The 72,089-nt window shown below is 36.0% G+C and overlaps 1 pseudogene; it reads right to left on the reverse strand.

Moving 5' to 3' along the window:
- Nucleotides 1–6,033: 6,033 nt before the first annotated feature.
- LOC149813267 (protein PER1 homolog) lies at nucleotides 6,034–46,251 on the reverse strand (annotated as a pseudogene).
- Nucleotides 46,252–72,089: the final 25,838 nt, after the last annotated feature.

Consider the following 72,089-nt stretch of genomic DNA (forward strand, 5'->3'; position numbering starts at 1 on the left):
CACTACAAAGTCTAACAACTTATACCTAGTTATGTCATATGCCCTAGAAGGTTGCATGTCATGCAAATTACTGCGATGGAGATCAATAACACTGATTTTCCCATGTTATTCCACATCCTCTATAGTGATCATCTGATAATATATAACATCAATTATTCATAGAAATTCTCCATTGCCTGCATTTCAAATATTTATATTCTTAATTGGTTCTAGCTCAATAGATGATGCTTGAGATAGATGCATATTATCCACATGATTTTCATTATTCCATTTATCAATAGCTTTTTGTACATCACCTCAAACTGCTACTTGTTTAACTTTGTGAGCAATTAAGTAAATGTTGCCACTAAGGGGGATGTGAACTTTCTCTAAAAATTATATTTTTCTCTCCGGAGTAGCCACAGTTGGGGTGTCACGCAGGTTAATAAGACATAATTGCTTGAAAATACAAACCTATGTCATACCTCCATACTAGAAGTCTGTGTTGCAAGGTTGTTAAATGCGTTGAGGCGAAGCGAGGCGTTGAGCTTGTTATGAAGCGAGGCATAAGCCTCGAGGCGTTGAAGCGTAAGCTACATGATCAAAATAAAAATATATATAATATTAATAAAATAATAAAAAATTTAAATGAAAACTAATAATAAATGACAGTATAAAATAAATAGTATTTTCCTATAATTAACTCGTTGTTGTCGTTGGGTTGCTGCTCTTCCTCGCCGCCATGTGGTTCACCACTGTCTCCAAGAGCTCTCTCTGCTCGTCCTCTGTTGCGATGGAAACAAAGTGAGAGGACGGTGCCTGGTTTCTCCGCAAGAGGTCCGGGATTAACTTCTTGGCATAGCACACCAACGACCCCTCAATGCTCTTGGGGCACAACCATTCTTATGTAATACAAACCAGAACAGTGAGCTCATCGTACCACCAAGTGGACCTCACCGGTCCTCAGTGCCGGAGATTGGATTCAATCCCATTCCAGGGGACATCGATGCCTTCACTCACACCATGGATAGATGTGCCTTCGCCAGAATTTGCATGTCAGTTCCACTGAACTTTGTTGTTAAGCCACAAATTGAGATAGCTATTCTCAATGGACGCTTCTTTCAACAAGAAATAGTGTACGAACAGAAGATACAGTTCTATTCTCAATGTGGGTCGATGAACCACTCAGCGATGACCTGTCCTGCTCAAAAATCTGATTCCGATGAGACTCCTTAATTTGCCTCCCAGGATGAGTGGACCCAGGTAAAGATGCATCAAAAACCCAAAATTGTTCAAGCAAAGGTTCCGAGAGAGAATCAAACCAACTGTATTTCGATCCTAAATGATTTTGAGAAGAACGATAAAACTCCTCAAGATTCCAAATCTACAGAGGGAGACGACTCTACTGTAATTGCTTCGGTTGCTGCAATGGATATTTAAACACAGGTCTCACCACAGTCTAACGCCCCCAGTGCTAGTGGAGTCCGTGAACCGCAAGCCAACAGAGGGGAATCGATAACAATTCAAGAGCCTTCATCTCCTAAGAAAATCGAGAAGCAGAAGGATACCTTATCAAGTAATACATTCTCTGGAGCTTCTGAGATCGTCATTTCCAGAACCCTTGCCTCATTGGAAAATTTTCCGGCGCCGGCGACCGGTTTCAACAGAGCAGGTTTGTATTACATAAGAATGAGGTAACCACCAAGCGGGCCTCACCGGTCCTCGTTGCCAGAGGTCAGATTCGATCCCATTCCAGGGGACATTGTCGTTGGGGCTCGCCAGATCGCAGGATGCCCTCTCCGCCACCGGCCATTCGAAGAGGGACAGGTCGGTGGCGGCCTTAATCGCTATGGCTTCGATGCACCGCCTGGTGATGCCGAGTACCTCGGCCTCCGGCAGGAGCCGCTCGCACGAGCTCAGGGTCTTGATAGCGTCTAGCTCAGGAACGCCTTCGTCTTGGCGACGAGATTGCCGTGGCTGTGCTCCTCCATCATCTTGAGGTACTCCAACGCGCACCGAAGAGGGAAGAGTAACATGATGCGTACGCCTTAGATGTGAAGTGTGCTTCGATGCGAGGCGTACACTTCACCCATGTGAAGCGTACGCTTCAGAACTCAAATGCTTCACTACAACGCCTCAATACTTTTTGCTTACGCTTCGCCTCTGAGGCGTACGCTTCAGGTACTGAGGCGTACGCCTCTCACAACACTGTTGTGTTGTACCCACAGATAGATATTGACAAGTAAAACAGGAATATAAATTGCATATAGATAGAACATAACATGCGTCATTTAAGCAAGAAAACAATAATTAAAAATAAGAAGTTATTCATGCATGACGAACTCACAACAATGAAATGGTAAGTTCATGCATTTTGTATGCATGTGCATAATTTATTATATGGGTGCAAATTTTAGCATGAGTGAATGAGCATTAAATTGACCTGTTATTTTATTGTTAGCATGATTTTATGTTATTGTCTACTAAGATGTGTGTTACTGTTTGCAAAAAAATAAAAGCATATATAATAATAAGAAATAATTAATTTAAATACTGTGAACACCCCAAAATTTTCAAAATCTTTTAAATATTCCCTTATTGCCCCTAAATTCATTTTTTTAGCAAATGGGTCATTTCAAATCTAAATTTCAGTTCATTTCTCAAGTATTATTGAAATTAAATTCATTTCATATGTTTAAATTGATTTTGGATTTGGATCCATTGTCCAGATCCAAATCTGAATCTCCTTGTTCAAATTTTAAATTAAAAATTATAGAAAATACCAAAAATAGCCTTTAAATAGCTCGGATAGTCCATTCGACATCCGTTTGGATCCATCACATTGAATTTCTCGATTCGAGTGTTAAAACTCGAACGTTTTCTCAAAACTTGGGTCCAAACCCACTTTTTGAAGAAATTTCTCCAAAATGGTCTGAAATTCTCAGAAAAACACTCTTTGTAAATATTTCTCAGAAAAATACAAAAAAATTAGTGTTTAATCTTTGTTTTCATGTAAAAATTTAGATTTTGTTACAAAACTACAAAAAAAAAATATATATATATAGAAAATGATGCAAAAAATCGAAAAAATTGGGGAAAGCAAAAGGTTTTAAAACTTGAAAATTTGAATTTTTGTCAAAAACCTCTCTTGAACCAATCTTTTTACAAAAATACTTTCAAAGGAGGCCTTCTTTTGGAAATTTGGAAAATCCACTCCTGCGCACTTCCCTTCTCTCTTGCCTACCCTCCATCTGCAACAACTCCTTCTTCCCTCAACCCCTCATCTTCAACCACCGGATTCTCCTTCATGCCTCCATCAGCCGCAGGCTCCCCCTTTCCAGAAGGATCCTCCACCCTCTACATAAACCACCTTCAAGAAACCCTAAAGACCACCGCGTCTCACCCTCGCACCCCTCTTCTTCCAGCATCAGATCCGTCTTCTACCCCACCATTCGCTTCTCCTTCCGTCTTCCTCTCAATCCTTTTCCCCTCTCGGCTTCTTCATTTCCTCCCTGCAATTTTCCCGTTGAGTTACAGTAGGACCTTTGAATCTAGCAACATCAGCAAATCGGAGGTAAGCGGCTCACTTTTCTATCTCTTTTGGGCTTTATTTGCTTTTTAGCTGTTTATTCCTCTTTGCCAAGATGCCATCATCTTTTCTCTGTTTTTTTTTTATTAGAGCATCTCTGTAGCATCGGTTTGCTTACTAGCAAATACAATCTACAAAAATGCGATAGCAAAGGAATGATTCTATCATTCCAACAAATTTTTTTTTTTTTTTAGCTTCTTAACAGGATCCTTGTTCCTTTCGTGATTTCAATATATGCTCACTTCCTTTATGCGTTCTTGTATGCTCATGATGTTACAAGGTTATTACTGCATATCGCTTCATTTTATTTATCTCCCAGTTTAATGTCGATTTTGATTTTTTTTTTCTATTTATCCGATCTGTTTTCTTTCGTTGTCTCTGTATGGTTGCCATCAAAGTAAATTACTCACCTCTATCCTCATTAACATCACCCAAGAGATCGCCGGTCACCTCTTCATATAGGTCAGGCCTAAAGGAATAAGGTAAATTAATGGACAGATTTAGAATCTGAACTTCAGTAGAAGGGAACGATGCACAGAGGGAGTCCATCTCATCATGGCGCACATAAAGCATCAAAATTTAAGAGGCTCGAGCTCTTATCATTCAAACCCTCTTGAATTCCTAATGAACCTTGCTGATCCAGTATTGTCATTTGATAGTCATGGCTTCAGCCCTTTTTTTTTACAGTCAGAAAATGCTCAGGTGAAGAAAATCACATTGGAGGAAGGAAAATCCAAGATCAGTAGTGCGCCAGGTACAGTCTTATGACCCCAAAATTTATCGGTTAGTGTTATGTTTACCATCATAAATAGGTTTATTCATATAATCATAAGCATGTGGATCGTGCATTATGCATAAGATACAAATTATTTTGGGACTTATATCAAGTTAGGTGATTGACGGATGTTGTTTTCCTTCTACTACTGTTATTTCACCATTCTGGTTTGAAAAATCTCATGCTGATGGGAAATTTGGGCAGGACTGTCTCTTTTTTTTTTAGCATCAGTCCCTTGCTTGGGAAAGAAGTGTGATATGAGAGATCAGACCCCACCACGTGCACCCTATTACATTCACGGTGGGCATCTCACTGTACATTTACTTTCCATTCTGCTGTTATTAGTAATAACAACTTCTGTGAAGAAATGACTCGGTCATGTTGAATGATGACTAGCCATGGTTACCGGATGGTCTGTTCTTAAGGTTGTTGACATTATGCTCTGTATGAAAGCACTGGTTACATACTTTTACTGCACTGGAAATGAACCAATCTGAGATGGACTCGAAGCTGGTCCAACATTCATCGATAGTCATGAGTGGAAATTCAAAACAGGTTGTCCAAGACCATTAGATGCTGACAGGGCATTTGAATCCCTCAATCTGTTAGATTTGGTCATTGCCATTTCGTTTTTCTTAAGCAAAACTGATTTCCAATACAACAGTCAGCTTAGTTATAAGTAGCCTCCAGCTTAAATTTCTTGAATCCTCATCACCAAATATTGAAGGGATGCCTTTAGGTCATTTTGCATCAACAGTGGGTTTTTGAGCCTTCACCACAACTTACGAATTGCTGTGATCTTTTAGTTTTTGCAGCAAAGTGTTGTGAAATTTAAGCAGGAGATCAATATGCTGGGCATTTAAAACCAATCATAGAACAGTGCAAATATGTTTGATTTTCCCTCTGTGAGTGGAATAAATGATATGACCATCACAACCGGATTTGGGGCTCTGTAAGAGCTGTAGCTGCATAAGTGAAATTTTGTTTTTCTTTGCCTGCATTCAATCAAGGAAGGATTTCAGATCCCAATAGAAAGTAAATCATGATTGACGTACCATCTGCTTCGCTTTGAGCTCAATCATCCTGCAGCCAATACTGGACTTGGTTGTGGACTGGAATTGATTGCTGTGTCTTGTAGCAATCAACTATAGCTGATTCCTATTTGCCCTCTGGTCTGATCCTTCAAGATAACCTCACACCTCGTATTAGTGTGAGGTTGACCTTGTTCATAGTCATGCATACCAAGTTCTGAAAGGAGAAGTTGACGGCTCCTAACATCCAGCTCCTGAAGGTCCCAGGTATTCTTCACCTTTCATTATTTTTTTTTTCTCTCTTAGCTACCACCCTGCATAGTGGTTCATGGATCATCACACTTCCCATTTTCGCACCTATCAAATTCTTGCCGTGAATGCCATCCACACTGTCTCTACACTAGTAGCATCACCCATTTACCTATCTGCTATTTATGACATTCATTATCATAACACCAGCAGATCATTGTTGTTCTTCCCAGGTTAGTTCTGCCGATAGTACAAAGGCACCCGCCTTTCATATGCCTGGAACAGTCATTACTCATCCTTGTATATGCTGGCCACCTTCCAAGTATCATCCCAAGGCACCCACAGTGGCGCAAAACACTGTTGTGTTGCCCCTATATTTCCAGCACATACACCCTTTGTTACCCATCACTTTAGCTTCCCACCATTATAACCCCAGTTGCAGTCCATCTTGCTGCACCTTCAGCTTTGTCTATGTTGCTTCTCCATTTACCTACAGTGGTAACATCCCACAACATCATGTTACACCCATAGGTATAGCACTTCCAACACTACACACGTTACATATGTGCTTCAACACTCCAAACCCTCAGCAATCCACCTTGTTTGCTGTAAATTCCTAACACCTGCACACCACCTGCATTTACTAGAATCCTCTTTCACAGCATCCTTTTCATTATGCACAGCACCCACATATCTCAAACCTTACTTACAGTATCGCATTGCTGTACTTCTTATTCTATCTACATTATACCCTGCATATATCTCCACATACAGCAGTAACCTTTCATAGAGATTTACAGCAGTGTCAATACACTGCTGTCAAAGTCATATATCCATAGCCGTGCCCGACACTGTTATGCAACAGCGCCAAGGCACTGCTGTGGTTGGTCTTTCATAAACCCCAACACTTAACACAGGCGCAGGGGCAATCCCCTGCTGTGTTTACATGCTCATTTGCCATCTCCATATACTTTTGCATTTTCACCATCATCCATATCCACATGTGTATACATATATATGTATATACGTATATACAATATATATATATATATATGCCCAGATGTTTTCCCAAGTTATTGATATATATGCCCATATACATACATGTATATAGATGTACATATACATCATCTTTTCATCATGTATGAACCCTTTCAACATCTATATGATATATACAATTTTCTTCTATTTTCTTCTACTAATCAAGTCTTTTGCAGGAAACTTGTGGAAAAGGCCATTATTTGAAGTTGTAAATTTGATTTTATGAATTGTAATAGTTAGATATTAATGAGAATTTACATTTCCTGTTTTAGATAGAATGAATGAGCATTGTAAATACCATGAATTGTTTGTTTTAATGCATTTTTTTGATCTTTCTCAAAATTCTAACATTGGTGAAACACGAATGGCACGTGCACCATTTCGTAAAAGGTAAATTAATCCTAAGTTGATGATCCACATCAATGGCCATAGTCAGGGTGTGGACAAAACTTAGTGTTTTTATCTTTTACGAAGTAACACTGGATCCGCACTGGATCTATTTTCAAGACTCATCATGTTTCCTTAAATATTTTCTCCTTTTATCAGAATTTAACTTAAAATTAATTCAAAATATATAGCAATGGCCATAGTCAGGGTATATTGAGAATTAATTTCATTTTAAATCCTATAAAAGCACCAAATGTGTTTCATTCTTCACCTGAATTTAAATATAGATTATTATATAATACATTCAATGACCATAGTCAAGGATGTATTATATCTTCAATCTTATTTTAATTTATTTAAAAAATGGAATAGCTTTTTTTCAAAATCCAACTTCAAATTCTTTAAATTCATTCATCATTTAGGACAGAATTCCATCATATTTTCAAAATTTCCTCTTCAAAAACTCCAAGTAATGTAAATACTTTCTTCAAATCTATCTTCAATCCTTATCAAATCCAATTTCAATTTTCAAAATTCTATTTCATTTTTAAATCTCAAAGATTAAAATTTCAAATTCATTTTATATTCAAAATTCAAATCGGATTTCAAAGTTCAAATTGACTTTGAAATTCCAAATACATTTATATTCAAAACTCCAATCAAAATCAAAGTTCAATTTAACTTTGAGATTCTTGATTCATCTTCTGAATTTAACTCCAATTCCTCCTTAGGATTCAGACTCCAATTTCACTTTGGATCTTAGACTTCAGATCCACTCCCTTCTAGGATCCAGAACCAATTTCACCTTTGATCTCAGACTTCAGATCCAAATCCATCTTAGGATCCAGGATCCAATTCCATATTGGATCTCAGACTTCATATCCAAATCCATTTTTAGGATCCAAGATTCAACACTCATATTGGATCTCAGACTTCAGATCCAATTCCTCTTTAGGATCCAGAGTCCAATTCTACTTTTGGATCTCAGACTTCAGATCCAATTCTCCTTTAGGATCCAAACTCCAATTTCACATTTGGATCTTAGACTTCTGATCCAAATCCATCTTAGGATCCAGAACCCAATTTCAGATTTCAGATTTTAAATCCATCTTTAGATCCAATTCCATTCTCAATTTTAGACTTCAAATCCAATTCTACTTTCAGATCTCATCCATTCTTAAATACCATTTGATTATCTCAGATCCATTCCAAACTTAAAAATCCAAATTTAATTCCATCTCAAGTATTCATTTCCTTTCCTAAATTCAAATTCAAATTCAAAGTCCATTTCAGACTTTGAAACTTCATTTCCTTTCATTTCAAAGCTTCAAGTCATTTCTTCTCATTTATCCTTCCAAATCCTAATTTACTTCAGAAACTTAGAACTCCTCTGATCTATCTCAAGTTCTAAGTTAAATTAAATCATTTCTTCACTCTTTTACCAAGTTCATCTTCAGAATACTTGGAAATTTCTAAATCAATTTTTCAAAAAGAGCATACATCCTCGCATTGCACAAGCATGATTCTTTGTGCATTTTAGAGTTAGAATAAATTTTTAGATTATATTTAGGCAAAGCAAAAAGGCATAGATTCGATCCTTGGTTCGATTACCCCTGGTAAAGGCGCTAGGAATGGTCGAACCTCGTACCGACGAGCGAATCCCGTCTCTCCTTTTCCCGCAAATTTTCAAAACGGAGGTGAGTTATTTGCTAAATATTTTTCAAATCAAGGTCAAGTGAAAACCCGCAAAATAGTTCCTCTTCTCTCTTTCTTTCTTTCTTTTCTCTTCTCTCTTTTTTTCTTTTCTCGCTTTTATTCTTCTCCCTTCAAAAAAGAGGAAAATAGAGGTTAGAAAAGGAAAAGAGAAGGAAGAAAGAGAAACCACGAGAGAGGAAAAAATTTTGCGATGATCACAAATACATATGCAAGTTTGTCAAAATTATCAAATATATATTTATTTACACACGATAAGATAAATACGTAGGTTATGGTAAACCTCCCTTACTGGTTATAGTAAAATATGATAACTTGTGCTGGTTGTAATAAATCAGTCACTTATCACCCTAACTCCCAAGCACCTACCCATGTCGTGGCTGGTATCCATAAAGTAGGAAAGCAAGGAGCGTGGGGGTGGTTACAAATATTGATGACATCCATCCAGCAAAAACAATATCCATGATGGAATAACTTCCATCATGTGATGCTAAACTTAAGGGAACAACTCTATAAAAGAGAGAAGTTACGTAAGTTCAGAGAGGAGAAAAGGAGGGGATAGAGAAAAGTATAAAGCAAATTGCCAAGGTGATAGTGTACTCAAGGAAGCCCAAGAAGACATGAGTATCTGATCGACTCACAAGCCCTCATCTTCTTCTCCTTTTATCTCTATCTTTTCTTCTTCTTCTCACTTGTAATCTAAGCTCTGGGAATCAGAGGCTATTGTAAAGGTGAAAATATCCCGAAATAAAGTTTCAAGTTTTCATATCTCAATTTGAGTGTTAAAAAAATTTAATGTTTCAGTTTGGCACACCCGATGGGACATTTGCCTGCTTCTTATGATCTCCCTCTAAGATCTACAATAATGGTGGGAAGAAACAAGAGTATGAAAATCAAGTTGGTGCTCGCGAGCCAATTAAATGACACCACCACTTCGCCTACTTCTGCATACATGAGCCCTTTTACTAGAAGCAAAACCAGAGCCATATCGACGTCCTTCGATAACTTGGAAGACTTAGCCTTGAAATTTGATGCATCTCCAAAGAAAAAAAATGCTGAAAAGTATTTCCACTGCAGCAAAAAATGAGATGTCGAAAGTCTCTCCTATGCAAAGGAAGCCAAAAGACTCATTTTTTTCACCAAAGAACGAGATGCCAAAAGGCTCTCCTACACAAAGGATGTCGAAAGACTCCTCTTTTTCACCAAAGAATGAGATGCCGAAAAGTAGATTCTAGACTAGAACTGTGATGGGTCTTCCATACACATGGCCGACCCCTATATATATATATATCCAACATGCTTTTGCTATATCAACAATTTAAACATGGATTTATACATGAATAAACAAGAAAAACAAAACATGCTTTCATAAAAAATTAAGTTACATGCAATCATGCATCGAGGCATGTGTTTGAATATGCTTTAAAAATCAAGTTTATTATTTTTCCAGCTAAAATCTCACATAAATCTGATTTAGATTATTTCTTTTCATTCGAATCAATTGAGGAACCCGTACCTTGGTTGAGAAACGAAAAAAGATAAAAAAATATATGGCGAACGATCGGAACGGGAGATGAACTTCCTCTTCTTCTTTCCTTTCTTTTTTTCTTTTCTCTCTCTCATTCTCTCTCTAGAATGTCTATTCTAGAGAGAGGGAAAAAAACTAACCCTTATATAGGTTTCTAGATTTTATTTTTCTCTTTTTTTGGTATCATATTATTTATTTATTTAAATAGGCTGCTCTAGAGGGTGACACCCCTCTAGAGTCCTCAAATAATAGAAGATAGAGTTCTACAAATGTAAAAATCTCTCTCTCTTTAACTACCTCTTTTTATCTATATATTAATTTTCATTTATTTATCTCTAACCACTTTTGGGATCTTTCTAGAGGGTGATGCCTTCTCTAAAATCTCCTAATTAGGTAGAGTTCCACAAATATAGAATTCCACCCTATCTGGATAAAAAAAATCAAAATTTATTAATTGATATATTTTTATTAATTATTAAATAATAAAATTTAAGAACATTCCAGAGGGTATCTTCCTCCTCTAGGAGTCTTCTCATGGCAGAATTTTACTCAATTTAATCTTTTAATTGAATTTAAAGTTTTATATTGGTTGGACTTGGATTTTGAATATAGATCCAAATCCATATGGATCTCAACCTGAAGCAGATCCTAGTTAATATAGGTTCTGGATTGAGTCCAGATCCATATGAACTTGTATCAAACAGATCAAATCCGATCCAACCCAATGCAGAAAATGGCAAAATAGAGGCGGATCATTTTTAAAAAAATAGGATTTTTGAGCCAACTGTAGTCCAATTTTAGAAAAACAAAATATCAATGTTCTCATAATTATGAGATGCACCTAATGGTATACATACCTGATTTTTGCATTCAAAGTTTGCTCGAATTTAACTTAAATTTTGCTCGATTTTTGCTTGATTTTAAAGGTTAAAAAGAGAGTTTTACAAATATTATTTGTCTCATTTTGGTTTAGGACCCAGATGATGTCACCTAAAATCAAAGATATTTTCCATGATTTCTATCAACTTCACAAACACTTAGCCAAAATTTAAGAAATGCAGAATTCAAAACTATGAAAACACACACGATATTACTGTATCTCTCTCTCTCTCTCTCTCTCTCTCTCTTTATCTCTTAAACGCCAAGAGAAGATCATGGCTACGAACAATAAGGCTTACAAGAAGGTCCAAAGCTAAACTGGCAGCAAGGCTTAAACAAAAATCACTAAAGCAGAAAAGACACTCTCTCTATCTAAGATGCCACATTTTGATGTTACTATCCAGAATGACAATGACCTAATCTACGATGGCACATTTTGATGTTACTAATTGGACAAGTGACCCCAGATAAAAATAGTAGAGATCCAAAAGAATAGGAAACACGACTGTCTGACGATGAAGGAACTTCATTCACCACACAGAGACCACCACATCACTTCCCTACAATCAGCATCCACTTTGTGTGAATATCCTTAACAGAAATAGAGGACAGAGAAAATGAGACATAAGAATTCATTTGGTCGGCCAGTTGAGAAACAAAGATAAGATTATGCTTAATGCTAGGAGAAAAAAGAGTGCTTGGTAAATAAAGAGGACAAGAACTGGTAGGTATTAAGGCAATGCTTATGTGAGTGATGGGGTGATGTTTACCGTCTTCTGTAATAACACAATCCAATCCATAATAATGCATTGCATGCATGAATTTACATGTCTCTTGTCACATGGTGAGTAGCCTCAGAATCCAGGAATCAAATGTTCTGAAAAGTCGATGCCTGTGAGGAAGAAGGGGCAGTCTGCTTTCTGATGTTCTGCTGCGCATGTGAACTAGTGGACCACAGACTTACTGGCTGGCTTTGACTCAAGTTCAGCTGACCAAAGATGACCCTAAGAGCATCATGATTATGATATGAGGCAATTGATACTGAATACGAAGGTGGTGGTGTAGCAAGATACGAAGATGTTAGAAGGCGATGGAGGGCTTGAACCTCCAAAGGGAACATCGAAAAGAGTGCATAAATGACCTGGAATAGGAACTGTTTGTAACGACCCCAACTCATCCCCATGAAAAGTGATTTTTTTTTAAACAATTATAGAAACCAAAACCCAAGGATCCGAGGCCTCACAGACTTAACAACTACCGAACTATAAGTGATCTTTACATTGAACCAACCAAACAAATAGTTAACTTTATTAATCAATAAATCAATGTTTGTGAATAAAATTAAAATAATAAATATAATCTAAAGCCACATTGTCAAGAAATATCAAATCTAGTCATGTGATCTCGTAGGCTCCTTGTGGTAGTCATTCCCATCACTGAGCTCTAGGTCCTAAGAAAAACATTGGAAATACTGGGTAAGAATCAAAGATTTTTTGTACCATTCCCGCGGATACTCAAAACAAGCATAACAATTCCCGAAGTCTAAGATAGGTCCCCAATTATAGCTTAACACACAATTTATATTTGATTACTAGGTTCTACACTTGTCCTTTGACCAATATCAAGAATCAACACCATCCATCAAATTATTAGAAATCAACATCTAATATTGGGACACAAGAAAAATCAACATCCACTGATGCCACTTTCTTGGTATACCAATAACAACAATTGTGTCACAACACCACCCCTAGGCAAAGTGACTGAAAACTCCCTAGAACCATGGTCGAGAGGTGAACCAACATATTGGGTTCATGGGTACAAACACACACAGAGTTTTAGTATCTTCACAGTTTCTCCAAAACTACCATCCATGATTCCTAAAATGTGGAAGGGACATCCAGGAAGAAAAATATTAATTACATTGTTTATCTCTTTTATCTTTCTAACAAAAGCAAACTTCTTTACACAGGAACTGTTTTGCAAATCAACATACAAAACCCAACACGGGACCTGAACCATTACAATTTTAACAATGCAATTAAATTATAAAGCCAATAATTTCAAAAGTAAATTTTGCAATGCATAAACACAAATCTTGGAGAAACACATACTCTTGGCCCACATGACCTACATTGGTTCACATATGACCACTGATGCATCTTATGCAAAATCCTCAATGAACATGCAACCACTCAATTATCCAAATATGTCCACAATGCACATTAATTCTCACACAACAAGAATATACATGTAAAACAAATTGCATATGCATACAAACAAATGCTTGCAATATGCATTTTTCTTGATCCATCATATGTATAAACTCTCAAATAAGCACATGATCATATTCATGCATGTTATAAATTTCATGAGTTTTCATGCATAAAACATAAGCATGATAATCTAATGCAGATCATAACCAGTACCTATTTTTGCCATTCACATGTAATAAAGTTGGGCATGCTCAGGATACAAAACATGACCACTGAGACATAGCTATACTGCCACAATGCACAAAACAACATTAACATGCAGTTGGCAACATGTTTCTCATGCAGAAACATGTAGTCAAAGGCAATGGTGTTATCATCGCAAAATTTTTAGCTTTTGCGAGTCAAACTGACCTTTGAAAAGTTTTTGAAAATAATTCGCCTTCGTTTTAAAATGCGAGAAAATTCCGTAGAATGGGACTCGCCTGTCGGTACGAGGTTCGACCGTTCCTGCCACCTTTAACAGGGGTAATCGAACCAAGGATCAATCTACTGCTCTGCTCTATTCAACTTGTCTAAATCATATTCTAATTTCTAAATGCACATAGAATCAGGCATGTGCTATGAATTTTCTGAAAATGCACATTTGAAAACATGATGTTTGCTTTGAATAACTGAAACACTTAGAATAGATATCACATGGAAAATTGTGAATTGGGATTTGAAATGTACTTCTGAGAAAAGTAAAAATCGGTTTTTGAAGAAATCTTGAGATTTTGTGAAAATCGATTTTAAGAAATGTGAAATTACTTTGGAAAACTTGATTTCTTTGAATTCAAACTTTGAGATTGAAAATATAACTTAGAAAATCAAATTTGGAACTTGGAAAATACTTGAAATATCATGGGCAAATCCATATTTTGAGAAAATCGATTTTTGAATAAGACTTAGAGGATTTTGAGAAAATGAACTTCTTTGAATTGAGATTTTAATTGGAATTGGCAAATGCATGAAATGAATGAATATGGATTTGAGGAATTGAGAAATACTTTTTGTATTTTTGAGAAATGCAGTGCATTTTGAAATTAGCCTAAGAGTGTAGGCTGAATGTGGCTAATGTGAAGATCATAAATCTGGGTATCATTCATATTCTGACTATGGCCATAAATACGAATTCCACCAAGTTTATAAACTTCATAAAAGCTAGTGTATGTGCCATTCGTGTAGACCATAGTGAGTTTGAATATGCATGAATCATCATCCATCACACATTAACATTATTTAAAAAAAAGTAAACTATATGCAATGATGCCTAAGCTAAGCAGGAAATGTAAATTCTTATTCCAAAGTTTAATTTAGTTTACATCACTATTGAAATTTAAATACATGAAAAATAAAATCTTCAATGTACCTGCAAAACTAGAAAGCTTGGTTAGTGAATATATGTTGGCTTTTCTAGGTTTATACAGTAATATCTAGAAATTACTGGATTTTGCTAGATATAAGCCTTTTTGCCATGATTCCCTTAAATCAAAATTGATAAAATATGAAATAAGATTGAATAAATAAGGAAGATAAGATATGAAATTTTGAAATTGGGGTCAAAATGACCAAAATACCCCTAATAACAAGACTATGGCCTTGAAATTAGGGTTTTCAGAAAGATATTTGGTAAATGCAAGTTTTGAAATACAAATAAAAATAAATCAAACTAAATATGCTATGACATGATTAAAAATATGAAAATTAGGGTTAGGAATTTTGAAATTGAGGTCAAATGACCAAATTGCCCCTGATAGCAAGACTATGGCCTTGAAATGAGGGTTTTCTGAAATAGATTTTGGTAAAAACTTAGGTTTTATGCACTAAATGAAATCAAATGAGCATCAAATTAAACCCAAAGCAACCTAATATGATTATGAATATGATTAAACCCTAAAAATATATGCTTATGCACAAAAATCCAAGAATATCACAAATTTTGTGATTTTTGCAATGTTTTGAAATTCTTCGGGTGCCCTGTTTTGCAACTCAAGCCATTCAAGCATCAAACGGATTCTAAAAATCCTCAAAATTAGTACCTGCACTTGTTATAACCCTAATATCAGATTAGAATTATAAAAATATTTTTTTGGCATTAAATTAATTCGAAAATTGCATTAAACCCTAAAAATATGCTATTTTTGACCTAGCTCACCAACCAGTCTGAGTCCATATAGGGTTTTCAAAACCTCCTTAATTAGGGTTAATTAAGGAGTTTTATTTTTTTAGAACTCTTTCTAATAAATCCAATAAAGGGGGCAACGATTTTTTGGAGAATTATAGCCTAGGTGGGACTCTAATTAATCCCTAATTAACCCCTAATTAAACCCTAGAAAGTCCAAATGTGATGCCACTTGGCATCTTCCACATTTGGTTTTTTAAAAACCTTTAAAAACCTTTAAAAACACTAGTTTTAAAAAATAAACTTCAAAATGGGTTTTCAAAATGATATTAACTCTTCTAAACCCCTAACACTAACTAAGACACTGACTAACCCTAGTCTAGCCCCGACTTACTCGAATATGGCGCCACCCCGAGTGGGCCCTACTTGAGTTTTTTAAAAAACGATTTTAAAACTTGAAATTGAAGGAGTTTTCAAAAGGATTTTCAAAAGCAATCTTAAAATTAGAATTTTTGAAATGGCATAGGGTTCTAACCAAGTCATAACTCCTCTGGATATGGTGCCAACTGAGTGAGCCCACATCGAGTTTTGAAGAATTTTGAAATAAACACTGAAAATGGTTTTGAAAAGGGGTTAAAATCAGTATTTGAAATTCAAGATCTTTGAAAATAGGGTATCAAGCGAACTTGAACTCCGAGTTAGAGTCCGGAACTCTTAGGATTCTCAGATTTTAGATTTTAGAATTCAAATGGAAGAGTTTTTGAAAGATTTTATCAAAAACTGACGAAATAAGTAGAAAAAACACAGTCAGGGGTAGACTCCTAACTCGACCGACCTCTAAAATAGAGTCCTAAATTAATTGGACTCTGTAAAATGACCTAAATTTTGAAAACAATAAAAATGAAATAAAAACAGACTTCAAAACAGACTCCTGACTGGACTAGGACTCTGGGACAGAGTTCTGATCGGACTGAAACTCTAGATTTTTTTTGGTATTTTCTGAAAAACAAATGAAAGAACTTGTCAAAACAGTGAAAACAATAACGAATACTGGAATAAAATAGAGTTCTGATTCAACTGAGACTCTGAGGACAGAGTCCTGATTGAACTAGGACTCTCAGATTTTTGGATTTTCTTGAGAAAACAAATGGGAGGATTTTGAAAAACAGTTAAAGCAGGATGAAATTGAAGTTTTGGTTCAGAGTCCTGATCTGATTAGGACTCTAAGAAAGAGTCCTGATTCGATCAGAACTCTAAGAATTTTGGTTTTCTGATGAACAAATGATGAAATTTGGGCAAAGTTTTTTGAAAACTAGTGAAAATGAAGTGAGAAAATCAATTTTGGATAGAGTCCTACTTCGATCAGGACTCTGGGGTAGAGTCCTGATTTGATCAGGACTCTGAGATAAAACCTCAGAATTTTGAAATTCTTTGATAAAAGTGTAATAGTTTTGGTAGATTGAAAGATGTCTGAAAGATTTTCTCAAAATTGAAATCAGAATCAGAGTCCTGATCCAACTAGGACTCTCTGAACAGAGTCCTGTTTTAACTGAAACTCTGAGTTTCTGACTCATTTTGAAAGATTTTAAAAGATTTGATTGAAATAGATAAAATAGCTGTAAAAGATTAGAGTCCCAATCCAATTGAAACTCCGAAGAAGAGTCCTGATCCGACTGGACTCTGGAAAAAGAGTCCTGATCCAACTAGGACTCTGAAATTTTGGCCAAAATAGAAGATTTTGAAAGGTTTTCTCCGAAAGCAGGTAAAAAGGTAGTGAAAAGTAGAGTTCTGATCCGACTGGACTCTGGAAAAAGAGTCCTGATCCAACTAGGACTCTGAAATTTTTGGAGATTTTTGACAAGTAAATGAATCCAGAAGTGACACCACCTAAATGGGTCTCATCTGAGAATTGAAATCAATTGAAATTGAGTTTGAAATGAATCCAGATTGTTTTCTAACAAAATATTTTGAAATATGAGGTCCTAGGGTTGGAAAATGATAGAATGTTGACTAAAAACCCAGGTTTTGAAATTGATTTTGAAAGAAAGCTTTAAAACTCAAATCTGGATTGAATGTTTTGAAAAACAGGAGTGCTAGATCTCGAAAATGAGATGCAATGACATGCAATGCTATGTAGTGCAATGAAATGGTATGCCGAATGCATGCAATGATATGCAATGACACATGAAATGTAAGTACTGGATGAGGGTAAAAATTTTGGGTGTTTACAGATGCCCCTCTTTGCTACTAAGCCGGTTGTAAGCCGAGCTTAGTGGCAAAGAAAACACACCAAATTTGGATTATAAAAAATGCCCCAGTTAGATGAATCTAACTGAGTATGAAAGAATTAATTCAAGTGATGATGGTAGATATGAAATGGAGAATAAGGATAAAATTTTATTTCAAAAGAAAGTAAGATTCAGGTTTTGCCCTTAACCTGGATGGGACGGGAAGTACCTCGTATGGAACGAAGCTCAGGCTTAACCCTTAACCTGACCGGGTTGAAAATGGAATACCTCATCAAAGGAGGCTCAGGTTTGTACCCTTGACCTGATTGGGTGGAAAATGGAATACCTCATCAAAGGAGGCCCAGGTTTATACCCTTAACCTGATTGGGCAGAAAATGGAATACCTCATCAAAGGAGGCCCAAGTTTATACCCTTAACCTGATTGGGCAGAAAATGGACAGAATCCTCGAAAGAAGAGACCGTGATGGAACCTTCGGATTTCCGCACAATGAATCCGATAGGGGTTTTGCAAAAGGAAGGAAATTGGGGTCCCTAAAGTTTGAAAAGGGATTGATTTTAGGCGCCTCATTGCTGAGACTAATTAACTTTTGAAATTGCCTTTTGCTGAAATTGGTGGCTTAACCTCAAGCCGAAATTGGACTGTCTATGGTGGGACAGTGGGGACACAGGGAAGTGTGCGAATCTGAGAGCTCGTGCGCTCAGATTATACCAAAGAAGGGAAGAAATCTTGAAAACTCCTGTTATCAAGTCCTAAAAAGGGATGGTGTCAGGATGCGCTAAAGATGAACCTCAAGCTCTCGCTTCATGCCAAGATAACTAGAAAATATTGTCAGAATGTTGAAAATTGTTGTTGATTCAAAATAATTGAAACTGATGCACATTGTTTTGAAAGTATTCCCTCTTTTCTACCTGAAGTATTATCTCCGACTGGGCTTAACTCCGTAGAATCAAGATTCGAATTCAAATTGCTTGCGATTGGCTTTCTTTCAAGGAAGCTATCAATTTCCTTGATATGGACGAGAAAGAAAGTATTCTTGATATTGCGAGAGCTATTGTTGAAAGAATATTGATAAAAGAATTTCACAAAATTAAAGAAGATTCTTGATAGATTCGACAGTCTGATATCCTGGGATTCTTTTCTCATGATGATCTTTCTGCACTCTTTTTTTTTAGCAGATTGGAGCTCTCTTGGATTTTTCGGGAATTACATCATCCTTCATTTTGGAGATGTCCTGACTTGTCTCTCTCTTTTTTTTTTGGAAGGGTACGTCACAAACTCCTTCATCTCAGAGATGTTCCGATCCTTCTTTTCTCTCAGGGATTATCTTGATAGTTATTGGCTCTTTGGTAGGAAATCTCTTGACGATAGCAGAAATTAAATACCTTTTAGGGTTTGTCGGTAGGCTCATCACACTCGCCTTCATCTCGACGGTGATCTGAACTTTCCCTGGAAGGATCCGTCACAAACTCCGTCATCTTGGAGATGATCCAAATCTTCTTTGGCCCCGGGGGTCGACTCACTTAATTCGCCTTCATCTTGACAATAATTAAGAAATCCCTTTTGCAGATATTTAATTGCAGCTTAGGTGATTGAGGAGATATGGAGATTGAGTGGATTTTTTTGTATCACCCAAGATATTTCGACTGCTTTATTTTTCAAGAAAGGTCTTTAAAAATGTGCCATTGACTGCGATCAATATCAATCACTTATGGCTTTGCAACATCATTGAGTTTTCTTTACTGGCCATATCGCAGATTTATTCTTCATCCTTTTGGTTGGCCAATAGAAAGATTTTGAACTTTGAATCCTTTTTCGCGAAAGCTTTGTCCTTTCGGAAGTAATACTGAGGGTATTTTGAGGTAATAATTTTGTGCAATAAAGATTTTTGAAATCAATAAATATTTAATGACAAATTGGCAAAACTTTCTTGAAATCCTTTTGTGAAAGCGAGCATTTGAAGCACAACGCAACACATCCATGACAAAAATTCTCTTCTCCTTTCCCCAAAGGAGAAGATTCAGAAATTAGAATTGGGAATTACTCCTCTCTTCCCTGAAGAGGAGGTGTTTGCAAAACGAACTTTCGAAGAGAAATTAAGCTTTCGTCAAAACTTCCTAACATTAGGCTTCTCTTATGGAAAGGGGGCCGAAATTGGTGAGGTTGGTAAATTGGTCATTAAGGAACGAGTTCATCACACTCTCACTGAAAAGAGGGTCCTTCATGATGAAATGGCCTAGTCTGAAATTATGGGGCCACAAGGAAAGCAAGTCTCCGTCGAGTCTCTCCCTATAAAAAGGGTTCCTTGTGTGAAATTTGGAATTTTGTTTTGCAAACGGTTCACAAAGACACGAGTCCCTTCAAACTCTCCCTGAAAAGGGGCTAAGTGAATGAATTGGATAGCATGCGAAAAGAACGAGCTCCCTCGAACTCTCCCTATAAAAAGGGTCTCTCGCAAGAGAAATTTATTGGAATTGGTATTGGATGACCAAAAGGGTCAAATTTTGGAAATTGGAATTTTGAAATTTGATATTTGAATTTGGAAATTGGAAATTGGAAATTGGAAATTGGAAATTGGAAATTGGAAATTGGAAATTGGAAATTGGAAATTGGAAATTGGAAATTGGAAATTGGAAATTTGGAAATTGATAATTGGAAATTGGAAATTGGAAATTGGAAATTGGAAATTGGAAATTGGAAATTGGAAATTGGAAATTGGAAATTGGAAATTGGAAATTGGAAATTGGAAATTGGAAATTGGAAATTGGAAATTGATTGACCCGAAAGTCGAAATTGTGAATTGGTTTACTGAGAATGACATGGGTTCTATAGGGATTTAGCCTAAGAACGACATTGGTTCTATTGAGAACGGCATTGGTCCCGTAGGGGTTCGACCTACGAACTATCAATTCCATAGGAATTCAACATAAGGATCATAGCTTAAGAAGGAATGATTCCAACTTGTGAGCTTTGACTGGACCAGGTGCTGAACTGGGTTTTTGAGGGAAGATTCGAATCAGAATTCAACTCTTCAAGGAAAACTAGATGAATTGGATTTTGAAAGACAATTCGAGTCGGAACTCGGATCTTCTAGACCAACTCGCAGGATAGTTTGAGTAGAAGTTCAAGCTTGTAAAGGAAAGCTAAGCGAATTGGATTTGAAAGAAAATTTGAGTCGGAACTCTGATTTTCTAGACCAATTCTGAATTGGATTTGGAAGAAGATTCGAATCGGAACTCGACTCTTCTAGACCAATTCTAGAATCTAGAGGAAAGAAAATTATACGAATTGGATTTGTAAGAAAATTCAAGCCGGGACTTGGATTTTCTAGACCAATTCTGAATTGGATTTGGAAGAAGATTCGAATCGAAACTCGAATCTTCTAGACCAATTCTAGAATCTAGAGGAAAGAAAATTATACGAATTGGATTTGTAAGAAAATTTAAGTCGGGACTTGGATTTTCTAGACCAATTCTGAATTGGATTTGGAAGAAGATTCGAATCGGAACTCGACTCTTCTAGACCAATTCTAGAATCTAGAGGAAAGAAAATTATACGAATTGGATTTGTAAGAAAATTCAAGTCGGGACTTGGATTTTCTAGACCAATTCTGAATTGGATTTGGAAGAAGATTCGAATCGGAACTCGACTCTTCTAGACCAATTCTAGAATCTAGAGGAAAGACAATTATACGAATTGGATTTGTAAGAAAATTCAAGTCGGAACTTGGATTTTCTAGACCAATTCTGAATTGGATTTGGAAGAAGATTCGAATCGGAACTCGACTCTTCTAGACCAATTCTAGAATCTAGAGGAAAGACAATTATACGAATTGGATTTGTAAGAAAATTCAAGTCGGAACTTAGATTTTCTAGACCAATTCTGAATTGGATTTGGAAGAAGATTCGAATAGGAACTCGACTCCTATAGACCAATTCAAGACATTTAAAGGAAAGAAAAGTTGATAAGTATAAAGATGACATTTGGGACTAGTTCAACTAGCACGAGCATCAGATTTTGGAAGAGTACCAGTACAAGCACTGGATTTTGAAAGATTACCAGTACGAGCACTGGATTTTAAATGGTTACCAGTACGAGCACTGGGTTTTAAATGATTACCAGTACGAGTACTGGGTTTTGAAAGTTTACCAGCACGAACACTGGATTTTGAAAGTTTACCAGCACGAACATTGGATTTTTGAAAAATTACCAGCACGAACACTAGATTCTGAAGAATTACTAATGGATTTTGATGGAAAATTTTCAGTCTTCACCCTTACGACAACTTGGGCGACTGTCGGGGCCTCAGGATTTATCCCTTATCCTGAATGGGGAGTTCAATGCAAATTGATGTAGATGAATGCAGATGAATGCGAATGAATGCATGCAAATGCAAATGAATGTAGATGGGTGCACATGTGTGCAAAATGAGAGATTTGTTTGATCCTGCCTGCATACAGAAAGTTTTGAAGCCAATTTTCAAAATAATGCCCCAGTATAACTAGGGAGTGAGAGTTTGGATGAAAGGATAAGTAGTTGATATTTGATGAGAATTCTCTGAGGATAACGAGGTAAAAACTGACAATGAGCTTCTTGGTTGATCAGAGAGGCACTTTGAAAAAGGTTACCCCTTATAAGAAGACATTTAAACATTTGCAAATAAGGAATATAAAAGATGACGCCAGGCCATAAGAAAGATTGACAAATTTATTAGTGCATTGAAGAAGGAAATAACAAATTGATAGAAGAACTGGGACTACATTGTCCCTTCAAAATGACAAAATGATGAAAGTGACATAGTCTCGACATTGTCAATTTTTAGAAAACTTGCTCAGGATGGTCGACTGGTATCTTCCTTATCTTCAATAAGGATATTCTTGTCGATGCAATCTTGAATGATATTCTTCAGGATGAAACAATTCTCAGTGTCATGTCCCACTGCCCGATGAAATTTGCAAAATTTTCCTTTGAATCTGCCCATGATTGTTGCGGGATCAGTTGTTTTTGGTGAACGTGAAACCTTCATAAGATCCATTTTCCATACTCAACTCAATCCATTCAGCTCGTTCTGTCAGTTCTATGAAGCTCTTTGATGGAGATGTAGAAATCAGTCCCCTGAGGGGTTGCGAGAAGTTGCTCAGGATCAAAGATAGTGCGTGTCCTTCTGCTACTGGCTCACGCATCTTATTGCAAGCGGATCTCCATCTATGAATGAAATCCCTGGCCTTCTCATTTTCCTTCTGCTTTATCTGAATCTGCTCAGTACTGGCTTCGGCTTGCTCGGCCAGCATCTTACTCATCATCTTTTTGAACATGACGTACATCTGGGGATCTACGTCATCTTCTGCTTGCTGACCTTGACTACGGGGTGAGTCCATTTCCTCTTCCGAAGCGGCTGAGTATGCGACGCCTTCGACTGATAGGGTTTTCTTTCTGGACCTTGTATGAACCATCGAGTATCACGAGTGTTTTTTTCGAATGTTGTTGATGCTCTCTACAAGGTAGAACTGATGGTTAGGCTTTTGAAGAAAATTTGGTTGGAGAAGAAGATTTGTTGAGAATTTTGGTAGACAATTGAAATAATATCCTATTATTAGGGATTGAGTCGTCGCTGGAGTTTACGACAATTGCGCTGCTATTCTTTGCAAAATAAACAACTGAGAATATGCCTTGTTACCTAGGCGAGGTCGTCAAACCAAGGTGAAATGAAGATTAAAGGAATATGATTTTAATAATACACTTGACAGAGAGGAGGGGGACAAACAATTTTCCACCACTCCTGATAATCAGAGGACACTCGAGGGCCAGGAAAAATAGTGAGAGTAACAAAAGAATCTCAGCCATGTCTGGCAGAATGGTATGCTCCGGACCACTGATCTGATGCGAGGTCGAATTCTAGCAGAACCCCTGCTAGTGGACGAATCTCTACGCGCTTCTGCCTCTGAGAGAACTGCCTGACACACCGCTCTGGATGATAGTATGCGCAGAAGAAGGGGCCGAGTAACCTGAACCGCTTGCCATAAGCGCAAGTATATCTGGGAGGTGATTCCTGACGATCAAAGTAGTCCCATGCGACTTCTTCCTCTTGAAGGTTGTCGATCAAGAACCGGTATCGCGCAACTGGCAAAAGCTTTTTTCCATTGTATCTGAATGAACTGGCTCGGACTGGCACATGCCGGAGGAACCAAGACTGCAAGGCATAGGTGCACCCTTCGACTAGGATCGACTCTCCGAGTGTGAAACGGGTCAACCCTCGGTATAGAAAGGCGAGTGCGGCCATGGCTATCGAGAGGCGGCTGGTCTGTCGACTTCCCCACCTCCTTAAAAGCTGAACTATTCTGATATCCATATAATTCCGTCCATCGGGGAAGAAAGCTAATCCCACCGTGCACAGAACCATCGCATGCTGAATTCTTTCTCGAGCTGTCCTGGACAATGAGCTGACTTCTATGAATATCCCATACTGTCTGTAGATTTCGAGTAGGTTCACATATTCATTTCCATCTTCTTCAATCAAAGGCCAAGACTTGCGTCCCGTCATGCGAGCTAAGGCATCTTTAGGGTCTAGACCCTTGACATTAATCAAAAACTGTTTCTCCAATGGATCTCCAGGCTGACCGGATGGCTCGGGCAATCCCATGATTTCTGAAAATTCATTCATCAGTATTGTCATCTCGCCCCACGGGAACCAGAAGGTAGAAGTGCTCGGATTCCACCGTTCTGCTAGTGCATGGATCAAGTTGCCGTTGACTGTCTGCTTTCCCACTGCAGACGCCAGTTCTAACCCACAATCGTCCAAGTGGTCCGGAAACATACGAGAGAAATTCTTGAACCATAAATAGTACCACCGGGGAAAGAAGGATCCGGTGCTGAAGACTCGATGCTCGGGAAGACTTTGTCGCACCTCGTAGGAGATGTGACCCTCAGGGAAGACTGAATCAAGCTGACTGGATGTCATCAGATTGGAAAACATGGAAAATTGGAATAAGACTTGAGAAAATACAGGAAATTTGAGGGAAATGCAGGCAGGATAAAAATAAAGTAGGAAATTCGAGATCCAGAAGACAGGAAAGATGAGAAATCACCTGGAGTTTTGAAAGAAATTAAGGGAAATTTGGAAAATCGTCCAGGGTTTGATGAAATATGAAGAAATAAATGGAAAATGAAGTATTCGAAAAATCATCCAAGGTTTAAAACATGGACAGTACATGGACATAGATTGGGGAAATTTGAGAAAATCGTCCAGTATTTTAGAAAATTGGGAAAATATGGAAAATAAAAAGGAAATGACTATTCAATTACATCTTGCACAAACAAGTATGCACATACAACATTCCCTAAAAGCTGACTCTAGATGCACAAATTTTGAAATGGCTGTAGGATCTTAATCCTAACTCTAAGGTTCAGATCAACTGTATCCAATCCAGTTATGCCTATATACTCGAGCCAAGGCTCGATGTACATGGCATAAAATCAATTTCTCCGGTTCTAGGTTCAAGTTTTCCAACATCCTTGAGCACCTGCCGATATACGTTGGACTATGGCCCTTGGTACGTGGCAGGGGGGTGTTAACCCAAATAAGTGGCCCAGTTGTGAGGCTCTGTACCGAACTATGGTTCTGGAAGAGAGCCCAGCAACGTGAAGACCGGGATAATATAGGTAGGGTGATTTTTGAAAAACATGAGCACATGCAATCAAACAGAAGGCTCTAAGTCCTAAAGAGATAGAATTTTGAAATATTTGAAGAAGCAAACATTGTTTTCATACAATTCCTAAATTGAGGAGTGTTGTATTAGACCTAAGTCTATGTGAGCATGAATAATTCTCCTCAATATGGTCCTACCAAACCATACCTAGTCTATATGCATTCCATGTCAGCTGGGTTCAGGTCTAGGCTCCTAGGTTCACATGATAGCATAAATTAAAAGCTGACATTCCATGGAAATCGATTTTGACAACTTGAACTAAGTAGAGCATTAAATTGATCAGGCGAAGACAGGTCCCATCTCAGTCGCCAAAGCTGTTATCATCGCAAAATTTTTAGCTTTTGCGAGTCAAACTGACCTTTGAAAAGTTTTTGAAAATAACTCGCCTCCGTTTTAAAATGCGGGAAAATTCCGTAGAATGGGACTCGCCTGTCGGTACGAGGTTCGACCGTTCCTGTCACCTTTAACAGGGGTAATCGAACCAAGGATCAATCTACTGCTCTGCTCTATTCAACTTGTCTAAATCATATTCTAATTTCTAAATGCACATAGAATCAGGCATGTGCTATGAATTTTCTGAAAATGCATATTTGAAAACATGATGTTTGCTTTGAATAACTGAAACACTTAGAATAGATATCACATGGAAAATCGTGAATTGGGATTTGAAATGTACTTCTGAGAAAAGTAAAAATCGGTTTTTGAAGAAATCTTGAGATTTTGTGAAAATCGATTTTAAGAAATGTGAAATTACTTTGGAAAACTTGATTTCTTTGAATTCAAACTTTGAGATTGAAAATATAACTTAGAAAATCAAATTTGGAACTTGGAAAATACTTGAAATATCATGGGCAAATCCATATTTTGAGAAAATCGATTTTTGAATAAGACTTAGAGGATTTTGAGAAAATGAACTTCTTTGAATTGAGATTTTAATTGGAATTGGCAAATGCATGAAATGAATGAATATGGATTTGAGGAATTGAGAAATACTTTTTGTATTTTTGAGAAATGCAGTGCATTTTGAAATTAGCCTAAGAGTGTAGGCTGAATGTGGCTAATGTGAAGATCATAAATCTGCGTATCATTCATATTCTGACTATGACCATAAATACGAATTCCACCAAGTTTATAAACTTCATAAAAGCTAGTGTATGTGCCATTCGTGTAGACCATAGTGAGTTTGAATATGCATGAATCATCATCCATCACACATTAACATTATTTAAAAAAAAGTAAACTATATGCAATGATGCCTAAGCTAAGTAGGAAATGTAAATTCTTATTCCAAAGTTTAATTTAGTTTACATCACTATTGAAATTTAAATACATGAAAAATAAAATCTTCAATGTACCTGCAAAACTAGAAAGCTTGGTTAGTGAATATATGTTGGCTTTTCTAGGTTTATCCAGTAATATCAAGAAATTACTGGATTTTGCTAGATATAAGCCTTTTTGCCATGATTCCCTTAAATCAAAATTGATAAAATATGAAATAAGATTGAATAAATAAGGAAGATAAGATAAGAAATTTCGAAATTGGGGTCAAAATGACCAAAATACCCCTAATAACTAGACTATGGCCTTGAAATTAGGGTTTTCAGAAAGATATTTGGTAAATGCAAGTTTTGAAATACAAATAAAAATAAATCAAACTAAATATGCTATGACATGATTAAAAATATAAAAATTAGGGTTAGGAATTTCGAAATTGAGGTCAAATGACCAAATTTCCCCTGATAGCAAGACTATGGCCTTGAAATCAGGGTTTTCTGAAATAGATTTTGGTAAAAACTTATGTTTTATGCACTAAATGAAATCAAATGAGCATCAAATTAAACCCAAAGCATCCTAATATGATTATGAATATGATTAAACCCTAAAAATATATGATTATGCACAAAAATCCAAGAATATCACAAATTTTGTGATTTTGCAATGTTTTGGAATTCTTCGGGTGCCCTGTTTTGCAACTCAAGCCATTCAAGCATCAAACGGATTCTAAAAATCCTCAAAATTAGTACCTGCACTTTTTATTACCCTAATATCAGATTATAATTATAAAAATATTTTTTTGGCATTAAATTAATCCGAAAATTGCATTAAACCCTAAAAATATGCTATTTTTGACCTAGCTCACCAACCAGTCTCAGTCAAACACCCGAACCAGGGGTCAAACCTTCATGAAAATTTATGAAATTTTACAGAGAACAAATAGACAAGAAAACAGAACTTTTATTTTTTACAGATCTGAAAAATCTTTTAAAACCAGGGAGATTCCTATCTGACAATCCGGACTTGAATATATTGATTTTAACTTTAGTCTTAACTGATACTTTCAATTGAAAATTCTGGTATAAATAGCAGTGATCATTCAAAATATCTGAGATTTTAACAGTGAATAGTTGACAGAAAAATAACAATACTCACTTTTTACAGATCATGAATCGGATCTGTAGTTTGGGATTTATAAACAACACAAGTCGGATTAGGGTTTTGGAAAACCCTAACGAGTTTTAAATTGAAAATCAGAGTCTCTGACAGAGGAAAAATACTAAACAGTAATAAAAAATTCTAAAATTTTTACAGTAGCTAGATCTAATCAATATGAATCCATGGAACTTTACATATCTAAAATCGGATATAAGATGAGAAAAATATCATCACAGCAAGTTACCCTCTTGATTTTAGCAACGATTTTAATGTTTTAAAAACCCGATTTGATGTCTGATTTTTCTGACAAGGTTCCCGAAGTCCAAAATCTTTGATTTTCTTACAGTAGATCAATCACATATGCATGCATCACATATAAAAAAATCAGAAATTAACAACACATATTTAAATCCGAAATAGCATGCTCTTTTCTATTCTAAACTAAAAACACACAGAAATCTAAGAAACTTGAGAAAATATGCATTAACTAATGAAAAACAATAAAATAAACACTATAACAGTAAAATAAAAATTATTTCTATGCTGGAAAACGTGTAATAAACATGGATAAACAAATAAATAAATAAAATACATGGAATCCATGGCTGGAATTTGCTTTCACCTTTGAAATCATGGATTTAACCCATTTAACGGGTAAATCTCACGTTTCGTCAGTTAAGAGCATGAAAAACGTACCTCTCATCAATTCTAATGGATTAGAATCCTTGAAATCACTCTCAAACTGAGTTAGATCATCTTCTTGGGTCGATTTTGGGGTTCTTGGATGAAATCCATGGTTAAATCCATGAACACAAGAGTTTCCATGTTGAAATCTATTGAAAAATCATAAAAAACTAATAAAATAATAATAAAATAATATTAAATAACTCACCTTGGGGCTGCAGCCTCAATGGAGGAAGGTGGAGGTGCTGGAAAGGAGAGAGAAGCCACGAAAATTTGAGAGAAAAAGAGCTCCTTTTGACCTCTTGAAGTCCCCTATTTATAGGTTTTCAAAACCTCCTTAATTAGGGTTAATTAAGGAGTTTTATTTTTTTAGAACTCTTTCTAATAAATCCAATAAAGGGGGCAACGATTTTTTGGAGAATTATAGCCTAGGTGGGACTCTAATTAATCCCTAATTAACCCCTAATTAAACCCTAGAAAGTCCAAATGTGATGCCACTTGGCATCTTCCACATTTGGTTTTTTAAAAACCTTTAAAAACACTAGTTTTAAAAAATAAACTTCAAAATGGGTTTTCAAAATGATATTAACTCTTCTAAACCCCTAACACTAACTAAGATACTGACTAACCCTAGTCTAGCCCCGACTTACTCGAATATGGCGCCACCCCGAGTGGGCCCTACTTGAGTTTTTTAAAAAACGATTTTAAAACTTGAAATTGAAGGAGTTTTCAAAAGGATTTTCAAAAGCAATCTTAAAATTAGAATTTTTGAAATGGAATAGGGTTCTAACCAAGGCATAACTCCTCTGGATATGGTGCCAACTGAGTGGGCCCACATCGAGTTTTGAAGAATTTTGAAATAAACACTGAAAATGGTTTTGAAAAGGGGTTAAAATCAGTATTTGAAATTCAAGATCTTTGAAAATAGGGTATCAAGCTAACTGAAACTCCGAGTTAGAGTCCTGAACTCTTAGGATTCTCAGATTTTAGATTTTAGAATTCAAATGGAAGAGTTTTTGAAAGATTTTATCAAAAACTGACGAAATAAGTAGAAAAAACACAGTCAGGGGTAGACTCCTAACTCGACCGACCTCTAAAATAGAGTCCTAAATTAATTGGACTCTGTAAAATGACCTAAATTTTGAAAACAATAAAAATGAAATTAAAATAGACTTCAAAACAGACTCCTGACTGGACTAGGACTCTGGGACAGAGTTCTGATCGGACTGAAACTCTAGATTTTTTTTGGTATTTTCTGAAAAACAAATGAAAGAACTTGTCAAAACAGTGAAAACAATAACGAATACTGGAATAAAATAGAGTTCTGATTCAACTGAGACTCTGAGGACAGAGTCCTGATTGAACTAGGACTCTCAAATTTTTGGATTTTCTTGAGAAAACAAATGGGAGGATTTTGAAAAACAGTTAAAGCAGGATGAAATTGAAGTTTTGGTTTAGAGTCCTGATCTGATTAGGACTCTAAGAAAGAGTCCTGATTCGATCAGAACTCTAAGAATTTTGGTTTTCTGATGAACAAATGATGAAATTTGGGCAAAGTTTTTTGAAAACTAGTGAAAATGAAGTGAGAAAATCAATTTTGGATAGAGTCCTACTTCGATCAGGACTCTGGGGTAGAGTCCTGATTTGATCAGGACTCTGAGATAAAACCTCAGAATTTTGAAATTCTTTGATAAAAGTGTAATAATTTTGGTAGATTGAAAGATGTCTGAAAGATTTTCTCAAAATTGAAATCAGAATCAGAGTCCTGATCCAACTAGGACTCTCTGAACAGAGTCCTGTTTTAACTGAAACTCTGAGTTTCTGACTCATTTTGAAAGATTTTAAAAGATTTGATTGAAATAGATAAAATAGCTGTAAAAGATTAGAGTCCCAATCCAATTGAAACTCCGAAGAAGAGTCCTGATCCGACTGGACTCTGGAAAAAGAGTCCTGATCCAACTAGGATTCTAAAATTTTGGCCAAAACAAAAGATTTTGAAAGGTTTTCTCCGAAAGCAGGTAAAAAGGTAGTGAAAAGTAGAGTTCTGATCTGACTGGACTATAGAAAAAGAATCCTGATCCAACTAGGACTCTGAAATTTTTGGAGATTTTTGACAAGTAAATGAATCCAGAAGTGACACCACCTAAATGGGTCTCATCTGAGAATTGAAATCAATTGAAATTGAGTTTGAAATGAATCCAGATTGTTTTCTAACAAAATATTTTGAAATATGAGGTCCTGGGGTTGGAAAATGATAGAATGTTGACTAAAAACCCAGGTTTTGAAATTGATTTTGAAAGAAAGCTTTAAAACTCAAATCTGGATTGAATGTTTTGAAAAACAGGAGTGCTGGATCTCGAAAATGAGATGCAATGACATGCAATGCTATGTAGTGCAATGAAATGGTATGCCGAATGCATGCAATGATATGCAATGACACATGAAATGTAAGTACTGGATGAGGGTAAAAATTTTGGGTGTTTACAAGTGGACAGCGGACGATGCTGCACATATAATGATGATGGGCAGACCTTACACGAGTCATCTATATATATATATATATATGCAAACAACCCCCAACAAGCTTTCGCATGACCAACCAAATTTTAACATATCGGATATGAAGGTTAGTCGCTCAAACATAGCTTGCCAACAACTAATAGGAGGAGACAACATGCCGGAAATGCACATAACAACCTCCAACAAGCTTTCACATGACCAACCAAATTTCAACATATCAGATATGAAGGTTAGTCGCTCAAACATAGCTTGCCAACAACTAATAGGAGGAGACAACATGCTAGAAATGCACATTTGATGCATATTTATGCAGAGATATAACATGTTGGAAATACATGTTTGATGCATGTTTATGCAGAAATATAACATGCTGGAAATACATATTTGATGGAATTTTATTAATTAATTATTATTTATTTATTAAATAATAAATTTTAAGAATATTCTAGAGGGTATCTCCCCCCTTTGTGAGTCTTTTTAACATGAAATTTCACTCAATTTAACTTTTATATTGAATTTAAAACTTTAAATTGGTCGAACTTGGATTTTAAATATAGATTTGGATCCAGATCCAAGATCCATATCCAATCTTCATATGGATCTCAACCTGGACCAGATTCTAATTAATATGGGTCTTGGATTGGGTTCAGATCCATATCAACTTGGACCAAATGGATAAGATCCGATCTAATCCAGAACTGGTCACACCGAGGCGGGTTAATTTTTAAAAAAATATGATTTTTGGGCCAACCGTAGCCTGAATTAAGAAAAACAAAATATCAATGTTTTCAGAATTATGAGACGCATCTAATGATATACTACCAGATTTTTGCCTTCAAATTTTGCTCAATTTTAAAGGTAAAAAACAAAAAGTTTTACCAATTCTGATTTGCCTTATTTTGGTCTTATCAATGGGTCATAGGCCATCGAACACAACTAATCAAAGGGAGGTCGTGGTTTCTAACCCGAGTACATAATAACAACATATTAAATTCTGATCCCAAACCTTGAAGGGTTTGCATGCATATATCTTCGTTTGCAACATGGGCACCTATTGATGCAAACTAATTAATGATAGATTTTATCTTGTTAAGATAATCTATCATACTATAATCACCTCTGGATAACCTTCTAAATTCTCCTTTCAGATGAAAAATCTTAGGAGTAAATATCTGTTCAAACCAACGATGTAAGATCTGCTAGATATCGTGATCATTAACTCCTGTGGAAATATGAAGCAAAACTTCCCATGATAAAGTGACAATAACATAAGCCACCATTGCTTGGTCATTTTTAGACCATATAGAAAAATTCAGATTTGGGGCAAGTTTTTTGGTTTGCTTGATATCTTTTGATTCAAACTGTAGGATAAACTCTACAGGAACAAGTAGAGCCTTATCGAGATGCCCAATCAAATCATGGTTACTAATAAAGGGAATAATTTGCTTTTTTTAGGTAATAAAATTAGAGTCTAACTTATTGGAAACAAGTTGACTAAGGAAGGAGGAATTAATGGAAGAACTAGAATGTAAAGTAGCCATAACAAAGGACAAAGGGAGCAAGTAACACTAGAACATTTTTTTTGGCTGGTCGGTAACAATAACTATAGACTAAGGGTGTGCTGCAGGTAACAATTAGATCTTTCTTCCTTTTTTTTTGGAGGAAATATATGAGGGGCAAAGAATCAAGAAATGACTTTTAAGAACATGAAAGAAAGGAATAGGATCAAGAAACATGAAAGAAAATATTTAAAGAGAAAAGATACGTTGCACCCCCCTTTTTTGGAGGAACGGCGTATGTGGCAATCTGAGATTTAATTAGATTTGTTTTCTTTTTTTTTTAGGATGTGATAACTCTTTTTTTTAAGGACGTGCTTTGAAACAAGCAAAACAAGGGGAAGCAAGAAAGGTAAGTAAAAATAAAGAAGATCAAACCTTTTTCTGATTGCATGAATGTGACACTTGGGAAGTTGTAGATAGACCCCTCGACAAAAATATTGTTGGATGCAGATAAGTCTATAAGATCAAGTATAAGACAAACAATAGTATTGAGAGGTATAAAACAAGACTAGTGAATAAAGGATGTACTCAAGAGCATGGCCTTGACTTTGATGAGACCTTCAGTCCAGTTGTCAGGATGTGAACAATCCATGTTATTCTTTCTCTTGGTTGACAATTATATCAACTTGATATGAAGAATGCATTTCTTCATGGAAAGTTATATAAGGAGGTGTATATAGAACATCCTCCAGGTTATCCTGAAGGTGACATTGCAAAGACAACCTTGAAATTGAAAAAGGCCATCTCCGGGCTAAAGCAGGCATCCAAGGCATAGTTTGAGACATTCAGTACAACAATTCGATATATTGGCTTCACAAGAAGTCAATGCGATTACATATTGCTTACTTATATTGATGGTTCTGACATGACAATGATTTTTGTTTATGTTGATGACATTATTATAACAAGTAGCGAGTCACATATTCAAGATCTCAAGATCTTTCTTCACCAGAACTTCCACATGAAGGATCTTAGGGTTCTCAAATATTTTCTTGGAGACAGAAGTCACAGAACTACTACCTCTTTAGGCCTTTCATAGAGTAAATATGCCCAGGATCTTTTACAATGCAGTGGTATGGCAGAATGTAAACCTGCTAAGACCCCAATGGCATTAAATGTAAAGCTTCATGGGGGTATTGAGAATGATAGCTTGTCAGTCTTTCCAGAGAAATTCAGAAGCATGGTAAGTGCACATCAGTACTTGACTTTTATAAGACCATATTTGGCTTCCATTGTGAACTTATGCATACTCCTAGACAAAGCCATATGGACATTGTGAAAAAGGATACTCAGATATATCAAAGGTACAATAACTGATGGTCTCATCTCCAAACTGACCACCCACCTGTATTTAATGAGCCTTGCTATAGTTGCTTATTCAGATGCAGATAAGTGATCCATCTATGGGAAGTCTGTTTCCAATTATGGAATAATTTTAGGAAGACATTTAGTGTCATGGTCAAGTAAGAGTCAGAGGATTATGGCCCAGATCAAGCACTGAGGCTAAATATAGGGCAATGGCTGCTATTACGGTAGAAATTTTATGACTTCATCATCTGCTGTCAACCTGCAGCAGTGAATATATAAATCCTTCATATACTGTGAGTGCAGTGGCAGTTGCAAGTAATCCTGTTCAGCATGGACAAATGAAGCATGTTGAGTTGGATCAACACTTTGTTCGTAAGCGAGTAGAAGATAAAGAAGTACAACCACATTTTATTTCTTGAGAACATCAAGTGGTTGATATTTTCACGAAACCATCACCCCTTTCTTCATTATTGGATGCTTAAGGACAGGCTGTCCATGGTTTTCAACCACGCACAGTTTGAGGGGGAGTGTAAAGAATAGGTGACATGACATAGGACATGTCATACATGTGACGTGTCAGAGATGATGTGGCATGCTAGTCCAGTTCTAATTATAAACCATACAAGCTGAACAACCATACCTTTTAAGAGCAACATGAATGCATCAATAAATATGAAAGGTCCTTTAAAGAGGATTTTAGAACCACATAAAATTTGATGATTTTGAGAAACTAGAATTAACATGGATAATCCTTGGAATGGCTGGTAATAACCACATTTGACGATGTAAAGAATAGGTGATGTGACATAGGATGTGTCATCATGACATGTGTCATACATGTGGTGTGTCAGAGATGATATGGCATACCAGTCCAGTTCTAATTATAAAGAGTCTCATCCATAATAAGAATCCTAATTATAATAGGAACCTAGCTGAGGATAGGACTGGATAAGATATAGTCCAACTCAAAGTCGTGTATTGTGCAAAGGAGTCATGATGTAACTGTATAAAAGAGTCTTGATGTAATTGTGTTTTACTCCTATAAATATACCTCTAGAGACATCCCCGTATGACAGATCAGAGGACGTCCCCTAGAGTTCTCTCTCTCTCTCTCTCTCTCTCTCTCCCCCTTGTGACCTGCGGGCTCAACTCTACCAAGCCTAACAGGGAGAAGAAAGCAACAAAACCTCAATATCAACTTCAGTAATGAAGATGAAAGAGAGTATAAAAAAGGTTACTTACATATTAAAGGTAAAAAAATTTAAGAGTAGCATCTGTAATTGTTAAGGTCCCCATATATCCTTATTGAACCTAATCAGAGAACTACTTGAAGCAACATGTGTCCGGCAAGTGTGTTGAAAATTATGAAGCAGGTTATATGTTCTCCCCCAAAGACGACCGTTAGCTACATCGCGTGTTCAGGGGTCCCAATGAGCGCCACATATGTAAGCACGTGAAGCTCGTATCCCCATGTTTGTCAGCATCAGTTAGCATCAGAGTCCAGTGCGATTGCAAAGACTTAAGTACCCTTTCCTTCATTGGTGCCATAAAATGATGATTATAGAAAAGGAGCGATTGCAAAGACTTAAGTACCCCAAAGATGGTTATTTAAGACCCAGTCTCTGCATTGCAGGATTATCCGAGAAAGAAATCCCCTCTGAAGAAGGCCATGAACATCAACCCTCTCTCTCTCCCTTCTCTTTTTGCTTCTATGCACATCCAGCAGACGATCCTACACTGCTCCATCAAGCACCGACTGACCTGCACATTGATTATAGCATGGTTTAACTTGATGAGTTGTGGAGCCTAATTCAGAGTTTTTGCCCTTACAGGAGGGAGGGGGGGATTCTGGGGGCTCCCTCCGGTGCAGGTCCCGCTGCATGTTCAATGGGTGGGTATACATTTTTTCTTTTCTTTCCCTCTTGTAACTGTCGAAAAAGAGCAATAAAGTGTTTTGTTTGATCGTGGTGCTCATATGTTTCCTTTGGTTGTTTCTTGCTTGAGGTTTTCGTAACACCCTTTCCCACGATTTTTTGTTTTTGTTTTCGCTACGCGATTTTCGTAAATTGCTACTCGATTTAGTGATTTGCCATTTTTTTTGCTACACGATTTCCATAAATCCCTACTCGATATAGCGATTTATGAAAATCGCATAGCGATTTACCATTTTTTTTCACTACGCGATTTTCATAAATCACTATTCGATTTTGCGATTTTCCAAGAACATTGTAGTCGCCAGCCATCCCGATGGCAATCTTGAGGTCCGTGATGGGGAAGCCGGAGAGGAACATGCCATTCTCAACATTGGCGGGGAGGTGGGTCCTGTCAGAGAGCACATTGCCGGAGGTCGAGATGAGGACCTCATGGTGCCAGAACCTGACAAATGCCTGCCAAGACTTAAGGGTGCGAACACTCATGTTGAGTAGCGTCAGGGTGGCCTGGAAGGCATAGCCCTGATCGAAAGTATTGCTGACGTAGGGGTAGACAGATTGTACTTTGAAAGACTTCGTTGTAGGTGTACTAGAGGAAGATTTCGTTGTAGGTGTCCCTCGAAGGTGGCAGAGGGGCCGTCGCAGTCGGTTGCCCACTGGATGAGGGCAACATTCCGGCCACTGCTAGCAGAAAGAGGATGACGATCACCATCAGATCACTGGCTCTTTGCCTCCCTTAATTTCTTCTCTCTCTCTCTCTCTCGAGAGGGTTTTACAGTGTTTCATAGAGAAGGAAGAAGAAGAAGATGACGATGGAAAGTTCAAACAAAAAAGAAAGAGAGCGTTTCATGTTTGTTTCACTGTTTGGACTTTGAAGAGTTAACATTATCCTCGACTTTCTGGATGGAAGATATTTTTGTCCTTTTTTCGAACCATCGTTTTCCTTTTTTTTGAATGGAGGACATTTTTGTTATTTTCTTGAACCATTGTTTCATGACAAGAATAGCAATAAAGGGTACTTAAGTCTTTGCAACCTCACCGGGCTCCGATGCTAAGTGATGCCGACACACGAGAATACGAACCACATGTGCTTACATACGTGGCGCTCATTGAGACTTCTGAACAAGCACTATAGCAAAGAGTCCGTCTTCGGGGGAGAACACACACCACCCTCCCAACTTCAGTAATGAAGATGAAAGAGAGTATAAAAAAGGTTACTTACATATTAAAGGTAAAAAATTTAAGAGCAGCATCAGTAATTGTTAAGGTGCCCATATATCCTTACTGAACCTAATCAGAGAACTACTTGAAGCAACATGTGTCCGGCAAATGTGTTGAAAATTAAGTCCACTTAATGTCCTAATGACCACGACTCAGATACCATCACAAGCCGTACCTAAAGCCTACTTGAAGCAACATATGTCTGGCAAATGTGTTGAAAATTAAGTCCACTTAATGTCCTAATGACCTCGATCCAGATACCATCCCAAGCCATACCAATGCCTACTTGAAACAACAGGTGTCTGGGAAATGTGTTGAAAATTAAGTTCACTTAATGTCCTAATGATCACGACCCAGATACCATCCCAAGTCTCAACCGTACCCAACAATCTCCTGAATTCCTAAATCATGGTTTGTCCAGATTGATTACACCCAAATGATACATTGTTACACATTTGTGAGTATACTTCATGAATGCAATATAGCACATGACCTTCATCAAAACCTTTCCCATGCAGACAAAACTAAATTCATAGAAATGCAAGCCACGCATCCTACAACATGCACACAAGCAACTCAACAAACTAAGCCCCAAATATAGACCGCTTGGTCAGCCAACTTTGGCTGCTAGGTCAGCTCAATCGATGACTTATGAAATCAAATAGACACCAGATCTCTTGAATTCCAAGCTAAGTTTTGACCAATTGAAGAACCTTAGGGTCCAGGAGAATACATGGTGAAGAGTCCCCCTTCCCTTCCAGAGAACATAATTTCACAAGTATAGCATGGATGATCCTCAATTTTAGTCCCTGAACAATCTCTAAACTTATAGCATTAACTTCCAATAGCAGGGGCATATGAAATGTCATTCATCTAAATACTGATTTATCTGATAACTAAACCTAAGGGGAGGTAACTGACAAGGTCAGGAGGGTCGCTGGGGTGAGTTCCAAAATGATCAGCACACAAGAATCCCCACTCCATGGAGTATGGTCATGCAAGGTTCATCACGATTTATGAACCTTAGATTAGCTTTATGTAACCAAAAGTTCTACTTAACATCCACTTTTATGATTCACAAGGACATCAACTGCCATAGTGACACTAAATCAGCTCAAAATAATTTGCAGAAGCATGCCCTAAACCCATGGAATAATTGCAAGAGACAATATGATGAAACATTAGGAAAGGTGCCAGGGATGCATCACCTCTTGAAAGTTTGAACATAATTGGACCAAAGAATCTAAACAAGTCCAGAGATGTAAGTTCTGCCAAGTACATCCACCTAGCAATCTCTTCTAGAAATAAACGGGAAATGGTCATCTCAAAAATTCAAATCTTGAACATGGAATATGGGTATCAAGAAGTTATTTCTGCCTCTTAAGGCAAAGGTTGGAGGAAAGACAGAAATAGGCTCGTACTAAACTTTGGTACAGATGCTAGCAAAGAAGCTGAAGGTAAAAATCATCAGGCATTGAGCAATAACAAGAGGAGATATATTGTGCCTTTATATAAAATGCACAAAAATGATTCCTATGGAGAGGTTGCTGATCCCTTGTCTCTTCCATGAGACACCTTCATGGTCTTGTCATATTGGTTCTAGATGAAGAGGTTTTCCCATTAAAATAAACCAGAACAATAAACATCAAAATCAATGCAGCAGTATAAAAATTGCAGAAAATAGTGCCATTTCAGAGAATTAAATATCAAAAATCTGAAATATTTCCTTGCCTTTTTCCTTATCTGAAATTCATTGAGAAGATAATTCTCCCTCAAAATAATCTACCATTCAGACAAATTTCACCAGAACTTTTGCATAAGAAAAAAGTAGAACTGCATTAGTGATCATGCATAATTTATTCATGATTTTATACAGTTTGTATGCATGATATTGTGCAAAATATGCATTAACAGCCCGTGTTTAGCTGATGTTTGTGCATTGTCCTGCATGGTTGCATTTGATCTTAATTAAAGAAAAAAATAAACAAGTTTAGACCCACGTATGTTCTTTAGATTTTTTAGTTTTCTTTAATGAGTTTTCAGAAATTACTTTTAAAAAAGGAGGTTTTGTGAAATTCTTGAAAATTAAAACACTCTTTTAGAATTTTTTTTAAAACAACCTCTTAACCCTAACTTAACCTTATAAATAAGAGTTTTAGAGTTAGAGAGGGGTCTTTCCCTCGTAGAAACTCATGCCCCCTCTAGCCTCTCTCTCTCTCTTTCTTCTTTCCTCCTTTCATCTATCTTCTCCTTTCTTCTTTATTGCATTTGGAGGAGCGTGACGTGTGCGATCGAGGAAGAAGGTCTGCTCTATTCTTCCCAATCCGTCGGAGGCAAACCCGAGTTTTTTTTTAGAGTAGGTTGTTGCATAGGTTAGTTTCTTTTCAATTAAATTATTTTTTGCTTGAAAGTTAAGTTCTTTTTCGAAAAAGAAAACACAAAAAATCTATTTTTGATTTTTCTGATCAGATGAGCCTACTTTCGGCCAACATAATCTGACCAGATCAAGATCTGGTCAGACTTGGATAGCCCCATACTGACCAGGCAGATCTGCTGCCAGCCGCAACCCAACCTGGATTTATATATTTTTAAAGTCAATCTACAACACATTAGTGGTCAGCTGCCAGCTCTGATTCAGACAACACGCGTGACCAAACCCTAATCAAGCCTGTCAGCATGCCTGACCGAGCTCTGATATGCAAACATCTCTTTATAATACCAGGCAAGATCTAGGCCATTTTACCTTGTTGAACCCGATAGGTCTGCCATCGTTCACCAACCAGATTTAACGATCTGGTCGGCTAGCACAGATCATATCAGATCTATCAGAAGATCTGATCGACATCCAACCTGCTGCCAGATCAGTCAGCAGGACAACAAGATGATCTGGCCCTGATCACATATCATATGCTAGCCGATCAGTCACCAGACCGAGCCAGCTTGACCCTGGTTTGTCGACGGCCTAGTCCAACTTGAGCCTGTTGTTTATATGACCAATCTGCTGATAAGATTTAAAAAAAAAGGGGCATGGCTGAATTTGATTTTTGTGTGCTAACTATTTTCCTTTAGTTAGTTTCTTTTTTTTTAGATTAGTGCCTCATTGAATTTTTGTTTGGCAAAGTAGCCCACAATTTGCTACATATTGAAATACAAAAAGAAAACTGTTTTGGAACTCATGCGTCGACAAACCGTGTGTGAAAACAATTCTTTAGTCTATAGTTTGATTTTCTTTAGAATTGGATATATTTAAATTTAATTGTTATTTCATGTAACTAACTTTAATTAGACTAGGTAGTCTAGTTGTTTTGTTTGTTTTGGTCTTGAGTTTTGCAGGTGGGTGCAAGCTTATTGATTGGAACATGACAACGAGGGCCGTGCACGTGCAGACAACAAAATCTATTTCGCGAGCAATCAGGGCTCTACAAATTTTTACTTTTCTTTATTTTTAGTTTTTAGGACCTCAGGCCATTTATTAATTGGGTTGTAATAATTTTATTTCTACTCGAACAATTGTAATAGGGTAGTATGTTTTGTTTACATTTTGTTTAAGGCAATAAAAAATTGTTTTGTGTGGAGTATAAAATTCTAAACCCGTTCACTGAGTTCTACCCGAACTTCACCACTAGTGTGAACTGGTTAATGTAATATTTGATGCACAGTTTGCACTGATAGTTTTTATCGAAAAATCCCTTTTAAAAAATGCCTTCAAGAAAAGTTGCATCAAATTTTTGGTGCTGTTGCCGGAGAACGACGATTTGAGACTAAGTAGTCACTTTATTGACTTTATTTCATGTATATTTGAGATTGCTAGTTTGCTTTCATATTTTTTTTAGGATTACCTATTTTACTTTTTTGCTTATATTTAGGACTATTTAGTTTGCTTTTGTTCATTAATTAGGACCGTTAGAACCATGTTTAGTGCAAACCATAGAGTCAACTTAATTTTTCTACACGGCCCACCTACTAGGGTACCATTTTAGGGTACCAAGCATGTAGTTTGCTTTCAATCTCTATACTTGCATTTGAGTAGTGTTTGTTTATTTATTGTACTTTTCTTTTGCTTGCTTTGTAGTGTGGTTTGATCGCGATTACATGCTAGTGTAGGTAGAAAACAATTTTTTAGGACATTTGCTATATCAAGTCTAACTGCGGTATATGCAAGGGCGACACTCCCAAGACCCCCAGCTCCAAACAACACTTTTCAATCTGTAACAATTGTTTAGGAGCCGTTTGCCACAAGCTAGACAATGGGTGAGGAGGTCCCAACATGCCCACGTAGGGAGTACTTCGTTCCTAATGAGTACACCTCAACCTTTTGCTTCACAAGACTGGATGTAGAGGCAAACACCTTTGAGATCAAGGCCAACATTATTAAAATAATTTCATTTTTCTATGGCCTTAGTAATGAGGATCCTTATCGACACCTTAATGAATTCTTAAAAAATTGCTCAACTATGCGAATTCACAACTTCAACGATGATGCCTTAAGGCTTACACTCTTTTCTTTTTCTTTGAAAGATAAGGTGAAGCATTGGTTGAAGTCAATTGACTCGATTCAAATTACGACATGAGAACAACTTCAAAAAGAATTTTTAAAGAAATACTTTTCCATTGGTAAAACGAATCAGTACAGGAAAGCAATCACTAGCTTCCTACAGTTGGTAGGAAAGCAATTCCATGAAACATGGGAAAGGCTCAAGGACCTCTTGGAGTCACGAAAACCTAAAAATTGATATAGTGCTCAACTGAAAAGAGAGAGAGAGAAAAAGTATAAAAAATCAAAAAAGAAAAATAAAGAAAAAAAGAGCAAAAGCTTAATGAAAATTCATTGCTTAGAAATAGTTATGAAAAACTATGCAGAAAACATACAAGTGATGATGAATGGGCAACAACATGATTCTACTTGATTTTTTGAGAAAAAAGCACAGATAATTACAATTTTTTTTAGAAAAGTAAAAAAAAAAAATTTCTTCTGTGGAGGCATGTTAAAACTCTAAATATGTTGTGAGAATGTAATTGCATGAAATATTTGTTTAAACTAATCTCTTAATTGCCTAATATTTTTTTGAAAAGAATTCTTATATATACATGACATAGATGTTTATGGGTAGTATCACTGCAAACCCTCAGAAGACCTTACTCGTCTACTAGGGTAACTCAGGGGTTAAATGGCTTGTTGTATATGCTAAATACAACCATAATTCCTATGAAAGTGAGTCATGTTATTGATTTACATGTTTTGCTTTGCTTTTGTTAAAGGTAAGTTTGCTCGAGGATTAGCAAATGATAAGCACGATCGAATTTGATCATGCATAATTTATTCATGATTTTATATAGTTTGTATACATGATATTATAAGAAATTAACATTAACAGCCTGTGTTTAGCTAATGTTTGTGCATTGTCTTGCAAGGTTGCATTTGATCTCAATTAAAGAAAAAAATAAACAAGTTTGGACCCACGTGTGTTTTTTAGAATTTTTAGTTTTCTTTAACAGGTTTTTAGAAATTACTTTTTAAAAGATGAGGTTTTGTGAAATTGTTGAAATTTAAAACACTCATTTAAAAAATTTCTAAAACAACCTCTTAACCCTAACTTAACTTTATAAATAAGAGTTTTAGAGTTAGAGGAGGGGGGGGGGGGTCTTTCCCTCATAGAAACTCATACCCCCCTCTAGCCTCTCTCTCTCTTTCTTCTTTCCTCCTTCTTTCTTCTCCTTTCTTCTTCTTCTTCTTCTCTTCTTCTTTCTTCTTTATTGCATTTAGAGGTGCATGATGTATGCGATCGAGGAGGAAAGTCTACTTTGTTCTCCCCAATTCGTTGGAGGCGAACCCGAGGTAAGATTCTTCTCCCTCTTCTCTTTAATTTTTTTTTAGCGTAAGTTGCTGCATAGGTTAGTTTCTTTTCAATTAAATTATTTTCTACTTGAAAGTTAAGTTTTTTCACTTATTGAAAAAGAAAACACAAAAACTCTATTTCTGATTTTTCTAATCAGATCAACCTACTTTCAGCCAACATAATCTGACCAGATCAAGAACTAGTCAAACTCGGCTAGCCCCATACCGACTAGGCAGATCTGCTGCCAGTCGCAACCCACCCTAGATTTATATTTTTTTTTAAAAGTCGATCTGCAGCAGAGTAGTGGTTGACTGCCAGCTCTGATTCAGCAAGCACACCTGACCAAACCTTGATCAAGCCTGTCAGCACGCCTGACGAGGCCCCGATCTGCAAAATCTCTTTTATAATACTTGGCCAAATCTGGGCCATTTAACCTTGTTGAACCTGACAGGTCTTCCATTATTCACTAACCAGATTTAACGATCTGGTCGGCCAACACAAGCCATATCAAATCTATCTGCAAATTTGATCGGCATCCAACCTGCTGCTAGCCAGTGGGACAACAAGCTGATCTGGCCCTAATCACGTATGATCTGCTAGCCGATCTGTAGCCAAGACCGATCAGTCACCAGACCGGTCAAGCTTGACCCTAGTCAGTCGACTGCCTAGTCCAACTTGAGCCTGTTGTTTATATGACCGATCTGCTGATCGAATTCAAAAAAAAGGGGCATGATTGATTTTGATTTTTGTGTGCTAAGTATTTTTCTTTAGTTAGTTTATTTTTTTATTTAGATTAGTGCTTCATTGAATTTTTGTTTGGCAAAGTAGCCCACGGTTTGCTACATAATGAAATACAAAAAGAAAAACTATTTTGGAATTCATGCGTCAACAAAATGTGTGTGAAAACAATTCTTTAGTCTAGAATTTGCTTTTCTTTAGAATTAGATATATTTAGATTTAATTATTATTTTATGTAACTAACTTTAACTAGAGTAAGTAGTCTAGTTGTTTCGTTTGTTTTGGTTTTGAGTTTTTCAGGTGGGTGCAAGCTTGTTGATTGGAATGCGACAGCAAAGGCGGTGCACGTGTAGACAACGAAAGCTAGATCACGAGCGAATAGAGCCCTCCAATTTTTTACTTTTCTTTATTTTTATTTTTTAGGGCCTCAAGTCATTTATTAATTGGGTTGTAATAATTTTGTTTCTGCTCGAATAATTGTAATAGAGTAGTACGTTTTGTTTATATTTTGTTTAAGGCAATAAAAACCTGTTCTGTGTGGAGTACAAAGTTCTAAGCCTGTTCCCTGAGTTTGACCCAGACTGCACCACTAGTATGAACTGGTTAATGTAAGATTTGATGCACGGTTTGCACTGATAGTTTTTATCAAAAAATCCCCTTTAAAAACTACCTTCGAAAAGTGTTGCTATAAATCTATTCCATGTTACATTACTAAATGAAATTATAGAAAATGATCTCACCATAATCAAGCTTGTAGAAGTTGAGGTACAATATATGGGTTGTAACAAATGCCAAAAATGGAGCAGCCACCATCATTCTTGTTGCCTCATCCTTCAAATTAAAAGTTAGAAGTATTGCAAATAAGACTGTATCCCAATAAAGCTACAGCAGATGAATAGTCTAACTTCTCTGTCAACTCTACATCCCTGAAGGAGAAACGCACATCTCATTTCACAAAAACCTCTATAGGAATGATATCCACAGATAAATGATTAAACTGAGGACTTTATTCCAATTTTTGATATACAAGCAAACATAAACACGTGGTTGGATTGTGGCTGAATCCGTATCGCATATTTAAACAAGAAAATATTAGGTTCAACGACACTAAAGTTGAGTAGGGATCATTGATTCTAACATTAACGAGCAATATTTAATGGTAATAATAAGGGTAATTTCCAAATTCCCACCAAATCTTTTATCAAAATTAATAAACCTACCAAAGTTTTCACACTTATCAAATAGCAACCGAAGTTGTCACTTTTAAGCATATATCACGATTTCTTAACCATCATTAGCTTAATCTTGGATTCAATGTTGACTAGTAAAATTACTATGTAAGACTCTTAAAAAGGTACACAGTTTTTCTTTTATGCTCAATATGTACTTATTTTTCTGCCCTTAGGAACGTCAAATTGTTCATTGTTGTCAAGTGCCAAAGATTACTAGAGCAAAGCAAGGTTCTTTTATTTGTTTATAGCTTTTATTACTTGAGATGAAGTCAAGACAGGCAACAGAGTTGGAAAAAAATAGGCTATAGTTAATTCTTATGAAGGCACTTTAGTTATTGTAATATATGAGCTTAATGGCAGTTTCCATATGAAGTTATTTCCTTAGCCCAAGTTAAAAGTTTGGGGGCATTTGGAAAATGAACAAAGTTTGGTAGATGTATTAATTAGAGCTAAAAGTTTGGCGGTCATTAAAAAATTACGCTGACAATAAACATAACAATATCAACTGGCTTTCCTGCTGTGAAAAACAGAACTCCAGCACCATGAGTTAAGTGAAAATATTCCATAGAGAATCCACAATCCAGAAAAATCATAATATGGCTTTCCATTTTCAGGCCTCGGAAGCAATTTGTAGTAGTGAAATATCATAAAGGACATCCATCCATAGAATTGCATTGCAAGGTTAAAAGCAGAAAACGCCACTGAATCAGGTTCCTGTGTAGCATAGCAGAAAACCAGAGAATCCTTAATTTGTAATCCAAAAGCAAGAATAAATAAAAGCCGTAATATCCTGAATCTGAAAAATGTGTAATGGATTCATTCATATATGTACAATAAAAGCGGTGGTCAGACAATTAACCAAAGTAGAGGAGACTTCTAAAAAAGGGCACTGCAGCTTTACAGGTGGCAACACAAATTTGAAGCAACTTTTTCAATCCCAAACTTCATGGTCAGGCAATCATTTTCCACTAAACTAAATGACGATAATTTATAAACCTAAACGGAGAAAATGTTAATTGTAACGCAAACCTGCATGCCCAGAACACGGTTGAAGGACCACTTCCCATGGTACTTTACAGGCCCTAGTCCAAGTGCATCTCTTTCTTTCTCCCTTTCTATCATACAATGGTAACGGCAGTCACTCCTACAGTCCCATTGTTTCCATTGCAGGTAAAGGGGCTGCTTCATATACCAAGGGCTGTTGTCTGGGACATCATTAGATGACAGTCTACAACCCTGGAAACAGATATCTCCAATGCATCCAGTCCTTTCACAGAGTTACACACAAGCCCAGATATTTCAAGAACCACAAACAACGTACCTTAGGCAATGCTTCCATTTTGCATAAATTTACGTGAAATAACCAAGTTTTGGAAGCACTTGGTAAAAATATTATAAGCTAACTAATTGTTCTGTTGGTTGGTTCATAATTCAGATGCTAAGATGAATACCTAAATCGGATTCAGGTTGAAGATGCAGAAACACACAAGAGAACTCTCCCGAAACAGCACATAATCATAGATTTCCAAAGAGAATCTACTAAATACTGCAAGCAAACTATAAGTATCAGATTTTTCAGTTCATAGGCAACATAACAGATTAATATACTATCATGCCATTAGTTGTTGGGCTCGCAGTCTTCACCCTCTGAAAGAGAAGGACTTGAAACAATCAGGAAACTTGCACCCAATAAAACGCAGGCAGGTTAGCAAGAGACAAAATATTGAAACAGATAATCATATATTGGAAAAAAGTTTTAAGATGATAATGATGGTTAGGTAATGATCACCATCATTCAAATAGTAATCCAAGAAACATGCAAAGGAACAAGGTTTCTAAATCTCTTAATGTTTCCTACATTATGATCGAACAATTCTGCAAATTAGTTGCTCATATAACCTGGTTAATTTAAAACACAATTTAAAACAACCAAATTCTGAACCTTCTCCAAGTTTGAAAACCCAAATTAGAGGCCGGTCAATTTTAAAAATTATATTTTTTGAACCAACCCATAACTGAACTTCAAATGATTGGTTGTGGTGTAGAAATTTTCTTTCAATATTTAGATTTTGGCAATATTTAGAATAATTAATAAGCTTCTCATTTGTTAGCATAAATCTTCATAATGAATAGTTGGTTTCATTAATTTACATAATTTTTTATTGGTAGGTAATTAGGTCTAGATTTTCAATTATATCAAGACCCAAGTTGAAACCCGAACCCGTTAACCCATACGGGTCTAATTCTTTCAGCCATACCTATACCCAAACTGGACCCCAATCAAAACGGTTTTATTGAAGACTTGACCCTGTATATACCCAAACCCATCAACCCATATGAGTCCATAATTTTTATCCATACCCAAACCCGAATTAGATTGGGTCTATTTGGGTCTTATCGTTGAACCCAATTTGAAATTAGGTCTAATAAGACCTTAACCGAATCCGACCCAGTTACAATCCTAGTTGTAAGAATCCATGTCCAAATTTGTAAAATTTATAGTATCTTTCAATAAATGCATACATATTAATCACAATATAAAAAAGGTAATGTATAAATTCATACATATCAATGACAATGCAAAATTTATAAAACATCTTATTACAAATTCATACATATCAATAACAATTCAGATAATTTAATTAAAAAAAAATTCAAATATCATTAATATGAGTTTCCTCATCACAAGCCTTCAACTTGTTCTCCTTTGATTTCTTTTTAGGCAATGGACCTTTTGTCATGGTTGGCTTTTCCTTATCCTTTATTTTGGGCAGACTTGTTGACTTGTTTGCCTTTGCATTTTTTATGGCATATAGTTGCATCTTCGGCTTTTGCTTCACTTTCTCACAGTATCTGACTATGCGATGTGTATTGAACTATCGCTTTCAAGACTTACCAACAACTGCATGTTAAGGTAAATGGCCTTTAGTAGTTATATTTCTTATGTCACGTCATGTCTATGTTTGGATTCAATTTTGTCTATGAATATTTTTAAATGTTATATAATCAAATATGTGATACATTTATTTTAGATTTAAATGAATCTATATACAAACCTAATAAACATGTAAACCTAACATAATTTACTCTTCAATATACAAACAAACATGCAAACTTAACACTTACATCACTGCTCAACAAAGTGTCCATATAAAAATAACACTCGGGTGGCTCTTCTATTGGTTGCTGCACATGTGGTTGGTTCTCATCCAACTGTTTTCATGTTTAATTGCAATTAATTATAAACACATACATATACTATAAATAAATCTATAAACACACAATTTGCTTTCTTATATATCTTACCATAATCGTTTATTTTTCTACAGGTGGTTATTTGATTACAACATTTCTTCTATCATGTTTGCCTTTAATTGGTTTATCCATATCATGAACGATCTAAGATATATATAGATGACAAAAGATACTGGAGAAGTTCATTAAAAAATCCTCAATAAATACATAAAAATAATTCATTAAAAAATTCTTAACAAATACACACATATAGAAGTACACAAATATATATTTTGTAACAAGAGGTACTTAAATATACTGTCATGTTTTCCTTTAATTGGTTTATCCATATCAAGAACGATCTAAAATATTTATAGAAGACCTAAGATATTAGTGCAGTTCATTAAAAAACTTTCGATAAATACATAAAAGTAATTTATTAAAAAATTCTTAACAAATACACACATATAAAAATACACAAATATATATTTTGTAATAATAGGTACTTAAACATATTGTTATGCATGCTTTCGCTTGTTGTGGCCAACCTTACCATATATACTGCACTTGTATGGCACAATATCCTTTGGTATTATTTTTTTGTCTCTTCACGTTATGTTGTCTTGGTTTACGCATCACTTTTGGTGGATAAACTAGAATAAAAGTCAATATGGTATTGTGTGGGACATTATCCATCATAAAAAATAATGCAGATGTACAATATGTAGGTATATACGAATCAACTTTGTAGTACTTGTTACAGTAATCCTTTGGTAGCTTGTACTCATACAAAATACATGCAATTGCATATTTGCATAGATTCTCACTCACATGCCACTTATTACAAGAGCATCCCCTCATCTCAAGTTCAACACTATAACCATGAGATCAGCTGTGGGTATCATATAGACGTTAGTGGCAATATACAACAACTACACATAGTTGTTGTGCCTTTCCCTTCAATGTCTCTACCATTTTTTTTATCTTAAACACAACATCTGACATTTTCTACCTGATATTTTTTTTTTCTTAAACAATGTCATTAACATGAGACAAAGATTCTCAAGAAAATGTACTAAGAGTTTGTGACATATGGGAAGAATCCATGAATTGAAGCTTTGATATATTAGATGTTAAATACCCATATTTTTTTCCTAAAAAGTGAGATGTAGTCCAAAACTACAGTTTCACGTTGGTCATAATATAATCATATGCAGTTTAATCTTGCTCTCGATTTTTTTCAAGAAAATATGTGCACTGTAGTTTTATGAATGCTCGAGTTGCACTTTACCAAAGTGCACTAAGTGGTGAACCAAATTTCCTAACAAAGTTCTTTGTCAAGTGTTTCATGTCATATCCAACATGACATTTAGGTCATGTGTAGGAGACAACATACTTTAGCCATGAGTACCTATATGAGATAACTAACAATTATCTTCTCTCGCTAAAGTCATCAAACTATATAAGTTCTTATTTTAGATGCTTTAAAAACCATGCCTATAATTTCTTGAATTTTTTATCTATAACTGCAAGTGCTATTGAAAACATCTCACCACAAGGATCAATATTATGTGCCGACAACAATATACTTATGTATTTTCTTTTTACAAATGTGTCATACCATAAGAACTATTGGACACCGTTTTAAAAAGTTATCAATTGTAATACCTGCAAATTTGTTTTATTTTAACTTTTAAATTTGAGCAAAATTCAAGTTAAATTCAAGCAAAATTCGAGAGCCTAAGTTGAACTAAGACCCGGGTTAGGTCCGTTACGAGCCGTAGATCTCGTAGAAGATCAGATTTGGTAACATCAATGATATATCATATTCAAAATGTATCATAAGTTTGGGTTCAGGTCAGTTCAAGAATAAAATAGGTTCAGGTACATAATTAGGTTGGGTTCGGGTCAATTTGATTTTAGGAGAACCATTTGTGTCAGGACCAAACGAGTTCAGGTCTTCATTTGCAATACCCATGACCCAACCCATTTTCATTATGAGTCTATATTGTAAACTCATGGTTCCACTGAAATCGGGTCGGGTATACCCAACCTAGTTACACCCATACTTATGACATTTATTTTAATATTCTAAATTAATTTTTATTACTTTTTAATAATATTTTGATAAAAAAACAATTATAAATATTAAAATATCAAAAAAATTATTTATAAAAAATTAAAGAGTTTCGTGCCCTCATGTCCCATTTTTGAAAAAAAAAACTTGCAAATCAAACTCGCATCACATGAATCTTTGTAACATGGGAACTATTGCATACATGATCGAAGCTGACCTATTGCCGCGTAAAATGTTCAACTCATAACTTGGGTCGAAGTGGAGCTCACTTTCAGCCAGTAGCAAAAAGCATGGTTGGACAATGAGCTGGCTTGACCTGAGGCCTAATAGCTAGCTAGAGCCTGACATGTCAGAGAACCTGACCCGTTCATTGCCGGATTTGGGTTGGGCCGGTCACTTATTGGGCCTACCCACCCAAGAGGCCTAGAAAGAGAGAGCATCAAACATTAATAGGCTGCACGATTAGGTCTTCGTGTTGAGTGTGGTTTCTTTGAGTAATTAAAAAGAAGCAAGCACAACAGAATAGTTTAGGAGAATGTGGGACCATTTTTGTGCTCAATTCTATCAATAAAAATACTCTATTTTTCTTTACGATTATATAGTTTACATTTTTTTCATTTCTTGTGGCCAACATTTTTTTTTGAGATTTTCTCAAAAAATAAGGCAAAATTTTCAATTTATCGCAAAAGTTTCCTTCACTGGGACATTCCCAATATTGAGTGTTGTAACATTGAAGCTAACCCCCAAAGTCAAGTCAATGTAGTGAAAGGGGTGTTTTTTCTCCCTAAGCATTCAAATTTACTTATGGCATGTCTTGACTCACGCTAGACATGAACAAGTTCCCAAACTCTTGAATTTCTAGCATACCATGAGAAAAGAGGTCTAGTTCATTTGGCTCGGTATTCAACTCCATTAGATGCTTTGGAGTCTCTTAACTAAGTTTTGTTTACAAAATCTAGATAAAAGTCTTAAAATTGTTCAATAACTTTTTTTATAACAAGGAACCGGCTCACCTAATGGACTTACTCTCTTGCGAGGTAAACCCCGGGTGGGTTCACCAACACTTAAGCTCTTATTGAGCCCACCAATTAAAAGCACCCGTACACCTGGTGGGAGTTGAACCTAGGATAAAAGGGCAACACCTTCTCCCCAGGCCTGCTGCTACTTGGGCGACTGTTATCATCACAAAATTTTTCCCTCTTTCTGCGAGAGAGAGAAACGATTCTGCGAGTCAAACTCGATCAAAGTTTTGAAAATAGTTTTTGAAAAAAACTCTCCTCCATTTTTTAAATTTATGAGAAAATTTCATAGAATGAGACTCGCCTATCGGTACGAGGTTCAACCGTTCCTGGTGCCTTTACCAGGGGTAATTGAACCAAGGATCAAAAGTGTGCATTGCTAGGCTCAATTATCTAAATCATGCTCTATTTCCTAAATGCATAGAGAATCAAACATGTGCTATGAAATTCTTGAAAAAATGCAAGTTTGAAAAATATGTTGTTTGCTTGGAACGTTGAAATGTGCTTGAAAAGCTAAGGATTCTGGGGAAATCATGAATTGCATTGAGAAAGCATTTCTGAAGAAAAGAAAGGTCAATTTCGGAAGAAATCCTGAGATTTGAAAATTTGATTTCTGGTAGAATCTCAATGACTTTGAGAAAATCGATTTCTTAAAACTTTTGATTTTAAAAATTGAGGATGCTGGAACATTGAAAAATTATGATTTGAACTAGGGAAATACTTGAAATTTCATTAAAAACTCAGAGTTTTTGAGAAAATCCATTTTTGAGAGACTTAGAAAATTTTGAGAAAATCGATTTCTCTGAAATGGAATTGCAAAGTAAGTCAGAAAAAGGAGCGTGTGGCCATGTGAAAGATTTTCATGGTACACTCTAACTTAATTGAATGAATGCTACTTTGAGAAAATATTTATGAAAGACTGAAATATGCAATGATTTTCGAAGATAGCCTAAGAGTATAGGCTGAATGTGGCTAATACGAGGATGACAAATCTGGGTCTTGTTCGTATTCTGACTATGGCCATAAATACGAATTCCACCGAGTTTGTCAACTTCCTAAGAGCTTGTGCACATGCCATTCATGTCAACCATAGTGGATTTCAGAAATGCATGAATCATCATTCCTTAAATATTAAAATTTACGAAAGCAAACTATATGCAATGCATCCTATTCTATGCAGAAATGTAACTGTTATTCCAATATTACATCTAATATTTACATTGAATTGAATAAGAAAAAGAAATAAAAGAATAAAGTCTTCCACTTGAATATTCCTACAAAACTAGAAAATGGGTTAGCATAGATATGTAGGTTTATCTGAATTTATACAAAAATATCGAAAAATTATCGGACTTTATCCAGATACAAACCCTGATTCATACCTCCTTGATATAAACATGAAAAATAAATGATGCCAATGCATGAAAGTTTTGAAATTCAAAATTGAGGTGAAAATGACCAAAAATGCTCCTGATAGCAAGACTATGGCCTTGAAATCAGGGTTTTCAGAAATAATTTTTGTAAAAATGAGAGTTTTGAAATCCAAATGAATGCCAATAAAGATAAAATTAAACACAAGATGATATGGTATGATTGTATGTATGAAAATACAAAAAATAAAAGTTCAGAAATTCAAATTTGGGATAAAATGACCAAAATACGCCTGATAACAAGACTATGACCTTGGAATCAGGGTTTTCAGAAAGTAATTTTGTAAAAATGAGAATTTTGAAATTCAAATGAATGTAAATGAGATTGAAATCAAACATAAGATGATGTGATATGATTATATGCATGCTAAAACTTTAAAAATGCAAAAATATCACAAAAACACTGAATTTCGCCTTTCTTCTGACAATTTAACTAACACACATGTCAATTGGACTCAAAACCACACTAAATTCGGCATGGAGGACTAAATTGACCAAAAAATGGAATAAGATCATAAAATTGAATTTTATGGTAATATTTAAATATGGAAATTGAATAAAAACCCTAAAATTACAAGCTTTTTGCCTACATGCTCTAATGAGAACAGATTTGCAAACTAATCTTACCATAAAAATTTCTAAGATTCTGCATGGTAACAGAGGACAACTAGAGGAGGATTGTTGCCTTTTATAGACTTGGGATTCGACCTATAGGCAGAGAGCTATAGCTCCAACAATCTAGGTCAGAATCTGGCGGCCTTGAGATTGCAGGCAAACTAACAGGTTGTGGTAAAAATTACAGGAAAAATACTAATCTGTGTCCAAAAATGCTGAAATTTTAGGAAGATGTTGAAGACAGACATAGGATTAATTCCTATTTTTATAGTTTCTCCATTAGATCTACGGTTGTAGAGGACACACTAGATTACCAGACACCTAAATCTAATGAAATTGAAATAACAAGGAATTGGCAGTCAAACTTTTAAAAGCTAGAAAAAATAGAAATCTAAATCCTAAAATACTGAAATTCTAGTAAATGGTATAGGATACCATGAGGATCAATTTTTTTGTTGACAGTCAGAGCATTCGACTTACAATTTGGAAAGCCACGAGCATTCTAAATCGATTTAGGGCTCCGACAACTTGTAACAGGTATTTCACAATGGTCTGTGAAAATCTATTTTTTACAGATAGCAAACTTTTTTTATAAAAATTCTATAAAATCCAGTAAAATACTGGATCTCTTCATAAATCTGTTGTATTTTACATATTTCAAATTGGATCTTTCATGAGGGAGATCTTGGATTAACAAGTCTGCTACAGGGGAATCCAATGTTTTCACAGGGTTGAAATCCCAGTTTGGGGTTTGATTTTTAAAATGGAGTTGCCGACCTCAAATCAATCCGATTTTTTTTTGCAGAGAATTTGTAATATATAAACTTAATCACCATAAATTTTTTGAGATTTATTGAAATGGAATTCCACATAAGATAATGAATGTAATGTATGTAAAAACTAAAATCTATGAATCTTAATGCAAACACTAATGAGACTAAATGAACTATTTATAAAAACAGTAAAAATTACTAAACAAATGCCTAGAATATGCCATTCATGTGAAAATAAGACAAACACAGGTAGATACGACTCATATTCAGTTTTTTTTGTGGCTATGAGAAGGGAGGATCTGATCCATGGATCGGACGGATCTGCTTCTCTCACATAGCAAAAGCATGAAATAAGAAAAACAAAAAAAAGAACAACATGATAGAGTATAAAATATGAAGATCTTACCTTGGGGAGAGATCTGCTAGGGTCAGCTGAAGGAGTGGCTATCGGAGAAGGTTGTGGAGTGCTGACTGCACTGTTGGAGATGGTAGCACCAATGGCTAGAGGTGGTAGCACCAATGGAGGTGCTTCAAGGTTGAAGGAAGTAATGCAATGAAGGTTGGTACCAAGGGAGGATGCGTCAGCTGAAGTGGTGCTGGAGAGGGTTGTCACCAAAGGAGGCTGAAGCAGATGAGCTGCTGCTGTGGCTGCAACAAAGGGGAACACAGAGAGGGTTGGAGAGAGTACCCTAGGCATCCAAGAAGGGAGAGAATCCAAAAAGCTTCAGCCGTGGGGTCTTGAGAATGAGAGTTGGAGAGGAGAGAGGGAATGAGAAAGCGATCCAAGTGCCCAGTCGTGTGATGCTTAAGAGAATAGAAAAAGGAAGAAGCAAAATAAGAAGGAAGGAAGGAAGGAGGGAAAGAAAGAAGGAAAGAAAGAAAGATAAGGGAAAGAAAGATGAAGGGAAAAAGAAAAGGAAAGAAAGGAAGTGGGGCTCGCGGCAAGGAGGAAGGAAGAAAGAGGGGAAGGAAAAAAGGAGAAGGAAGAAAAAGGAAGAAGGAAAGAAAGGGAAGAAAGAAGAAAGAAAAGGAAGAAAGAAGGAAGGAAAAAAAGGAAGGAAAAGAAGAGAAAAAGAAAGGAAAAAGAGAGGGAAAAGAAAAAGAAAGGAAAGAAAGAGAAGAGGGGGAAAGAGAAGGAAAGTGGAGAGAGAGAGAGAGGGTCGACCCCTTTTGTGGGGTCCACTCCTCCTCTAGGTGGAAAACAAATAAAAAAAAAGAAAAAGAAAAAGGAAAAGGAAAAGAAATTTATTATATATATATTTTTTGAAAATTCAAAGTGTGGCGCCACCCTAGAAGTGGGCCCACACATAATTTCGAAATTCATTTTGAAAACCAAAGGGGTGGAATGGTTTCTCAGAAAAAATTTCGGATGAAATGAGCTATTTTTTGGCAATTTTGAAACAAAACTCAAAATTTGAAATTCTATACCCCTTTGCAGAGTACATCGGTTTGAAAATTTGAAAATCAAGTTTGAAAGAAATTTAGATTGTTTTCTTAGGAAAATATTTCTAAATTTAGAGTCCCAGGGGTAAAAATGTCAGTTTGAAAACTCAGGGTTTGAAATTGATTTTGAAAAGCTTTAAAATTCAAATCTGGATTGAAATTTTCAAAACTGGAGTTCTGGATCTTGAAAATGAAATGAAATGATATGAAATGATGGAAAATGATGAGAAATGATATGAAATGATGATAAATGATATGAAATGCCATGCAAAATGCAAACACTGGATGAAGAATTTTGGGTATTGGACCCCGATTAATAGTTGTGCCAGTTTAAAAAGTGGTAAAATTGATAAAAATGAGCAAAATGGTTCAAGAAATGGTTTCTGGTCTTTAGAGGACCAAGAGTGACACTAAAAACTGAGGTTTTAGCTGGTTTGAACTTAAATGAACTGAGCTCTAGGGTTTCAGAACTCAAATGAACTGACAAATCACTGGCCCAACTGAACTCCTAGACTGAATGGTTGAGAAATGGTGAGATTTTTAGAGAAATGGTGAGAAATGGTCACTGGAGTGAAGTGAGTCACGGACAAGAACTGGGTTTGAGCTGGAACAAAGATCAGTAATTCTGAGATGAACTAAAACTGAAGCTCAAACACTAGCTCAACTGACTGAACTCAGCTCAATTTCAGCTGAAATGAGCCGAAATGGGCTAAAATGGACTCCTAGACACTGAGAAATGAATTTGAACTGAATTTGGACCACTAAAACTCCTGGTGAGCTTAAGCTAGACTCAAAGGAATATGATTGACTAAGAATAACTAACTCACAGACAATTGGCTTGGATTTGAACTAGAAATGAGATCATTTTCGAGGAAATGAACCCATTTTGGCAAGAATGATCAGAAATGAGCATGACCTGCTCACTGTGAGTTTAGGTGAGCTAGAAATAATTGACATTCTAACTGTTCTGAGCTTAAAAATGAGCTTGGTCGACTCTAACTGATAGGGGTCTAGGATGACCTAGGGGTAAAATGGTAATTTTCCTAATAAAATGGGGGGTAAAATGGTACTTAAATTGAGACAAACTTGGGGTTGGACTCCTATACTGACCTACCAGGGTTGGCATTTGCATTTGGGCGGAGTGTCTGAGAATGGATGAGGAAAATTTGGGGTGTTCACAACAACCTGAGTGGGTGTTCAAAGAATAGGATAAGTAGTGATGTTGCAGTATAAGGGCATAATTCTGTTGGGTTATGTGGCTTTGTCTTGCCACATATAGACATGAGGCCACTCCTTCTCTTACTTTACTAAGGAAACATCAAATAGAGTCCTTCTCATATGTTATTAAGGAAACCTTAATGAGGGTTTCTTTCTTTATTTTGGAAACTTAGTGTGAGACATCTATGTAAAGTTGAAGCAGGTTATATGTCCTCCCCCCCCCTCCCCGAAGACACCCGTTAGCCACAATGCGTGTTTGGGGGTCCCAATGAGCACCACATATATAAGCTCATGGAGCTCGTATCTCCGTGTGTGTCTGCATCTCTTAGCATCGTAATCTGGTGCTATTGGAAAGACATAAGTACCCTTTCCCACCATTCTTGCCATGAAACGATGGTTTGGGAAGATGACAAAAATGTCCTCTATTTAAAAAAAGGGAAACGACGGTTTGAGATCCTCCATCTAGAAAAGTGAAACACCGGTTTGAGAATGATGTTAACTCTTTATAGTCCAAACATTCCATTTTTTCCCTAAGTAGTAAACTTTTGCACCATTTGCTGTAACAGAAGCTCCCTTTGATGACACAAACTTTGCCGTTGTCTCCTACCACTGGAGTAGAAACTGTACCATCTTCTGCTGTCGCCGAAGCACCCTTTGCCGTCGTCTGCTGTCGTCAGAGAACCCTTTTCCATCGTCTGCTGCTGCCAGAGTATCCTTTGTCGTCGTCTGCGCAATGGCAGCATCGTTACCACCATCGGTTGCATCTACCTTCTGGGTGTTTCTCCTCCACTGTTAGATTACCAAGGTTTCGTTATGCAAACAAATCGATTTATAAATATGAATGCTAAATCTTACACTTGGTTTTACTATTCATGCTAAATAACACCTATTTTCATACTGAAATAAATCAATTTGTACCTATCCACCTTCTGGGCGTCGAAAAACAGTTAGCACGATTTGTTCTTATGAAGGCCAAACATTTCAACGATGTGTACTTATGAAGGCTATATTTTTACAATGATTTGTACGTTCGATGCATCAACGATTTATATGTTTGAAACAATAACGATTTAATGAAACTATTATGATTTGTACTTAAGTTTGATAAATCGTACAACAACATATACGTATGAAGCGAAACGTTACAACAATATGTACTTATGAATGTTGCGATTTATACAACGATTTGTAAGTTTAAAGCAGCAATGCTTTATACATTTAAAGCACTAGCGATGTGTATTTATGAAGTTACCTCCATTTGTACTTAAGTTTGCTAAATCTTACAATGATGTTTACTTATGAAGCCAAATATTGCGACAATTTGTAATGTTGGTGATTGTGTAACGAATAGGATAATTTGTATTATTATATACTTGGGGAGGAGGTTGTAAGATATAATGATGCGGTTAAATTTATGTGTTGTGCAGGTTTGCAATGTCTAAAGCCCCTAAGACAAGAAATCCCCCTTCGTTCTATCAGATGAATATTAGAGAAGTTATCCGCTAGTCCTATCTATGAGTATTATGAAAGGTACCAAAATATAATAAAGATTGAGAATGATAAAGAAAAGGACAAAGCGTTGGAATTGTATTATGCAGAGGATTATCCATCAGATATTGAGGCTGAAGACCAAAGGAAGAACTAAAGATGAAGAAGAAGAAGGATGACAAAGAGAAGGAAATGCAAAGGAAAAAGGAGGAGGAAAACGAAAAGCAAAGGCAAAGGAAGAAGAAGGAAGAGGAGGAGAGGGAAAGGCAAAAAAAGAATAAGGAGGAGGAGGAGGAGGAAAAGGAGGAGGAGGAGGAGGAAGAGAAGGAAAGACAACTGATGAAGCAGAAATATTTTGAAAAGCAAAGGAGGATAAGGCAAATGAAGAAGGAAGCAAAGGAGAAGGAAAGACAAAAAAAGAATGAGGAGGAGGAGGAGAGGGAAAGGCAATTGAAGAAGAAGGAGGAGGAAAAGAAGAAAAGGCAACTGATGAAGCAGGAATATTTTGAAAAGCAAAGGAGGATAAGGCAAATGAAGGAGGCGGAGGAGAGAGAAAGGCAATTGAAGAAGAAGGAGGAAGAAGAGAAGGAAATGCAAATAATGAAGATGGAAGATGAAAGACAAAGTAAGAAGCATCAGGATGAGGAAGAGAAGGAAAGGCAAAGGAAGGAGGAGGACGAGGAAGAGAAGGAAAGGCAAAGGAAGGAGAAGGAGGATGAGGAAGAGAAGGAAAGGCAAAGAAAGAAGGAGGAGGATGAGGAAGATAAGGAAAGAGAAAGGAAGAAGCAGGAGGAGGAAGAGAAGGAAAGAGAAAGGAAAAAGCAGGAGGAGGAAGAGAAGGAAAGAAAAAAGAAGGAAGAAATTGAAAAGCAGAGGAGGGAGGCGATGAAGCGAAGGACGGAAGAAATATAAAAGCAGTGGGAGGTGGCAGAGCAACAAGAAAGGCAAAGGATGGAGGGAGGGGATGAAGAGGAGAAAATTATGACCAAGGTATGTAAATCGATCATGTCTGTCACGATTTACTGTGACAGATATTACTGTGATAGAGATTACTATGTATAGTGATTATTGTGCTAGCGATTAATGTATAACGATTACTATGAATGATTTACTGTGATAGGTATTACTATGTATATCGATTACTGTGATATCGATTACTATGTATAGTGATTACTGTGTTAGCGATTACTGTGATAGTGTATGTGCAATGATTATTATTTATAGCGATTACTGTCTACAACGAGGTGTAGAAGTATAAATGAGACTAATTTACAATTGATATGAATAATATGCTATTTTGTGTTATAGGGAGGTCAGAAGAGAAGTAGAGCACCATGTGAAAAGCTTAGAGGGCGGTGTCAGTGGCATGCAGTTCTGTCGTGGTATGGACAACTGAGTGAATATTAGAAGGATCGATTACGAAATATGCACTTCGGCGGCCTTTTCGACCATCATTATTTTGAAACGTACTGGAACACCATGACCCACCTGGTAAATAAGTAGAATCATCAGACGAACATATTCCAGTTTGATTCTTTTGAGATCACCATGACCCTAGAAGATGTGGCATGGATTACTGACCTTAAGTGCCATGGCAGTGCTGTCCTATTATAGGATTCAAACTATAATTCAAGGAAAAAGTGCAAGACCCTTCTAGGAATGTCGATGGACGACTAGAGTCAATGTATTTTTGGTGGAAACAATTACACATCGATGAAAGTTTCTTCTTTCTGTAATAAATGAGAAGGCCGGTCCGCTACATGTGCATCTGAAAGAGCTGACCAAGAGTTGCACAACTTCTTTCTTTATTTTTTTTGTCTTACTTTATTTTCTGAAAGAGCTGACCAAGAATACGTTACTTGTGGCTGCAGTTCCTGGAAGACTTAGATGATGTCGATAACTATGCATGGGGTGCTGCTATGCTCGCACACTTGTACAATCAACTTTATTGTGTGAGTAAGGGTACAAAAACCGTCAGGGGGTTTTGGCCATTTGTTTAGGTATTTGTTTATTATATATTTAGTACTTGTAGACTAAGCTCGTTAAAGGTTGTAGTCATACTAATATATTGTTTTTGTAGGTTTGGGCGTGAGAGCATATTATCGCATTGCATCCTTAGTGTGGCCCTGCGATTTGTGCTTTTTCAAAGATCAGTCGGTGGGCTAGAATAAATGTTATAATGCTAAGTTCATTTTAGATGCTCTGCAACTAAATGAGGTAAATGGTTTAAAATCATTTACAATTGGTTTAACATTTATCATTTAGTAGTATAAATCATTGAAATGTTTAGCATTCTTAAGTAATCATCACTGCAAAATTTTGTCTTCGTTAGTACAAATCGTTATCGCTTTAGCATTTATCTTTTAGTATTGTAAATCGTAGTAATCATTTGCATTCTTAGTAACACTCGTTGTAATATATTTAGCACTCGTTATTATAAATAATTTTAATATTTAGCATTCATTAGCATGAATAATCATCTATATCTAAACCATAATCTCCAATGTACAGGTTGTGTGGAGACCGTATGAAGATGGGGAGGACAAGGACCAAGAGCTTGTTGCTGAGGGTGTGAGACTGTCTAACAACAATATTTGGATGTTTAGTAATTATAAAGCTGAGTTGCAGCATGATAGTCGAGTTCTCCTACAATCTGGCTTGGGACAGTCTATCCCAAAGAAGCGTGTGAAAGTCAAAAGGAAGATAAATAGTGGTGGGGCCAGGAACGTGAATTGACACGAATGCTACAGGGAACAATTGTATAACTGGAACAAAGGAGGTGTCTGTGCCATAACGTATGATTATAAAGAATGACAATATGATCCTGACTATTTCCAAAAATATTAGGAACCCATGCATCGAAATTTGGAGATTGAGAATATTGGGAACCCATGCCTCCCTCTTTTCCCCCATCATGTCGCATCCCAGCATAGAAAACACGTCCATCATTTCCCTTCGGCTACAACAACGATTACCTCAGTAACAGTACATGATGAGGAGCGAACATAGCTCACAAAAGAGAACGTAGTCTCCGACACAATGTTTGAGATGCTAGAGAGCGAGAATAAGAACTTACGAAAGAAGGTGAGCAATTTGGAGAGACAAATGTGGTCACTGGTAGAGATGATGACCGGTGTTTATAATAAGATCGAGGGAACCAAGAGGCCACCGAGCATAGAGAGTCCACCAAGAAAAAAAAAGAGATGATTTGTATGTCATAGTCCATATGAGTCGTCAAGTGCCACTGAATAAATGATAGTGATTCTTTTTATCCCGATAATTCTTTGTTGTAATTCTATAATTATTTTTTGTAATGTGACAATCTTTAATTGTTTAATTCTTTTTTTAATAATTATAACACACAAGTGTCACTGAACAGATCGTTGTAATATTCGGCCTTCATAAATAAAAGTGATCACATTTGTTTTTTATAAGAGATCACGATTAACTTGCAATCAGTTGTATATAAGAGATCACAATTTATTTTTTATAGAAGGTGTTCTATCACAATCTGTACAGCCATCCCACCTAATCCCATCAAATAATCGAGCCAAATATGTTTGAATATCCTATTGTAATTTTCCTTCACGAGCTTTGTCCTAAGAAACGATACGTTCCATCGCGATTTACACAATGACATTCGAAAATGGCAGACAAGAAAAAATAAACAAATCGACATGATGTTTAGACTTAGTAAAGAACAAATCAAGTTAACTTGACCGATACCGACGTCATTGTGTATATCACTCTAGGATAATATCTAGTATAATGATTCAGATACAATACATGTACAATGATTTGTCTTATCACGAATTATACGATGACTGATAAAAATCGAAAAGTAGAAAGAAAAAATTGTCGAAGGTTATAGTCTTACTAATATATTTATTTTGCAGACCTGGGCGTGGGAGCATATTGTGGCATTGAGGCCTTAGTGTGACCCTGCGATTTATCGTTCAGTACTGTAAATTGTTGTAATCGTTTGCATTCATAAGTAATGATCGTTGCAGGAATTTATATTCCTTAGTACAAATTGTTATCGCTTTAGCATTTGACTTTCATTAGTGTGCATCGTTGTAATCGTTAGCATTCTTAGTAACAGTCGTAAGATATTTAGTACTCATTATTATAAATAATTTTAATGATACATTACAACCACATTCATTTACATGAGTATTTAGTTACAATACCTCATGACCAATGGTTTGGCTTGGATACAATACATGACCATCATCATCATCATCATCAAATAAAACAGACATCATCATCAACATCAACCCACGTCCAAATAGTGATGTGATTCGAAACAAACATCATCATCATCAGCAGCACTTTCAGTTTACTCAATGGCCTTCGGTAGTCTCTGGGAACGATTGAAGGCAAATCCATCTATCAATGGAGGTCCTTATCTGTTTGCAAGTTTTTTTGTCACGATATATATTGGCAGCAGATAAAGGTATGGATCCAAACAGGTAGAGAAGATGCAGCCCACACGACTAACATATTTGTCATGAAGTATATCAAAGATTAGGCAGCTATTTTTCAACTGAAAAGTATGGTTTGCGAATGATTGAGAGTTAGACAGTAGGAATAGATCAAATAGATGGTCATCAACACCCACCTGTCTATCATGCAGAATATCTGTGCTTGCTCCAGTACGACAACAAAGATTGAGGATGATTATGGTCATTATATTCTGCGTAAGCTTCGATATACTTCACGACAAATACGCCACAATCGTATGTGTCATGAATATATTGATGTATCCACAGAAGATAACCACTATAATCATCATCAAAGATTATACAGATCTTTTCGCACGACATGAAACAACTACGGTAACTGCATCAAACACCATCCATCAAGCAAAGGTAGAATGAACACAGAAGAACAAAGAAGAAAGAAAAATACAAGAAAGAAGAAGACGAAGGCGTAAAAGAAAAAAGAAGGAAAAGTTGCTCTGCCACAGAAAAGAAAGAAGAAGATGGGTTAAATAGATTAGGGTTTTAGACCTGGACAATGGGTCAGGTCACTCCCCCACCTAAACTCATCACACAAATCGAGACATTGTTCAGACTACAAATCTAGGTAATTTAATAAATACAAATCTAGGTAATTTAATAAATATAAATCGACTTACAACCACAATACTTTAAGTTTCATAATTTAACAATGTTTGTCCTATTGTGATTTGTTGTTACGAGCTTTGTCAATATGAATAATATGTCCTATCGTGATTTACATAATGACTGATTCATAAATGGCAGAAAAGAAAACAATAAATAAATCGACATGATGTTTAGACTGATACGTCATATCACGTTGACTAGTTTTGTAAAAGTCAGATGAAATGATATTTTTTCATTTAATTAATGCACAACACAATTAATTTGTGTGTGGTTTTTGAAAATGGGTAGTACGTGAAACGACGTTTCCTTTATATATGAATGACACGTCGCATAAGTTCAAGAGGGTATCGATTCACTTTGCTTTGTGATTAAGAAACAGATGAACTAATGATTCCTTTAGAATGATGTGTTCATAAAATGAACATATAACCTGCTTCATCGCAAAGGAGGTTTCCATATCGAGGAAGGAGACGATGATAGCTACACAACCAACGATATCGATGAAGAAGACAATGACAACCAGATGTCCAGCGACGACGATGAAGGAGACGACCACAACTACATGACCAACGATGGTGATTCAGGCATATATTTTCTAAACCTCATGACTAGTTTCTACAATATTTGCCTCTTTTATGGCGTATATTCGATTTGTGTTGTGTACTGTAGAAAGCAATTTCAATGTCATTTACTGAATATTTTGCTCATGTCAGTGAAACATCTACAAAAAAAGGTGGGCAAAAATGCTGCAAAGAGCTCTAACAGAACATCAATCGGCTGCAAGATGAATTTGCAAAAGGGAACACTATCAATAATTTTGTACGTATGAAACCACTATCAGTTATATATTTACGTATGCCATGGGTATATATGTTAATAAGTTCATATTTGTTACAAATAGACTATATCTGATTTCGTCATGTATATTAAAAGCAATGCAATAAGCAATACTAGACACATCATCACCCCTTATTTCATGGTATATCGGTACTCTTATTTATTTATTTTCTTTTTTTATTTACTCTTGTTGCTTCATGTTTTAACCTTACTATTATCACTCTTGCGTTCAACAGACTTGCGTCCGCTGAAAGCCATACACCATTGGATTTCAAGATGCACTGCCATGCTGAAGTAACGATGATCACTGCAGAGACTTTTGGTCAAGTGACATTGTAAGTGAACAAACCTCTTGTCTAAGGTTTAGGCCTAACATTCCTAACAGGATTTGTCTAGCAATTTCTAATATATTGTATCGATTCACAGATATTGATTCCTACACTCTGACAAACTGCTGAGCATTGGGTCTTATGCATGATGCATTTATAGAAAAAACAACTATGGTGCTACAACTCATTAGACTTTTACACTAGTATACAATGTGATGTTATGCATTTGGTAAGTTTCTGTCTATAAGTGTATCATATCTTTTACGGTGGCTCAAATTTTACTATATTCTGCATTAACCACATGAGGGATTCCTAAAAGACGTTTTGGGTGTCGACATTGGTGAGTGAAGCTTGCTCTGTGCAGACCATGCTCCTTTACAAAGTAATGACATCGATTATGGCATATATAATGGACAAGAACCTGATTTTGAGGTTGTGTGCTCTTTATTATCCTCTGTTATTGGGGACTCAATTTATATATTGGCGTCACATTACATTTTTGTTGTAGGATGATATACCAGGATTCCTCACCGAACTATGCCAAAAATTGACTGAGTTTCTAAATGTGGAAGAAAAAAAGAATCAGCCGACAAGAGTACTTATAAGGCAATGAACGACGCGACCCCCCCCCCCCCCATGATTAATATGATGTACAGAGATTTCTAACAGATTTTGTAGACTGTGTATACCAAACTTTTTATACAAATTTTGTAAGACTGTGTACAAATTATGTAAATCTCTCTCGGTTGAAATAAAATTTCAATTTGACTAAACATGCGAATAAGTTGGACTCTTATTTGTCACCTCTATAGATGACTACTCTATGTACATGTATCTCTACTTACAATTTGAGAAATCTGAAGTCTTTCAGGCCATTAGTGTGGTTTCTAAAAGAAAAAGGCATTATGCCTTATTATACCATGCGTATGTTGGCTTCGACATAGACGTCATTTTGCAAATAGTATTTGTCCTATCATGATTTGTTTTTTGCGAAGTTTGTCTATGTGAACAAATTATTGTAATGTTCTCCTTTTGTAAATGAAAATTACAAAAGAGATTAGCGATGTATACGGTGAACAAAGCTTTGTAATGTTCGCCCTTCGTTAATGAAAATCGTAAAAGCGATTAGAGTTGTGTATTGTTTAAAAAGCGTTGTAATGCTCACCCTTCGTAAATAAAAATCGTAAAGCGATTACCATTATGTACAGTGAACAAAGGCTTGTAATGTTCTCCCTTCATAAATGAAAATCCTATAAGCGATTAGAAATGTGTACTGTTCAAAAAGCATTGTAATGCTCACCCTCCATAAATGAAAATCGTAAAGCGATTATCATTGTGTATAGTGAACAAAGGCTTGTAATGTTCACCCTTCATAAATGAAAATCCTATAAGCGATTAGAGATGTGTACTGTTCAAAAAGCGTTGTAATGCTCACCCTCTATAAATGAAAATCGTAAAGTGATTACCGTTGTGTACAGTGAACAAATCAGTGTAATGTTCAGCCTTCATAAATTTAAATCAAACAAACGTTTATATAAGTCTGAAAAGATTTGCACAAACTTTCATAAATGGATAAAACGATTTGCACAAATATTGACCGTGCACTTTTACAACGTTTTGTACTCATGCAAAAACTTTCATAAGCGATTTAGGTTTAGGGTTAGGTTTTAGGATTTAGGCTTTAGATAGTAGGGTTTAGGGTTTAGGTAGCAGGGTTTAGGTAGTAGGGTTTACGGTTTAGGTAGTAGGGTTTAGGGTTCAGTATTTAGGGTTTAGGGTTTAGGGTGTAAGGTTTAAGATTTAGGGTTTATGGTTTAGATAGTATAGATTTAGTGTTTAGGTAGTAGGGTTTAGTGTTTAGGATTTCGGGTTTAGGGTTTAGTGTCTAGGCTTTTGGGATTAGGGTTTAGGGTTTAGTGTATAGGGTATAGGGTTTTAGGTTTTAACAAGCTACCGCGACAATGATATATCTTTGTTTGTCTTTGTGAACGATAGTGATATATAATATCACAATTTGACGAGCTTTGTGTTTTAGGTTTTTGAGTTTTTGGTTTGGGTATTTGGGTTTAGTGTTTAGGGTGATGAGCTTTGTCTATGTGAACGATATATCCTATCACAATTTATAACTTCATGTCGATTTAAGTCATAGTTGCAAATCGATTTCGCTGCAACGATTTGTCCTACCGTGATTTGTTTTGACGAGCTTTGACTAAGTTAACGATTTTTCTATCGCAATTTACACAATGACATTTAAAAGACGAAAAAAAGTTTGAAAAACAAATCCACACAAGACGTGCTATCGTGATTTGATTGATATGTCCTATCGCATTGATTAGTTTTTTTAAAAGCTAGATAAAATTATATTATTTAATTTAATTAATGTGCAATGCAATTTATTTGCTTGCGCTTTTTGAAAACTGGTATTAATTTTTTTAAAAACTAGCGGTCTGTGAAACAATGTTTCCTTTATATATGAATGACACATCACACAAGTTCTGATTGGTGTGGCTAAGATTTGCTTTGTGAACAAGGAACAAACAAACCAACGTTTCCTTTATAAATGACGTGTTCGTGAATCAAACATATAACCTGCTTCATCGCAAAAGGGGTATCGATATCAAGGAAGGAGACGAGGAAGGAGAAGACAACATCTACACGACCAACGATGGTGAATCAAGTGTATATTGTCTAAACATTGTGTCGATTTTCTTCAAAATTTGTCTCTTTTATGGCATTTATGTGATTTGTGTTGTGTACTGTATAACAGAATTTCAATATCGTTTCTTGAATATTATGCTACTGTTAGTGGAACATTTACAAATGGCGGTGCCCAAAAACTCAGCAAAGACCTCCAAGATAACATCAAACGGATGCAAAACAAATATGCAGAAAGGAACACTATCAGTAATTTTGTACGTATGAAACCACTATCAGTTTCATATTTACGTATGCCATGGGTATGTATGTTAACAAGTTCAGATTTATTGCAAACAGACTATATCCAATTTCGTCAAGTATATTCAAAGCAATGCAACAACCAATACTGGATGCATCGTCAACCCTTATTTTATGGTATATCGATTCTATTTTATGTTTATTTTATTTTTTTATTTACTCATGTTGCTTCGTATTTTAACATTACTATTATCATTATTTCGTTCAACAGAGTATCATCTTTTGATTGCCATACTCTATTGGATTTCAAGATAGACTACCGTACTGAGGTAACAATGATCATTGCAGAGATTTTTGGTTAAGTGAAAAGGTAAGTGAACAAACCTCTTGTGCAAGGTTTAGGCATAACGGTCCTAACACGATTTGTCCTATCGATTTGCAGATATTGATTCCAACACTCTGGCAAACTGAAGCGCATTGGGTCTTATACGCGATGGATTTACATGAAAACAACTATGGTGATACAATTCATTAGAGTTACACAGTGGTGTACGTCGTGACATTTTGCATTTCGTAAGTTTCCATCTATAAGGATATCGTATCTTGTATGGTGGCTAAGAATTTACTTTCTTCTGCATTAATCACAGGTAGGATTCGTCAAAGACGCTTTGGGTGTCGACATTGGCGAGTGGATCTTTTGGTCAGCACATGATGCTCCTTTACAAAATAATGGCGTCGATTGTGGCATATTTGTAATGAAGTATATTGAAGCAATATACAATGGACGAGAACCTTATTTCCACGTTATATGATGTTTATTACCTTCTATTATTGGGGACTCACTATATATATTGGTGTCACATTACATTTTTGTTGCAGGTTGATATGCCTAGATTTCCGCACATAACTATGCAGAAAATTGATGGAGTTTCTAATTGCGGAAGAGAAAAAAACTCGGCCGACAAGAATACCTAGAAGGCAACAAACGATGTGACATCCCCAGGAGTAATATGATGTACATCGACTTCTAACATATTTTATAGACTGTACAACCAAATTTTGTATAAAAATTTTTGTAAGACTATGTATACAAATTATGTAAATATCTCTAGGTTGAAATAAATAAAATTTCAATTTCACTAAACACGACAAATAAGTTGGACTGTTATATAGTAAAAGCAAATCGTTGTTATGTTCAGCCTTCATAATTGAAAATCGTAAAAGCAATTAGCATTGTATTAAGTGAAAATGAACTATTTTCTTTAATGTGACTTTCTATAAGTGTATAAATCTATTTTAATCAGTATAACACACAAATGTCACTGAGCAAATAGTTGTAATGATTGGCCTTCGTAAAGTAAAATGAAACAAACATTTATATAAGGCTTAAACGATTTGCACAAACACTTATAAATAACGATCATGATTTGCACAAGCATTGACAATGCACTTTTACCACGATTTCTAGTCATGGAGAGAGCAATTTTTATCGAGTTGTGACCGACATAGACGTCATTGTGTAAATCGTTATACCATCGCAATTTACACAATGAAGTTTGTCATTAAGACAATGAGCTTTGTCTAAGTGAACCATAAGTACTATCGCGATTTACACAATGACGTATGAAGGCTATGTGCTATCGTGTTTTGCTTTTACGGACAATGTCTATGTCAACAAAATTTTCTAATAACTTTTACGGGCGATTGAGGTTGAGGGTTTAAGGATTTTGGGTTTTACTTCAACGATACAAAATGAGTTAAATTCTTAAATACAAATCGATTTCGTTCGCAAATACAAACAAAGACATACCGTTCTCACTGTAACTTCATAACTACAAATCTACATGATTTACATGATTTACAACGACATTCATATAGAAAAATTATTAGTATTTAGTTACAATATCTATGGGAGGACAATTCTGCTGAACACATATCTATCTTTTATAGACTCAAATTTTTACAGAAGAGATCACCAAACCATCTGTATCATTCACCGTTGCGTCCTTCTATGCTGAGGATACAACCTCTCCAAGCAAACAAGCTTGTTAGTAATGGCAGCCCACTGCACCATTTCCCTCGAACTAAGGCCGATTCTTAGAGACTCTAGCATTGGTGCGCTCTTGACAATAAACTTCAAAGGTCAGAAACCGTTCCCTTGAAGGAGCCGAGGGGCTACATGATAAATCGTTTTTACGTATTTGTCATGAAGTATATCGAAGATTAGGCAGATATTTTTCTAACTATCTGATCCGGCAGTAGGAATAGATCAAATAGATGGACATCTGCATCACCCCCTATCTATCATGCAAATAACCACCATAATCATCATCGAAGATTATACAAATCTTTCCTTACAGCGTGAAACAACTACATTTTTAGCATGCAAACCCCATCTATCAAGCACAAATAGAAGGAACACAGAAGAACAAAGAAGAAAGAAAAATACAAAGAAGAAGAAGAAGAAGAAGAAGAAGGAGAAAAAAGAAGAAGAAGAAGAAGAAGAAGAAGAAGAAGAAGAAGAAGTTGCGCTGCCGCAGAAAAGAAAGAGGAAGAGAGGTTAAATAGATTAGAGTTTTAAACCTGGACAACGGGTCGGGTTGGGTCGGGTAGGGTTTTATATATAGATCTATATTAGGGTTTTACTCACATGTAAAAGCATCGACAAGATGTGTAGTCTTAGTAAAGTACAAATCCAATTAAGTAACAATTGCAAAATGTTATGAGTAAATTGCTATATTACATATCGATATTGTTCACATAGACAAACAAAGACATGTCTGTTTTTTTTTATACAATTAGACATTCCATTAATTACCTACTGCTGATGATATCTGTTTTTTTGATGATGATGGTCATGTATTTTATCTAAGCCAAACCATTGTGGTTAGGTAAAAAAGATTAGATTTTTTCGTAAATGATTACAATTGTAAATGACATCAATTTGTAGTTTTAAAGTTACTGCGACAATGATATGTCTTTGTTAGTCCTAGGATTGGGAAATTGATTTGTATTTATGAAGTTTTTTCAACAATGATATGTTTTTGTTAGTCTTTGTGAACGAAATTGATTTGTATTTATAAAGTTACATCGATTTGTATCATTGAATTATTTTCAATTTGTTCTTTACTAAGTTTGTACATCGTGTGACTTTGTTTGTGAATGAATTATTCTTGAACAATACCGGATGTTGTAGAGGCCCTCCCATACAATATGGACGATACAGTTTATATATAACAATTTGTATATGTAAAGGATAGATGCGACAACGATTTTCACTAATTGTATAAACACTGAGTTCACATACAATACCCGATTTTCACGATTTTCACTAACTATGATTTATACATGTGAATGATACATATTACAAGGATTTATACATATGAAAGATACATTATTAAATAGAGTTCACACACGATTCCTTTGTTCCATAGCTTTTTGGATGAAGCCATATTCATGAACAGTGATCCAAAAAAATATTAACAATTCTATTTTTGTGGCTCACGATTCATGAAAATGGCTTCATCCAAAAACTCTTTCTTAATAAGATCATCCAGTGTATAATCATATTCACCTTCTGTTTTGTTAAACTCTGAACAAATCCGACAATGTGAAAATTGGGTCATGCAAAGAGGCATGACAACTAACTTTATGGTAAGACTTAAACATAATTCACACGCGATTCATGTGTTCCATAGCTCACTTTCAAATTGATCTGAGCCTGTCATGAAACAAAATAATATAAGACTACATTAAGTTTCACAAGAAACACAAACATCCTCTCAACATTGATTACATACCAAAAGACTTGTAAAACTGAAGCTATCATTCCGAAAAAACTAGTCGGGAGGATTGAAGGTTACAACATTGGAAATTGCGTCCGTAGGGTATTGCTGCATGTTGGAAATTACGTCCTTAGAGTATTACTGCATGTTGAAAATTACATAAGTTAGATATTGCTTCACATAATGCAATTTACATGGGAAGCAATATAATGTCTTACATACTTGTTCATGCAAAGGGCTTGGTTGCTTTTGCTTAGAGGTTGATTGTTTTTTAAACCTTTTCTTGCAAACTAATTCTAGTCCACCCTTTGTCCTCCGACGACTGCGATCAGAGGCAGGTTTTCTTTTGATACCCTTCGCTAGGTGAATTTTTTCATCATAATCTACAACGTTCACTCCTGACTTATTGAAGATGATGTTTACGCTTTGGCGCAACTTCTCAGAAGTGTCAAGGGAAGCATGATTTTCACCTCCGTTGTTCGTTGTCATTTTTTTTTACTGGTTTTCATAAGCTGCAACAGACTGATGGTGAATTAACTGCACGTTTTCAAGTAACTCCCTTGACGCTTTTCTCATGTATACATAGGCTTCTTCACTTTTTGATGCCAAATCTGCAACATGCATAAATGACCTACACAGTTGTTGATAACGGGAGGATGCGTGACACTTCTCATCAATACTAGATTGACTGACATTATCTGTATCAAGCAGTTCAATCTTTGCTTGTCTCCTCTATCTTTGCATTAAATATGACTCAGGTATTTCTCGTATCTTCTTTTAATTAAGTGCCTTTAATACATGATGACATAAAATACCTCTGAATTCATACTTTTTGCACATACATTCAACTGTTCCG

This window comes from Nuphar pumila, chromosome 16 (genome assembly GCF_984573655.1).
Source record: "Nuphar pumila chromosome 16, dmNupPumi1.hap1.1, whole genome shotgun sequence".
Lineage (NCBI taxonomy): Eukaryota > Viridiplantae > Streptophyta > Magnoliopsida > Nymphaeales > Nymphaeaceae > Nuphar > Nuphar pumila.